At 44.3% G+C, this 72,089-nt stretch overlaps 1 protein-coding gene and 1 long non-coding RNA gene across 3 annotated transcripts; one reads left to right on the forward strand and one right to left on the reverse strand.

Annotated features, from left to right (window-relative positions):
• Nucleotides 1-9,097: 9,097 nt before the first annotated feature.
• Nucleotides 9,098-18,920, forward strand: LOC117845053 (protein argonaute 16). The gene is made up of 22 exons (XM_034725929.2): nucleotides 9,098-11,657; nucleotides 11,787-11,989; nucleotides 12,546-12,764; nucleotides 12,858-12,994; nucleotides 13,072-13,169; nucleotides 13,272-13,369; nucleotides 13,445-13,601; nucleotides 13,705-13,821; nucleotides 13,900-14,007; nucleotides 14,091-14,153; nucleotides 14,234-14,347; nucleotides 15,705-15,870; nucleotides 15,946-16,061; nucleotides 16,171-16,308; nucleotides 16,557-16,687; nucleotides 16,819-16,884; nucleotides 17,723-17,786; nucleotides 17,858-17,969; nucleotides 18,055-18,128; nucleotides 18,254-18,348; nucleotides 18,427-18,458; nucleotides 18,603-18,920. Exons 1-22 carry the CDS (start codon nucleotides 11,478-11,480, stop codon nucleotides 18,773-18,775), a joined length of 2,661 nt encoding a protein of 886 aa, XP_034581820.1. The 5' UTR covers nucleotides 9,098-11,477; the 3' UTR covers nucleotides 18,776-18,920.
• Nucleotides 18,921-19,202: 282 nt separating this feature from the next.
• Nucleotides 19,203-21,627, reverse strand: LOC117845054 (uncharacterized). Of its 2 annotated transcripts, none has more exons than XR_004637995.2 (4): nucleotides 20,874-21,627; nucleotides 19,987-20,066; nucleotides 19,634-19,723; nucleotides 19,203-19,392 (listed from the first exon to the last, which is right to left on the reverse strand). It is a non-coding gene; the product is annotated as an uncharacterized lncRNA (long non-coding RNA). The 2 variants fall into 2 exon arrangements; XR_004637993.2 differs by having other exon boundaries at nucleotides 20,841-21,627.
• Nucleotides 21,628-72,089: the final 50,462 nt, after the last annotated feature.

The raw sequence follows: 72,089 nt of genomic DNA on the forward strand, positions 1-72,089 counted from the left end.
ATGATGCCCTGGATGTCTCTCTGATCAGCGTTCGGGTTCTGTAAGTGTCCGTTTATCTCTACATGTAAATTTTGGCGTGCGTCACCGTACTAACTTCGTCTTCCATTTCATGTAGGATGCTAATTCAGACATGCCGCCGAGAGGCGTACCTACATATAGGCTTCATGGATCCATCTGTAGTTAACCAACAACATATACAATTAGCGTCGGAAAAAACCTTGGTGGAAGTATACAATTTCCTAGACAAACAAACATTCAAGGATTTCATACTACTTCCATACAACTTCAAGTAAGTGTGTGTATACCGTCTACTTTCGATGTCTTTTTCCTTATCTCTACATGTTAGTTAGCTCTAATATGCATGAACATTTTACGCACGCAGCTTCCACTGGATCCTTATTATAATTGAGCCTGAAAGAAGCCACGTCACTATCTTTGATTCGTTGAGTAAAGATCTAGTGGAGTACCAAGAAATGCAAGACATGCTAGGCTTGTAATAATTCTGGACCTTTACCTCTATCCAAAAGTTTGTTTCCTAAATTTTATCCTTGTTACACTATATCATTCATTATTCTAATCCGCAGCGCATGGAAATAATTCATAAGGACACACAAAGGTCCATTCAAAGAAAAACTTACATGGAACACAGACTTCCCGGTACGTAAGAAGTCTGCACATTTATTACATTGTATAACAAGAATATTTCATAACTTATTTTTTTCCGCACTGAAGTGCTTAAGACAGGAACTCGGGAATAATCTATGTGGCTACTACATCTGTGAGCACATGCACAGTTTTATGGGACCCAAGGGACTAAAGATGACGCCGCACAACTTTAAAGTACGTAAAATAAAACTATTACTAGTTAATTATTTTCTAGCTCCTTATATGTATTTGTTCGTGTAACATTCATAAATTTCCAAATTATAGATGTTAAATATTCAACAAGGACTCTTGAAGGAAGAAAGAGTAGCGGCAATATGTGAAGGTCTCATTGGATTCCTAATGGACGAGGTGGTAGATCTAAAAGGAGAATTTTATTACGATGGACGACAATTAGACACTCCGATCAGCAACACCTCGATGGGAAGATTGTAGATAGATACTTTGATTTATTTGTATATATAATACATGCTAATTATGATCGATTTGTACTAGTTGAATTGTGTATATGAATTGTGTATAAGAATTGTGTATATATATAGTAATTGTATAATTACAAATCCCATTCGTTTAAATACTAGTTGATTTCATTCTAAAAAAATCTCAACTACTAAAGGTTAACAAAAGGGCCGCGGTACTACGTACGTGATGCATGCATGAAAAATTCAGGTGCCAGGCAGGTGCCATGCAGGGCGCCATTTAGTCTCGGTTGGAATCCAGCCGGGACTAAAGGGTAACCCTTTACTCCCAGTTGGGAAACCCAACCGGGACTAAAGGGGCGCCCTTTACTCCCGGTTGCTTTTACAAACCGGGACTAAAGGGCCTGTTCCGCGCCTGGCGTGGCAGGCCCTTTAGTCCCGGTTGGTGACACCAACGGGACTAAAGGGGGACCTTTACTCCCAGTTAAAAGACCCGGGACTAAAGACCCCCCCTTTTGTCCCGGTTGGTTTATCCCAGATGGATTTTTGGGAGATATGCACCCTACCAACCGGGACTAAAGGCCAATTCTCTACCAGTGGTCGGGGGTGGTGTCGGGGATGGTGGCGATGTGAAAAAAACCTTCTTGTAGGAGTGGGTTCCCTTGGGCGGCTGCCTTGGCAAATGCATCGGCGTGCTCATACTCGGCCCTAAGGATGTGCATGATGGTGAAACCTTAGAACTTGTGTTCCAGGTTCCGGACCACCCAGAGGTACTCCGCCAGCTCGGGCTCCCAGGCCTAGTATTCCTGTTCCACTTAGAGTGTGATGACTTGGGAGTCACACTTGGCGAGAAGGTGCCACACTCCCAGGGCCGCCAACTTCTGCAACACGAGGACAAGCGCCTCATACTCCACCGTGTTGTTGGTGCATGGGAAATCAAGGCGGAGAGTGTATCAGACCTCTTGTCCCAATGGAGAGGACAGGATGGATGTGGCCTCGGCTCCGGAAGTACCCCAGGCTGTGTCGACGAAAGCCGTCCAGACGGGTTCCATCGTCGGGGGGCCGCCGGCTGGCGTGGCGGGTGTCCAATCGATGATGAAATCCGCCAGAGCTTGCGACTTGATGGTGCTCCGGGCGACGAAAGAGAGTGCGAAGGGTGCCAACTCTGCCCAATGGCCTCCCGATTCTAGAAGACCTCGTTCAATGGGTAGGGCGGTGAAGTAGTGCTTGAGCTTGTGAGAGGCCATGACCATGACATACGCCACCTTCTCCAGCTCGAAGTAGCGCAGCTTGGCCCTGCCAGGGCTTGAGACACATAGTAGACCGGGGCTTGTTCTTCCTTGCCGTCTCGAGAGCGCTCCTCCACCAGGACCGCGCTTAACGCCCCTTCCTCTACTTCTATGTACAACAAGAGGGGAGCCCCTGGGGTGGGGTTGGTTTGTACCTCCGGGTTCTCCAAGTACTTCTTGAGATCTTGGAAGGCCACTGCTATTCCTCCATCCATCAGAACGGGTCGGAGCCCCTCAGCACCTTGAAGAAGGGCAGGCTCCTCTCCACAAACCTGGAGATGATGCGGCTTAGGGCCGCTAGCCTCCCGGTGAGCCACTGCGCCTCTCGTATGTTGTTCGGGAGCTCCATCTCTTGGATGGCGTGGATATTTTCGGGGTTGGCCTCAATCCCTTCTAAGAGACGAGGTAACTCAGCAGCTTGCCGGAGCGTACTCTGAAGGTGCACTTCTCGGGGTTTAGGCGGAGTCCTGTCTGCCGGGGGTTTCTGAAGGTTTCCTGCAGATCGGAGAGGTGGTCTTTCTCATCTTTACTTTTAACGACAATATCATCCACATACGCTTCCAGGTTCCACCCCACTTAGGCGTCGAACACTAGTTTTACCAGTCGTGCGAAGGTGGCTCCCACATTTCGAAGACCAAAGGCATCGGCACGAAACAATACATTTTGAAAGGAGTGATGAAGCTGGTCCGGGGCTCATCATCTTTCGCCATCCACACCTGGTGGTATCCCGAGTAGGCGTTGAGGAAGCTGAGCCGCTCACTTTCGAAAGTAGAATCCCCGATCTGGTTGATACGGTAGAGGGGGAAATCATCCTTGGGGCATGCCTTGTTGAGATTGGTGAAGTCGACGCACATGCGCCACTTACCATTGTTCTTCTTAACCACGACCGGGTTGGCAAGCCACTCCGTGTGGATGACTTCCCGGATCATGTTAGCACCCAGCAACTTGCGCACTTCCGTGCTAGCCGCCTCTTTCTGCTTCGTCGACATCTTTCGCACCTTTTGCTTGCAGGGCTTCTTCTTGGGGTCGATGTTGAGGTAGTGTTGGATCAGATCCCGGTCGATTCCCTGGAGATCGGAGGGGGTCCACACGAAGATGTCCTCATTTTCCTGGAGGAAATCCAAGAGTGCCACCTCCATAGGTTCCGGGAGGTCAGTCGCCAGCTGCACCGTATTCTTGGGCTGATCTGGTCGGAGCACCACGGTCTTGATTTCCCCTTCAGGACGGGCTTCCGGGATGAACAGTGTGGATGATGGCCCCTTGCCCCCCTCAGGCAGTGCCAGACCCAGTTCGTTGACCACCCACTACCCCGGTATGCGCCCGACGAGCTCTTGGTCTACCAGCACCTTGATGGTGCCCTTTGGGGCTGCCATCTTCATGCACAGGAAGCCATGGTGGGGGACGGCATAGAATGCGTTGAGGAGGCACCTCCCGAAAATGGCATTGCACTGGTAGGGCACGTCAACGATGTCGAAGACTATGTCTTCTGTGCGAGCATACTCGCTGAGGCCAAAAGACACCGGCAGCTTGATCTGCCCCATCGCTTCGACCGCCTACCCTCCGAAGCCGCACAGGGGGATTCCGGTGCGAGTGAGTTGGGTCCAGGAGAGCCCCATGCAATCGAAGGCCAAGGCAAAGAGGAGGTCCGCGGAGCTCCTGCCATCGATGATGATGCGCTGGACCTCAACCCCAGTGACGTTGGCTGAGATGATGAATGCATCGGCATAGGGGTAGAAGGGCGTATTGCAATCCTCTGCTCCAAAAGTGATTGGGACGGTGGCGTAGTGGGGGAATGGGACTGGTGGTTGCGAGGTCACGTGTTGGACCTCTTGAGATGTGGATCTCCCAAAGATGGGGAGGACCACGTGGTGAGACCCCACCATGTGCTATACGTCCCAGATTGGCGCCTCCTGCTTCAGGGCCGATAAAGGGACATATGGCTGTCCCGATGGTGGTGGCGGCATCCCGTACTTGGCCAGATGCGGCCAGGGGTAGGCGGAGTGTGGCATCGGTGCTGGAGGCACCGACCTAGCCCATGGGCGGAGGTGGGGTTGTGTGCAAGACTGGCCTCACTAGGGTAGAGGCCTTCCGAGCGGAGGAGGCTGCTTCGGCCTTGCAGGCATCGATGGAAGGACACTCTCAATTGGTGTATCCTCCCCAGTGTTCATGGATGATGCAATACAACTTCGACAAATCCCTGAAGCGGGCGTGGCTCGACTCTGCTCGGGGCTTGGAGCTCTAGGGTTTGGAGGATTTTCGGGTATCGCAGGTCCTTTCCCTCTTCTGATCCCCTCAAGATTCCTCCCTACCTCGGGAGGTCTCTACTGTTTGGACCTCCTGGTAGGGGCGGTGGGCATGGTCCCACCATTTGCGCTGGTCGTCCTTCTCCCGAGGACACTCCGGAAGGGAGTCGTGATGTCTTCTCTCCTACCTCTTGGGCTGGGACCCGAGGGAAGCTTCCATTGCGCCTCGCAGAGCTCATCGTCCTCTGCGCGTGCGTACTCCTCCTTCACATCAGTTCTGACACGGTTTGAGGAGGGTGCCGGGAGAGGCGGAGCCAAAGGGTGCCGTGGCGCAGCCCTTCCTGATCAGCGTTGATGATGGTCCTCTTGCTTAGGCCACTGGCCTAGCACTTCACGTTGATGAAGCGTTTGATGAAGCTCTGAAGCGTCTTCATTCTTCCTTGTTTGACAGCGAAGAGATGCCCCAAGGCGACGGGTCATCGTAGTTTCCCTAGAAGTTCTCCAGCATCGCCTCCCACAATTGCTCCCAGGAGAAGATCTTCCCAGCTTCAAGGGTTGTGTACCAGGTGCGGGCGATGCATGTCATGACCATCACAAGGCTCTTTGCCATGATGGCCTCATCTGTTGGGATACAAGGTAGGCTACGCTAGCGCAAAACAAAATTTTTCTACCGTGTAAACCAGGAAAACTGCCGTATATGGATTATGGGATTACCACTCGACGCACTAGTGCGGAAGATGTAGAATCGTGTCAGGGCAGCGAAGTCGATCAGCGTAGTCGAACACGTAGTCGATCACGTCGACGTCGAGCAGCTCCTCAGCAGCTCATCCACGTGTAGCAAGGTCGTCCTCGTGCTGCGGCACGTCGTTGACTCGTTGTGGCTCGTCGTGGCTCGTCGGTGGCTCGTCCAAGTGCTACAGGTGCAACACCTCCAAAGTATCCACACGTGCAGGGAGGAAGCGTCACAAGCCAGACTGCTAGGTCCGCGAGTTGCAACAGGGCGAGGGCGTGGGAGGCGCGGCAGATGTGTTTTCAGCCAAAAGGGATGAAACCATAGGGCGCCCCCTTTCTATTTATAGAGGTTCCTGACGGGCCTCTGTGTCCGAGGCCCATTAGTACTTCTAAACCTGATCCAACTCAGATCATATCCGAATTGGGCTTCTAGCCCCTTAAGTTGGTGACCCTATGGGTTCGGATACGTATAGACATGGCCCGAGTACTCCTACTCGGCCCAATAGTCGGTAGCGGCCTCTAGCAAGACGTGCCAACTCCTATACGCACACAAAGATCATATCAGACGAACCATCACAACATTACGTACATGCTATTCCCTTTGCCTCATGATATTTGGTCTAGCTTCAAGCCGACCGCTCTTTCTCGATCCTGTGATTCGGAATCCCTTTGTAGGTTAACTCTTAATCGTACGTAACATGGCCATGCATTTCCGGATCTGATCACTCGAGGGGCCAGAGATATCACTCTCAATCAGAGAGGGGCAAATCCCATCTTGATTGACCATGCCTCACAGCATGCTTCCTGACAAATCCGAAAGCTACCTTTTTAACTACCCTGTACGGTGTAGCGTTTGATAGCCCCTAAGTAAATCGATCCACATCTTGAGTACATGCGACAATCTCAGGTCTAAGGACAAAGCGTACATGTTGTGTAAAGAGAGAACTACTTCTCACGTTGGGTCAATCCTAGCATATGTCTCTACATTTGCCTACATTATTAGTTCGACTTCTCCATGTCCATGACTTGTGAAACATAGTCATCAACTAATACATGTACTAGTCTAATATTCATGTGTGTCCACACATGAACACCGACTAGGAACAACTTTTACAATAACCATACAAGTAAAGAGTTTCACATACAATTCACATAATTGCAAATCAATTCAAGTAGTCTTTAATGGATATTCAATGAACACAATATACAAATCATGGATACAATCAGATATCATCATCTCTATGATTGCCTCTAGGGCATACCTCCAACATCATCGCCTTCGACAGACTGGATGGTGCCTTTGAAACTCATGACGAAGGCCTTGGGATCAGTCTTTCCGTCGTAGGGGGCAATCTGCAGCATTTTGAATCCCCGCGGCCAACTGATGGACTGGAGGCCGGGGGACATGGGGACTTGGGTTGTAGAGGGTGTTCCTTTGAGCGTGGCTATCGGACATGACCTGGTTGGGAGGACGCTCTGGCTCGCCCATACTCCCTTTCCCCAATGCGTCCCGATGAGCCTTGGCTATCTGGGGGGCTTCTAGCTTCTTCCGGAGCTCCCTACCCCGCCGCATGGCATCGGCTCATGGGCGCACGTACTCCTCCCTGGCCCGAGCCTCTTTGTCGATGGCCTCCCAGCTGGCTGCCTCCCTTTGCTCGCTCTCCCTCTAGGCTTGCTCCAGCTGAACCTGCAGGTCATCCGCCTCCACTTCAGCTTCTCGAGTAAGGTGCTCCTCTAAGGAGCCAGCGGTATCGAGGCCAGAGGCATCTCCCGTCTCCTCCTCCTTGGCCACCAGGTCCTCCTTAGCTTCCGGGTTGTCATCGCTGATGCCCGCTAACTCCTCTTTGCCTCCCAAGTTGACCCTTTTCGGATCGGCTCCAGCAGCTGCTACGCCCTCTGGAACTACAGTCTCGGAGGGGTCAGTGGTCGTCGTGGGGAGGGGATCCACTGGAAGGTCGGTGGCTCCCTTCCCCTTCTGTCGCAGCAGTGCCATATGGCTTCTTAGCCACTCTCTTCCCCACGGATGGCGCCAACTGTTCATGGTTACAAAATGCCTAAATAGTAGAGGGTGGCTTTAGAACAAGGCATTTGTCCAAAAAGCTTTTAGGGGACAGAGTGGCTAGAATGTTGTCCCTTGCTTAAGCCTAAGGCTCCTCTTATTTATAGCCTTAGAAGACGGGGCCTGTTTAGGTTAAAGACCTTCATGCCCCCGGTACGGCATCCACAGAGCTGGTCCTACCAGGATACGGCGCTAGGGGTAGTGAGGTCTAAGGCCCCTTCGTGTACGGAGGATCCCTGTATCTAGGGCTAACGTGGCGGCCTCTTTCCGTGTGGGTGGTGGGCGCGGCAGTCCCTGCACGTAGGGTTGATGCTCAGGTCACCCTTTTGCTTTAGATGACGCCTAAAGCAAAAGTTCTCCCCCTTGAGGCCTAGCCCGGGTACCGGATTGGGGCTTCTCGTTCGTCGGCCCCTCCTGGAGGGACGATGCCTCCGCGGGAGCTGGAGTGCCCAGGGGGAGGGGGTTCCAAACGGCTTGGATAGGTTTTTTCTCCCTCCTTGCTCTCCCGCGGGCCATCCCGCTCTCGTCGCGTCCCACCGGGGACTCCAGGGGTCATCGGCCAGCTCATGCTCGTTACCTTCGGGAGACCGCTGGAGGTTCCGAAACACCTTTCTTCCATCCTCCATGGTCTCCCTTCCTAGCCTCCATGGTCGGGAAAGGCATGGAAGAGACGGAATGACTTTCCACAGGGAGAGGAACCTCTGAGCGTACGGGAGTGTTCCAACAGGATACGATCCCCCGACCCGTGATCTAGACCAATTCCCAACACTTTAATTTGATTCCAAAGTTCTATCTATAACTTTTGTTTTTGAATTATGTTCGTAACTTTTGTTCATAATTTATGTTTCCTTCGTTGGTTCCAAAGTTCTATCTATAACTTTTGCTTTTTGAATTATGTTCTTGACTTTTTGCTTCTATTTTTTTCTTATTTTTTGTTTCTCATAATTTTTTTCAAAGATTTGTCTACAAATTTCTTATACAAATATGCGTACATAATTTTTTTAAAAAAGTTGTGTGCATAACTTATACACGAAGGGTAGGGTGTGAGGACGGACGGACGTGGGGTGAAAACAACGAGTGATCCTGACCGCGCGCTAACTATCTTTGCCCGCCTTTTTATTAGCCCGCCTTTTTCTCGAGTTACAGATCCGTTCATCGCAGAATAGAGGGTGTTTGGTTTCACGGATTAAAGTTTAGCTGTATCACATTGAATGTTTAGATACTAATTAGAAGGACTAAATATGAGCTGATTACGAATCTATTAAGCCTACTTAGTCCATGATTTGACAACGTGATGCTACGTAAATATGTGCTAATCATGAATTAATTAGGTTTAATAGATTCATCTCACGAATTAGCCTCCACATGTGCAATTAGTTTTATAATTATTCTATATTTAACACTCCAATTTTATAATTATTCTATATTTAACACTCCTAAATATTATTAATTAGTAGTAAATATTCGATGCGACGAAGCCGAAGCACCCGGCGTCCCGGCCCCTTCATAGCCAACCCCACCCATTCTCCACCCGTCTCTCTCGCCGCTGCTTCGCCTGCCTTTGTTTTTACTTTTCCCTCCACCTCTTCCCTCCTGGCGCAGAAGCGAGGGAGGAAGAGAGGGAGAGGCGGCGGAGGGGAGGAGGTTGAGGCGACTTCCTCTTTGGGTGAGTTCCAGAAGGTGAGTTCGAATCCGCTCGTTGCTCTCGTGTGGCTCCATGGCGGAATCTGAAACTATTTGGTTGTGGGGTTTTGTGGCGTGCGGGGGTTTTTCGGGGGGTTTTGGATTCTAGCCAATGTGGGTTGCTAGGGGTTTCGGATTGATCGTAGATTCCGGAGTTTTGATGGGAGATTGTTATCTGGTCTCGGAAGCGCGCCGTGCGCTGCTCGTGGCAGATTCCATCTATCCAATTGTGATGTAATCATCTGTTTGAGGGTGGGTTTCCCGTGCGTGCGCCGCTTCAATTTATATGTGTTTCCTCGGCGCTTGTTTATGCCTGTGATTCGATGCAGTGGCGTGGTATGTGTCGTTCCAATTTCTGGTTGCGAGTTTGAGTTTATGGCTTTGTGCTTGCAATCTGTGATTTCTGACGGAATTCTCCGAATGGCCCCTTCCAATCTGCAGTCGCGAAATTTGAACGAACTCAATCGCTTACTATTCGAGTTGTTATAATCATTGAGGGTTATGTTGGGATTGCTTGAGTTCATTTGTTTGGTGCTTGTTGGTGATGGAACGGCATGCTTTTTTTTAGTACGGACTCGCACCAATCTCGTGCTCAACCAGTGCGGTTGTGTTTTGGATTTCTAAAACTCATCTTGCGGTTTTGCACCTCAGAGTCTCAGCGTTGGAATTGGTGATACTTTGGTAGTGTTTGTTCATGATCTACAATTTTTTTACCTCGGTTCCTGTTTATACGTTGATTGATTTGAAGTCACTGTATTTGTTAGGCTCATGCCTCATCTGTTTCCCCTCTAGCACTGCTTTGAGGTTGAGGCGTCTGTTTTTCACTTCTTTCTTTTTTCCATCTCCCTTTCCTCTTCATCATGTTTTGTTTCTGAAATTACAAATGGTTTTGCGATTTATGATGATCCGAGGAGGTAATACCACATCTGTTTGGCCACTCAGAACAGTGTTTTACCAAACACAACTTGTTTCTATTGAGTTAGACTCAGTTTTTTGATTTAGTGGTGTTTCCCAAAATTTACTTATGCACTTTGTGAGATATCTTGGGATTGTGGTATTATTGTCTTGGGCCTTGCCTTTCTGGTTTTGTGGTGGACAGAAATTTTGTTTACTTGTATATTTGCTTTTGATAGTCTAGAACCAAATGCACCTTTCTTCCCCTTTTTCTGAGTTTGAAAACAGTGTGCTAGACTCTGCTGTAGACGTATTTTATTTGGATGAAAACAGTGTGCCATCTAGTTCTCTGTGTAAGCACGTTCCTCTGAGTTTTTACAGGGTTTTAGCCAATTTTCTACATAAAATGGTCCCAAAATGGCCAATTGTATATTGCCACCTGGCCTTTGGGCTTCTTTGCTAATGATTCCGCCGGGAATCAATAGGCATTCGGGTTACCTTTCCGGTTTTCCTTTTTAAAAATATACGCCCTTCTTGTTTCTTCATTTATTGTTTCGGTTCCTTTTGCATTCAAACAAAATGCCATATTCTCTCCAAAAAAAAAAACAAAATGCCATAAGGTTATAGTTTGATGCATCAAACAACTTAATTCTTGCAAGAAAACTTTGGTAATATCTGCTCCTTTCACTTGAGCTTCTTTGTAAAAAGACAAAAACATACACTAAATGCTTGATTGATGTTATAAGCATATCTTTATTTACATTCCTCTATCTGTTTTATTCTGCGTATTGGTTTGTATGTGTGATGTCTCCAGTAACAACTCGCATTTTTTGGTTGTCTTTTGCACCAATTGAGGATTGGTCAAAAGTCAAAGTGATACAAGCTATGGCTAATTTAGTTGTCACTGTAGATTGTCTTGGTGGAATTAGTCGAAATAGATGCATATCGATGCAGAATATTCAAATGTTAATTTGTATTGTTGATTGTATTGTCTTAATTCATATGGATAATTGTGCTGCATTTAAGTGTTCTCTAGTAGATATCATGTGTTTCTTTTGTTTTTAGAGCCAGGCTCCATGTTTTAACGAGCTTCTCCCCTTACAAAGTTTATTGTTTTTATTGAACATTACAATGTTTATTTTTTCAAAAACTGTAAAAGAGTTAAGTGACATTAACATTGGCTTTGATATGTGGTCCTTCTTTTCAGCAAAGCTTTATTCCAATGGTTATCTATTGTTTCTTTCTCATATGCAACACGAGCATCTTACCTTATTCACATGCATTATTTGCATGCCTTCATGTTTCATATACTATTTCCATCATCCTTCCATAAAATTAAATTCTGATGTCACCATTTTGCCTGATTTGTTTGCCTACATGTTGAATATCATTCTTCACAATACTCGCAAGGAAAACTAATCTATGTGTCTATGTGCTATTTCTCCTTTTTTTTCATTTTTTTTATCTCTTACACTCGAACAACGATTTTATTTGGATGCCTGATAGTATGGCTACTAAAATGGCTGGATCTGTCCAAGTGGTTAAGGATGACACTGTTAAACGCACACCGATGGCACGGCCTAGCATTGGTCGTGAAGGAAAGCCGATTAGGTTGCTGTCAAACCACTTTGCTGTGAAGCTTAATGGAGTAGATGCTGTTTTCTACCAATACAGTGTAATGGACAATCCTGAAACTCTGTTCTTGCTTATTTGTTTTACTTTTGGTTACATTGTAGGTACAATTCTTCAGCCTGTGTTACTTGCTCATATGTTTTATTCTGAAATCGCTTTGGTTACATTGTAGGTTTCCATCAAATCTGAGGATGATAAGGTGGTTGATGGTAAGGGTATTGGCCGAAAGGTCATTGATAAACTGTTGCAAACATACAGTTCTGAACTTGATGGGAAGGATTTTGCATATGATGGAGAGAAATGTTTATTTACTGTGGGACCACTTCCACAGAATAACTTTGAATTCACTGTTATCTTGGAAGAAACATCTTCAAGGTACATGCACTTTAAGTTCTAGCAACTTTGTGAACTGATATGCTATGAAGTGAAAATGTATGAGTGTTGATTGATTATCCTGCTTAGTTTATTTACACGGTTCCCATATATGCATATCTTTCATTGCTACTAGCTACCCATCATGCTAAATTTTACTTCAATTTTGTATATTTTCAATTGGAATTTCAGTTCAGGTTATGTAAAGGTGAACCATCTATAGACATCTTTTATCTATGTGACCATGTGGGACTAGGTTTTTATTCACGCTGTCTTGTACACTGAAATAATGGTATTGCAAAAAGGAGAGATTTCAGTACTAGGTTTCTTGTTAACTCTGTTTTGTAAATTCAATTGTTTGTAGTACAAAAAGATAAAGGGACTATTGAACCGCTTGTGTTGAAGAAAGTTTAGTGTGGTCTGTCATTATGCTGGAAAAGAAATTGAACCTCAACAGAGATAATACCTTTTGATATGCTAAAGTAGCCTATAGGTACTGCAATTAAGAATCCCCAATAGACAACTTATATGAATATGTACTCAATTCATCTGTCTTCAGGGCTGTTGGTGGAAGTCCAGGACATGGAAGCCCTAGTCAAGCTGACAAAAAGCGAGTAAAGCGATCACATCTTGCAAAAAAATTCATTGTGGCCATAAGTTATGCAGCAAAGATTCCTCTAAAGTCAGTTGCTTTGGCACTTCGAGGAAGTGAGTCAGAACATGCTCAGGATGCTCTGAGAGTCCTTGACATTGTTTTAAGGCAACAGCAGGCTAAGCGGTATGCTATTTCTTTTGTCGTCACAATAACATATTTTGCTATTTTTATTTGTCTGTTTGGTTGCCACATGTGTCTGTTGTTTCTTGTATACAGAGGTTGTCTACTTGTTAGGCAGTCATTTTTCAGTGATGACAGTCGAAACCTTGTTGATTTAACTGGTGGAGTTAGTGGCTGTCGTGGACTCCACTCTAGTTTCCGGACTACAATTGGTGGTCTTTCATTGAACATGGGTATGCATTTGAATACATGTACTCGAATTTTTATTCAAATTGTCAATGCTGATACCATTGGTTTTTTTGTTACACAGATGTTTCAACCACCATGATTGTGACTCCTGGACCAGTTATTGATTTTCTCCTCACAAATCAAAATGTCAGAGATATCAGGGATATTGACTGGCCCAGGGTACCTGGAATAAAATAACTCATCCTGGAATCCTAACTTATTTCCTTTCTAAAGAACAGAGCTTGAAATAGTCTTATTAACTTATACCTATTAATGACACAGGCCAGGAAAATGCTTAAAAACCTGAGAGTTAAAGCTAAGCACAACAACATGGAGTTCAAGATCATTGGCCTTAGCGATCAACCATGCTCCAGACAGACGTATGGCTCTATTCTTATGATGTGCTTTCCATACTGTTCCATTTATTTGCTGATTCTGAAATATATTATGCACAGATTCCCAATGAAAGTTAGAAATGGAAGCATTGAAGTTCAAACTATGGATATTACTGTTCAGGATTATTTTAAGTCCAAGCAGGTTGAATTAATGATGCCTTATCTGCCATGCCTTGATGTTGGAAAACCAAAACGTCCTAATTATCTCCCAATTGAGGTTGCAGCCCTGTTTTTGTTTAAGTCTCTAATGTCGTCTGGTTATCATAGTTTCTGATTGCACTTGATATTCAAGTTGGTGATATTATATTTGCTTTTTGCAGTTATGCCACATGGTATCACTCCAACGTTATACAAAAGCACTATCTTCTCAACAAAGAGCAAATTTGGTTGAAAAGTCACGACAGAAGCCTCAAGATAGAATGCGAGTTGTTACAGATGTGGGTTACTAAATTCGTTCGAGGTTATTGCTTCTCCCAGCCTTTTCCCCTTGAACTTAACTCAGCTATAATTTACAGGCTGTAAAAAGTAATAGGTATGATGATGATCCAATCTTATCTTCTTGTGGTATTGAAATCGAGAAACATCTTACTCGTGTTGATGGTCGTGTTCTCTCTGCACCAACGGTTAGCCTATTTTTTCCGTTTTTTTCATTGTACTATGTTCATATACATGTAATGTTTTATAATTTTTTGAACATGCTATTCAGCTGGTTGTGGGGAACAGTGAAGACTGCATCCCGAACAGGGGCAGGTGGAACTACAATAACAAGGTTGTTACCGAGCTACTTGCAAGAGAACACATTTATCTGGAACATTTGTGTGAACTTTAATTTTTTGTAAACTATCACAGAGGCTATTGGATCCTGTCAAGATTGAGCGTTGGGCTATCGTTAATTTTTCTGCTCGTTGTGACATGAGCAGAATCTCAAGAGAGTTGATAAACTGTGGACGAAGCAAAGGCATTGTAAGTCTTATGTGGTAGTTTATTTTCTTCCACTATGGCTTGTTTGATTTTGAGGGATGAGATGGTCATGGATCATCTGAACCTAACCACCTTCCTTTGTTTTGAGGAATGGAATAGGTTGTTTCGTGACCACCTCATCTCTCACAAACATGGTTCGTAAGGCATCGCCTAGGCAACGATTAGGTGTTGGGGTGTGCTGGGGCTCCAAGGCATCCCCGTCGCCTAGCCAGGATGCCTATGGCGTTCGCTTCAGGCGCAATGCATCTTCTGGGCGTCCAAAAGGCGTCGTCTGGGTGTCCAGGAGGACGATGCGGCTGCCATACTCAAGCATCCCGCATGAAATCAAGGGGAGCAGACGGGAAAGGTAGGGGCGGGCAGGCGGGAAATTGAGCCGGAAGCGCAAAATCATGGGGCGCGGACAGGAAATCGAGCGACGAGCGTGAAAACGAGCGCGCCAACCAGGTATAGCTGCCCAATCGAGGCACAACTGACTAATCGAGAGAGGGAAAGAGAAAGGGGAGGAGAGGGAGGCGGGATGGAACCTTGCGGCGACGTGCATCTCTGCCGATCCACGATTGCGACCTACGGATCTCTGTTCGTCGATCCCGTGCGGCCGCACCTCCGGCCCCTCCGCTGGCCTGCAGTCCCATGCGCACAGCCCTACTCCGGTCTCCACCAGCATCCATGTCATCCCCGTTCCCTCTCTGCTCTACCCAGATAACTATTAGCTTATTCATCTCTCAGTCTTGTGCTTGAATCAGCCAATTATTTTCTGCTCTGTGCCGTCTTCCCTCTCCTCTCCTGCTTTCTCTGCTCTAATCTTCTGCTTGTACTTGGCTGTGCTTTGCTCTGCGATACTGAGAGCTGAGAGCTGAGAGTTGAGAGATTCTAGACTTAAGCATATTTCTGGTTTCCCTGGTGAACTACTTATGTATGTGCTACTAGTTGCACTACCATAGTATGTTTAGGATATGTCTATGGTGTCGCCTCGCCACGCACCTTATGTGCCTAGGCGTTGTGAGGGGGGTGAGTTGCCACAGGTTGCCTTAACGCCTTAAGAACCATGCTCACAAATCAACGATTAGTGTAAAATGAGGAATGGCGGGATCCAACCAAAATCGATGGGATGATCCCATGACGTACCACGCCATACTAGATAGGGTTTTTTGGGTGAAACACATATATTATACATCAGTTAAAACAGAGTACAGGATTTGAGAATTTCTTCTCATATTACAAGGTTGTAGCTTCCTAGTTACTGATCCCTCAAACCAAACACCTCATAAATGTTTGAAAATACTTAACATTCTTGTGATGCTGTGCTTTGACCATAAAAGTTATCCCATGTTTTGCATAGTTTATTGAACGTCCTCACACATTGGTGGATGAGGACAGTCAATCCAGGAGATGTTCACCTGTTGAAAGGGTTGAGAGGATGTTCGAAAAAGTCAAAACAAGCCTTCCTGGCCCTCCGGAGTTTCTGTTGTGTGTTTTACCAGAGAGGAAGAATTGTGATATTTATGGTAAATATGATACACAGTTACTGTTTCTATGCTACCATGTAAACTTTTTGTTGCTAAACTTAATATGCTTTGAAGGGCCATGGAAGAAGAAAAATCTTCATGAAATGGGTATTGTCACTCAATGCATTGCTCCCAGTAATAAGATGAATGATCAGTATTTCACCAATGTTCTTCTAAAAATTAATGCTAAGGTAAAATTTCATCGCTCTATCTGATTTTGCAGCTGTGCCTTGTTTGAAGAAACCACCTCTTATTGATGTGGATACGTTCTTGACAAATATGACTTTTCTTGTTGACTAGCTCGGTGGAATGAATTCTAAATTGGCATTGGAACATCGCCAGATGATACCAGTTGTGACTCAGATACCGACATTAATTCTTGGAATGGATGTTTCACATGGTTCTCCAGGTCGAGCAGATATACCATCAATTGCCGCGGTGTGTCTTTGTTCTCTCTTGCTTTACTTGCATCGAGTGAAGATTGATTTTCACATTAACTTTTCATATACCTTATATGCAGTTCCATAGTTCAAATGAATAGCAAGCTCAATAAGTTGCACCGTTGTTAGGGGAACATTAATGAATTTATTGCATATTCCATTCTGGAAATCTACGAGCAGTGTCACATGCTGGTTTTATATTTATTTCACTGTGATGTGATATTTATAATGAAGTTTACTCTGCAGGTTGTTGGGTCTAGATGCTGGCCACTGATATCACGGTACAGAGCATCTGTCCGGACCCAATCTCCAAAGGTAGAGATGATCGATTCTCTATTTAAGCCGCTGTATGATGGGAAGGATGATGGCATAATGAGGTGATTTAAATTAACATCTTCTCAGTTTTCTATGTGTTCTTCTAGTTGTACCTCACAGTATCTGCATGTTATATGAAGTTATTGCACTAACAAAGTTCTTTTTTTTTACTTTCGCTCGCATTGCATTGCAGGGAACTTCTACTGGACTTCTACCAGACCAGTCAACAAAGAAAGCCTAAGCAGATAATTATCTTCAGGTTTGTATTGATTTAATTGTTCTTTTCAGTTATGCCTATGATTTTTTTATACATTTAATAAGCTAAGCTGCAATGTATGTGTACTGCCTAATGTTTTATCCAACTCAAGTGACTTGCTTTCTTGAATTATCATTATTTTTACTGGCAAATGGTCTTTCCATGCTAATTTGATTTTTTTTTTACTTTACTATGAATGTTGATATTGTAAGAGAAAGTTTGGGGCTACAGAACTTTTCCAGTCTTAAAATAGGAAAGGTCAAATATCCGTAGTGCTGATTATGTTTCTGTATTGTCATTGGTATCTTTTCTAATAAGAAAATCTGTAGTTTCTTATCATCTTTTCGTAAAATTGACTGCATTTTTTATTTAAATGTGGGCTCCTCTGTCTTTGTTAAAGGATGAATAGTCCAGGATTGACTTCACTTTGCGTGAAATGCATCATAAGTACCCATATTGCTTTTGCCAGTAAGAATGGTTTCTGAACATTCAGTTGATGTTCTTTGATTTTTGGGAGGATTGAAGTTGTTATGCTTGATTAACTCAATGTTACATTTTAATTTTAAGTAATTTCATACAATGATGGTTAATTAAATAATGTATGTTCCTTTGTCTTTATTTTTTGCGGAAGAGTGCCTTTGTGGTTCCTTCCTTTCCTGTCTTGAACAAATTGGATAGCCCTGGGAAACTGTACTAGAGAGCTTCATTTTCTGTACTTCATTTTTCCTGGATGATGAACTGGGCACTCACTGTGGTGTCGTGAATTTTCCAGTGTTTCTGCCATGAGTTTTCTGTTTCCACAGTATTGATGAGTTCTTATTCTTATGGTCTACTTATGCAGGGATGGTGTGAGCGAGTCTCAATTTAGCCAAGTACTGAATGTTGAGCTTAATCAAATCATAAAGGTGACATTTAGTTTACCTGGGAATTCATTGGCTTTCTGGTATCCTTTTCTAACAAGAGCTCGACAACACAGGCTTATCAGAGTATGGGACAGGGGGACCTTCCGAAGTTCACAGTGATCATTGCTCAAAAGAATCACCACACAAAACTCTTCCAAGTTGATTCGCCAGACAACGTTCCACCTGGTAAACACCCCTGTCCCACTTAATACTGCTAAAGGTACTTGCCACTTAAACAGCTTCAGCAACTGGCACTTTTGCTTTGCATCAGGGACTGTCGTAGACTCTGGTATTGTTCATCCAAGGCAGTATGATTTTTACATGTGTGCTCAAGCTGGACCAATTGTAAGTTCTAGCACAGTTTGGGATTTTGGTTGGCCATGCTTGTCAGTCATTAGTTCATTACCATGAATAACTTGACTGCATGCCAGGCATGTTTCCTATTTATAGCATCCTAAATGCTCTTACAGGGTACCTCAAGACCCACCCACTACCATGTGTTGCTCGATGAGATTGGCTTCTCAGCAGATAATCTCCAGAAGCTAGTTCTTTCACTTTCATATGTGTAAGCACATCTGTTTACGTATTTCTTACTCTTTTGTGCTAGAGCTGGGAGGATGCCAACATATTTATGCTTGTGCAGGTATCAGAGGAGCACCACTGCAATTTCTGTTGGTATGGATAACTACTTTATTGCAGTTTGCATCCTCTTTTTGAAGATATTACACTCTTTGTTGTGTGCTTGCCTTTGTACTGTTTTCTTCTCTGTTTTTTAAGATATTACTTGCTGTTTGATTATTGCTGGTTTTCCTTCTTCAGTGGCACCTATCTGTTACGCCCACCTAGCAGCAGCTCAGGTGGGCCAGTTCATGAAATTCGAAGAGTTCGCTGATACCTCATCAGGCAGTGGTGTCAATTCGTCATCAGCAGCAGCAATCCCAGAATTGCCGCGGCTTCATGCTGATGTCTGCAGTTCCATGTTCTTCTGTTGAGGTGATCTTGGTTGACCATTGTGTGGTAGGGCTAACTCTGTGAAGGAAGATATAATGGGTACACGGCAGGGTAACCGTTTTGTGAAGAAACCTAAGGCCTCCTTTGGAAGCACAGGGGCGAGCAGCCCCGAGCAGCACTTCCCCAGGATTGATTTTCCTCCCATCCGCTTCCCTCCCCAGGCAGGGGGAGAAAAACCTCCCTCCAGCTTCGGCTGTTTGGGACTCCCGATCCCATACCCGCATGCTCTGCTCCCTGTTCTGCTGCTGCTATTCTGCTGCTGTTGCTGTGGCCGGCTGTTTTGCTGCTGTTGCTGTTCTGCTTCTGTTGCTGTGGCCGGCTGCGGCTGTTGCTGTTCTGCTGCTGCTGTAGATATCATACAGACATACACACAGAAACATCACAGGAGGGCTCATACGCAGGGAAGCATCACATACACACGGAACATCATAGGAGCGAATATCATAGAAAACATCACACGGAACATCAAGTTAACATGTCAGCTCCCAAATCCAGACTCCTGCTCACAAGTACTCTGCACAGCTCCCAAATTAGGACTCCTGCTCACCTGGAGCTACAAGTTCGCATACCACCTCCCAAATTAGGAGTCCTGCTCAATCTACAAAGGAAGCATCATTATGCTTAGGATACAATTTTTTATTTGGTAACAGAAAGAACAAATATGCAACTCAACCATAATATTGGAAGTATTGGAAGCAAATATTGAAAAACAATGTTCAAAACTTGTTGTCAAAATGACAAAAAGCAGATAGCAGACTCAACCATGCTAGAAAGGGCAAACACTCCTATAATATGCACATTCAAGGACAAAAAAATTGGTGCAAAGTTTGCAGTTGTACCTCAAATCCTGATCTGGTTAGAGACACTATAGCTGCAACTTGATTTTCAGTATGACTTGTTCTTGATCTGGCCGTAGCACCTAGCAGGCCCTGTTTAGAAAAATAACAACAGAGAACCCTAGTTATTCAGGGAATACTCTAGTTAAATTATAATATATCAAAGCAGCAGCTAGTAGTAGATATCATTCTTAATATTTTTATTTGGCCATATTATTCAGGAAGATACTGTTTAAGAAAAAATGGACCTAGCCTTGTAGGTTCACTGAATTAAAAAGGCACATTAAACGACAAGTGATAAAAATGACAGATGCTTGGAGAGCCATTCAGAAATTTCACATATGCTCTGGATGTACCTGTGTTCCAAGGAATAGCTTTATGTTAATACTTAGCATGCGTATATCTGTTAATTCCAAAATCTGGTAGCTCACAGATTCTGTAAAAACACAATTGCTAATAATTAAAATGGTGTCAAACTGATGCAGTTTTATCTATCCAACCAAACTAACCTGGAAGAGTAAACAAAGACTACCAGGCAAGCAATGAACAAATGATAATGAGTTCTAGAGCATGACAGTGACATTACATAGGATGTGAACTGCGAAAGCTACATAGTACTACCAAGTAGTACGAACAGAGCATGAATTATAATTAACTAAAATACTTGATTACACAGAGCATGAATTACAGGGAGCATGAATTATAAGTAACCAATTAAGTGTGTCCACTCAGATAAATAATACATTCACAGGTAATGGCTTTCAAGACAGCAGTGTGGAAGTGCCAAATAAAATAAACTTTCTTTAGGTTGATGGAAGCAAACAGTGAAATATTCAGAGATGACTGAAATATTGCAGAAGATTCAGAGATGATACTAACAGTCAGGCTTAGCAGCACAATTAATTCAAAACGAATCAATTAATTCCACAGCACCAAGTACAGATTGGTGAGCATAAGACTGTTTCAAGTAATGATTTTTTCAAGACAGTTTCAGGAAAAACCAGAGCAGTTGCTTCTGTGGTTCGAGTTCAATCTAATAATTTTCTCTAGCAAAGAAATTCAAGTTGGTTCTGTCACTCATGTGCCACTTCTGTGGATCACTAATTTGGACAACCTAACCCACTGATTGCACTCGGAGTGCCACGCACTTTGCCGATTAATCGACCTCAGCATCGGCAATGGCAGACTAAAGAATTAGTTTAACCCAAACCTGAACATCCAAACAAGCATCACATCCAAAGACCTTATCTCCGCGGACTGGAACGGGAGGACGCACAATGGACGGCACGAAACTGGCGGCGGGCGGAGTAGCCACGTGTGGAGGGGAGGCACTGGTGCCGCCCACAGATGTCGGATGTGAAGTTGGAGTACACAGCACCTCTCCTCCCACGGATGTAGCATAGTCGCTGCAGTAGGACTCAAGGCCGGCACCGGAGTAGTGAGGACAGCCAAATCGAATCCTAGAAAGAAGACGAAAGGGGATGAGGAGATGGGGAAGGGGATGATGTGAGAAGAGGAAAGGGGATGAGGAGGTCGCGCGGGAGCGACGGCCGATGGCGGTAGTGGTGGCGCCGCCTTTCTCACGGGCGCACGGCAACCCCCTCTTGCGAGGTCAACAAGGAGTCAAGGACCGATTCCAACCTAGAGGTGACGGCGAGGACGGGGAGGCGACGAGGAGCGAGGCGCAGGAGGAGGAGCCGCGGGGAAGAGGCGGCCGGACCCTCGAGGTGGGGAGGGTTTGGCACGTGGAAAACTCACGGATCGGGTTAGGCGCCCCCGTCTCGTGTTCTCCCAAATGATGGGGTAATTTCGCCTGTGGCCAGCCCTCCACGCGGGATTCCAGCCTCGGGAATATGACGGGATTCCCTCGGGGTTCCAGGTTCCCAAAGGAGTCCTAATAGGTTGTGAAGAAACGTAATAGGTTGGTAGTTCTGTGTCCTAAATGGATGTCAGTTGGTCAGCTGGAATCTCTAGAGAGGCGTTTTCGGGTCTATTTTTCGGATGGTACAGTGTGGACCCTTTGGTAAAGCTTCCAGATTTTAGGATGTTATATAAGATGCTAGGAGCTTTTTGTTGACATTTAAGTTTAACGGAGGTTTGTGGATTTTAGCAACGGGACATGCCTGTAAACCTGTACGTTTGAATCTGCAGATTTTCATTTGAAATGTGAGTGCTACGGACGGACGACACAAACGGGACCACATTTCCCCAGAGTATCGGGCCACCTGTCGGCGCTTAAGATTAGGCCCACCAGTCAATAAGATTAAGTTAGATCAAATTAAAAATTAAAATTAAAGTTCATGGCTAGTGAAGTTTGTGTTAATTTGTGCGTTGCGGTATTCAAACGGGGTTGAAAGTTTTGTATGTCGCATTCTCGCGAGACATCAACGGGGTTGAAAGTTTTGATGTCGCATTCTCGCGAGACATCAAGTTCCAGTTTATGATGAACATACTACTAGGGGTGTGTTTGGATGGAGGGATAAGTGGGATGGGACAGAATCATCCTATTTCTTAAGGGATGAGATATCCTATTTGGTGTTTGGTTGGAGGGATGGGGACTTCCCAGTTTCGTTGTTTGGTTGGAGGGACAAGGACACATGAAATAAACGGTGTTTGTACTCCATTAGCCGTGGGGCCTACTGTCAGCCTTAGAAGGGCCTCATCCTCTTCCTCCCGGCCATGCTCTGCCGCCCTAACCTTGTGCCGCTGCCGCCCCAGCCCCGCGCCATGCTCCACTAAACCGCGTGAGAATGGCTGCGCGAGACAGCGTTAGCGCCGTCCGCGAGGGACGGATCAGTTCGGCCATTTCTTAGGGACGGATCCATCCCACTTTTTGAGAAATATTCTACTTTAATGCCGTCCTCGTCCCACTGTCCCTCCAATCAAACACATGCAAAAGTGGGACCGGCCCATCCCATCCCTTCATCCAAACGCATCCTTGATCACGAGTACTTAAACTTTTCCAGCTATGTCACTTAGGTCACCATACTCTCAAAATGCATATTTAACTCATAAACTTGGGTTCATGTGTCATTTAGATCCCTATACTATCAGATTGCAGATCTAACCTCCTAAACCTGGCTTCGGGTGTCAGCAGATCTAACCCCCTAAACTTGACTTCGGGTGTCGTAGGCTCATATACTCTCTAAACACATTGTCATCTCAATTAAATTGATAAAGTGAATTATAGTCAATGTGTGTGAAATAACTTATTTTTACATAGATATAATTTAAATATTGTCAAAAAAAGTGAATTTCACCTCAACGTGTGTGAAAAATATTGATATTACGAATCATGAAAGATCGATGATTTTTTAGTTTGGAGGTAATATCTTAACTTACTATATGCACATTACTATGTGCGCATGATAGGTGCGCATTATAGGCATGCTCTATTATTCTTGAAAGATTTTTCAAACTCGTAGTTGCACTTACTGAACTAAAATCAGGTTTATAACATTAACATAAAATGAATTTATAACATAAAATTACTAGACAAATATTGGGAGAAGCTCAAAGGATAATAATGTGGCATGAAAATAATAGCTGGCTTGAAAGTATAAAATCTGATCTTATCATGTTCTATTAGTGAGATGATATTGCATTTTAAGAGTTTAGAACCTATACGGCACTCGTAGCCAAGTTTAGGGAGTAAGATATGCATTTTGAGAGTATGGGGACTTAAATGATACCCGAGTCCAAGTTTAGGGATCTAGATATGCATTTTGAGAGTACAGGGACCTAAGTGATACAGCTGGAGAAGTCTAAGGAACGACCATGCACTTTACTCATTGATTATTTATGCCATGACACTGTGATCTTTCTTGGGCAAAAGACGAGCTGGGTCCAACAGGGAAAAAAGGAATTTTGTTTTGGTATACTTGGTTGAGTCTCACGTTAAATTGCTCCGTGCGTCAGTTTATTATTTGTATCTATACTACAAAGAGTGATAGAACTGATATCAATTTTCATCCAGAGTTATACCCACGGAAATGGGAGAGGATCATCCCCGTTAAAAATTGGCTTCCACGCCTATTTTTTATCACCGCGATTATTTTTCATCCCGTGTACCCGCCGGTCTCACTCGTCATTCCCCCGCCCCTGTCCGCCAATCCCATTCCCACCACGGTTTCTGTCCACCAATCACTCATCCGTCAATCCTGCAATCCCTGTTTCCTTCAATCATGCAGCCTTGGGCCTTCCCTGCCTATATCCACATCACCTCGACACGGATGCTCTACCCCTTCACCTCATACGGTCGTACCCTCCCGATCTAGAGCTGCGGCGGGCGGGGCATGTCGGAGCACCGTCGCCCGGCGGTCAGGCCAAGCAACAGTGAGGGCGTCGTCGTCCTAGGGAAGCAGCTATTGGAGTCCATGGATGAGAGCCTCGTACTTGGCCCCATTGTTGGTGGCCTTGTAGTGGATCTGGAGGACGTACTTGAGCTGCTTGCTTCTTGGGGATATGAAGAGGACTCCGGCGCCGGCCCCTTCAAGGTTGAGGGCACATCAAAGTACATTATCCAGAGCTCCGACCTCTCCAGGGAGGCTGGCTCTTGGATTTCGGTCCATTCATCGATGAAGTCGGCCAAGAAAATTCACCATGGGAAAATTCAATGTCGAACTCCCTAAGCTCCATGGACCATTTGATAACTTGGTCATGGACGTCGCGGTTGTGTAGGATTTCGTCGAGCGGATAGGAAGAGACCACCTGGATCTTGTGCATTTGGAAGTAATGGTGAAGCTTACGGGAGGTAATCAGAACTGCGTAGAGCAATTTCTAGACCTATACACAATGAATCTTGGACTCGCTTAGGACCTTGCTGTACACCAGGCATTATACCATGTGGGTGTGGCTGGGTTCCTCGCACTTGACAACTAGCATTGTACTTACAACGTGTGTTGTTGCAGAGATGTATAGCTGGAGTGTTTCTTGGTTGGCCAAAGTCGTTAAGATGGGAGGGGTGGAGAGGAATGTTTTTAGCTCGTCGAGGGCCTTGCGGGCCTCGTCATTCCACTCAACCTTGCGCCATAGCCTCCATGTCAGATATGTCTTGGTGTCTAGCCCTATATTTAGGACTGTCCAAACCTTCTGGTGGGCTAATAGATGTATGTACGATAAGCTCTCAAGTACTTTTTAGTCAAATGCAGCAGTTCCGCCTACTTTTGTAGGCTTCACTGACTAGTTTTGGCAGTATGCGAGCACTGCCATGTGGCTAGAATGTGCTCAAGCCCCATTTAACTTGGTCCTGAATTCTTCAATCTTAAATTTTTATATGGAAGTGCGATAAAAGTTGCACTCCAGATGGAGTAGCCCCCCGAGCTTTAGGTTGAATTGAAGAATCAGGCTGAGGGTTAATATGTAATTTGCATCATTTTTCCCTTAAAACTCAGAGAAAAAACTTTTTTGCCAATGGGCACGTGGCACACAGCCCCCGAGTCATTAACCGACTAGTTTAGTGGGTAAGGGTCAACCTTTGGTCAATGTGACTATATTTGAATAGTAACCTTATCTCTTCTGAAAATAGAGGTAACTGCTAATCAGGTGCGAAATCTTCAGGTCCATTAAACCTGAATATTTCTTTATTCCCGCTGCTGTTACTGCGTCGTGGTTATAAATAACGAAGGAAAACATCCCTTCCGTTCTCCCTTTGCCATATGCTCTTTCAACTTCCACACTGTAGCCCTAGCATCGCCGTTGCCCGATCTTCGAGCGCTAGCGCCGCTGTCCCCCACCACTCAGCCCCCGAGCGTATGCGAAAGAAGACACTCGTGACAACAAGAATGGGGAAGAAGGCAGTTGCATCCAAGGTGGTTGAAGGCAAGAAGAAGAAGGCAGAAAAGAAGGAGCTGCAACTGCCGTCCCCCAAATATGGGAAGATGGATCAAATAGCGCCGCCGACCCCTGCATGTGCCTAGAAGTGATCATCGCTGAAGGAGGAAGACATCAAGGTGCTGGGAGCCTCCAACCTTCTCCAAGAGAAAGATGTCATAATCTGGAGACCTGCCTTCGGCAACACGTGGCCTTTGGAGACATACATAGAGGAAATGGTAATCTTTGCACATTTCAGTGAGTGTGGTCTTGCATTGCCTGCCTCCGACTTCTTCCAGGGTCTCTTAGATTATTACAAATTGGAGCTTGTACATTTGAATCCCAATGGCATTCTGCACGCTGCAATTTTTGTGCATCTGTACGAGGCTTTCTTGGGGATGGAGCCCCACTTCCAGCTTTTTCGGAAGTTCTTTCGAGTGAAGCTGCAGCCGAAGAGCTCTACTGAAGTAGTTGAAGGGGCTGGAATTCAGATGAGAGAGAAACTCAAGGGCCTCTATCTGGACTATGAACTAATTGATTCACATTCCGGGTGGAAGGAGAAGTGGTTCTACATCGGCAACCACGACCCCAAGCTCCCCAAGCTGACAGGGCATCATCCCACCTGGAACAACAAATGGTTAGATGAGCCAAGTTATGGAGACTGTTTGCAACTACCTGAACTCCTGGACAGGATATTCAAGCTGAAGCAGGAAGAATTAATAGGAGTCGGAGTAGCGTTTAGCTTTATGATGCGGCGAACTCAACCCTTGCAACTGCGATGCCGCTAGGGTTATGAGTACTCAGGAGTTAATGATCCATCCAGAATGTCTCCCGAGGAATTGAGCACAGACGAGGTCATGGCGTGGTTGAAGCGTATGTTCAAGAATGTGGTGAAATCCCCACAATTGTACGAGAGTTCTGCGCCGCCAACCTGACAAAAGCTGTAAGTACCCATGGCTGCAACCCCCAAGTACTCATTTTGGTAATGTTTTGAGGTACTAACTTGTCTATCTATGCAGGAAGATGTGCATTTGTACTACTCTATTCCTCCTGGATCAGAAGACATTGTAGTTGCTCCTCGTGTTCACACAGTAGCGAGTGTAGAGAGTGAAGTCGAGGAGGATGAGGAAGAAGAAGTAGTCGAAACCTCCAGCAACTCTAATTTTGAAGCTGCAGAGGACTTCAAACTCAAGGCTCGGCCATCTGATAAGGCTAGGTCATCCTCTGGATCATCAAAGCGTGTCGCTGAAGATGATCTTGAAGCTGCTCTTGTTCCGTCGCCTAGGAAGAAACGGACCGTTGCTGCGAAGCATGCCATGAGGAAGCCTCTGACCACAGAAGACATACCCCCAGCGGTAATAACTTGTGAGGAAGGGCAAGACCTTGAGGATTGAGTACTCTCAGTAAATCCAATACCACCATGTCTACTTGTTGACGCCAAATTTTGACACGTGTAAAATCGGTGTTAGGAGAAGAAAAGATCGGAAGATGCGGCGAGATACAAGGGCGAAGATTGGAAATCGGCCGATTGCTGCTACAGTCAAGGATCGGCCAATTGATGCTACAGTCGAGGATCGGCCGATTGATCCTTGGAGTTCCGCCTCGCCCGACCCCTAAGGCTTGGGATCGGACGCGCCCGACCCCTCAAGGGAGGATCTCCGCCTCGCCCGACCCCTGGGGTTTGGGATCGGACGCGCCCGACCCTCCAAAGGAGGATCACCGCCTCGCCCGACCCCTGAGGTTTGGGATCGGACGTGCCCGACCCTCTAAAGGAGGATCTTCGCCTCGTCCGACCTTAGTCCCCAGGGTCGGGATAAGTCTGAGCCCTCGACGTGTGGGTCCTGATCGGTTACCCCCTTGCCAGAGAGGTAATCGGCCGATTAGGAGGTTAAGAATAGTTGGGCCGATGTGGGCTTAAAAAAGATTATGAAGATGAAGAAGGAGTCAGCCCATGAAGCGCGTGAAAATAGTACGAATCGTACTTGTAAATATTCGTTTTCCGTTTAAACTTAGGGATAGAGTTCTAGTCGGATAGGAAGTTGTTTGTACGGGGCTATAAATAGCCACCCTTATGGATCTGTAATCATACAATCAACTCAATACAACAAATTACTTTTTCCTTGTACTTACTTTCGAGCAGGCGACTTCGCCAATACTTTTCTTCTTTTCACGAGTTCGTACGGGTTGGCAGGGCTGCATCAACTTGACCTCCGGCCAATCTTGTAAGTTCCGTTTATCGAGTAATTTCTAAGCTTTAACTTCGGGCGCATCGCTGTTGTTTCATTTAGATTTATTCACCAGTTATCGATACTTACCAGAATTCTAGGTTTTACCTATTGTTCTAGTTTTATCACCAGTTATCCAGCTAGGAATCGATACTCTCGGCTTTTCTTGTACTTTGCTGTTTAATCTACCTATTTCATGCATAGCCGATTAGATCTATTCCTAGTGTTGCTACTGTAGCGTTGTTTAGATTACTCTAGTAGTTTTCTTCATAAACGTTGCCTGGTAATCGGTTGCATCATAGCCGATTTCCTTATTATTGCAAATCGGCCGATTCGCTGATAAGCTTTCTCAAGATCGGAACCTTAGCCGATCGCAACCCCTGGGAACTGACACGTTTGTTTCCTTGCCAATCAACAGGTCAGATTGGCTGGCACGCCGCGCGAACCGCACCAGGGCGATCACCCGAACAGGAGTTAAGCAGATTCTCCCGGGTCGTGTGTCCGACGCTGGGAATTCGATTAGTGATTTCTAGCGCCAACACACTTTTGGCACGCCCGGTGGGACAAATACAACCGCCACCATGTCAAAAGCTGCTGAAGTCTCCGAAGATAACATCATCGAAGTGACAGAGGCAGATCTCAGGGACGACCAGAAGGAAGAACTAGAGAGGCAGACGGCATACTACCGGAAGGCATGCCTGCAGTCCTTCAGTCGCACCAGGAGCGGCGAGACTATCAAAAAGACTCCGTTTCCAACTCCCCGCCAGATCACAATCACCGAGGACTCGGACAAGATGTCCGAGATGGTTCAGCAGTCCGTTTATCAAGCTTTCATTGATCAATCCCCGGTGCTTGCGAATACGGTGTACAATGCCGTCATCAGCTCCTTGGCTAGCGGAGTATCTCAAGGGTACAAGGGACCGGCATATGCTCCGCCGATTACACCAAACAAGAGTTATCCGAATTCGGCTTCTCAGCCGATCCAATTTCCAGTTGGGGGTTCAAGCGCTTCCTCATCATCGATCCCTATGGGGTTTACTGGCACGCAACACCTCCAGCCACATCCCGTTCAGTTGTCCTCTGCACAGTTTCCTCCGGTTAATCCAGCACCTTGGGGGGCACCATCAGCGACGGCCGTTCAGGATCAATCGGCCAATCAGGGAAGCCCCCAATTCCAGGCGTATTTCCAGGTAGCCACTCGACCAACTATGCCGCCGTACCAGCCTGTCGCACCAGAGATGGGCAAAGCAGCAGAGCTCGTACTATATGATGAAACGAGTGGCTCATTCAAGCACCCGATCCTGAATACGCAGCTGGCTATAACACATCAAATGCCACATACTTTCACTCAGCATCAAGTCATCCCGCCGCCGATATACCAGCACGTACCAGTCCCTCAGCCGATGGTTTACCAGCAACAGCCGGACTAGTCGGCACGTATAGCAGAGGTGATTCAGGAACAATTCGGCTTGAAGCCGAAGGCACAGACCTACACCTACAGGACACCGTACCCGTCTACGTACGACTTACTGCCGTTTCCCCATCGGTATAAAGTTCCTGACTTCACCAAATTTTCGGGGCTGGATGACACCTCAACCGTAGAACACGTGAACGGATTCATCATCCAATGCGGAGAGGTAGCGGCGCAAGATGCTCTACGGGTGCGACTTTTCTCGTCGTCCTTGTCCGGGTCTGCCTTCCAGTGGTTTACAACCTTATCGCGCAACTCGATAATTACATGGGCCGATCTGGAGAGGCAGTTTCATAAATACTTCTACACCGGGGTACATGAGATGAAGCTGTCCGATTTGACCAGCCTCAGGCAGAGAAGCGACGAGCCGATATCCTCATATGTGCAGAGGTTTTGGGAAATCAGGAATAAATGCTATTCTCTAGCTCTGACTGATGCACAGCTGGCTGATATTGCCTTTCAAGGTCTCCTGCCTCACATCAAAGAAAAGTACGCCTCACAGGAGTTTGAGAGCTTGAGCCAAATCGTCCACCGATTGTCTGGTCAAGAGGTACGTTCTTTCGATCCACGGAGAAACTTCCAGAAGAAGGTGGCATACTTAGAAGAGGTTGAGGCCGAAGAAGATGCAGAAATCGGTCTTGCAGAATGGGTTAAAGGGAAGAAGCCGATATCATGTCCGTTCGGCAAGAAGGAGCCAGAAATGTTCGGCTTTGACACATCAAAGGCCGATAAAATCTTCGACCTCCTCCTCCAGGATGGACAGATCAAGCTCTCACCATACCATACTATTCCTTCTGCCGAATAGCTGAAGAAGATGAAATATTGCAAGTGGCACAACGCTACCTCCCATGACACTAATGAGTGCAAAATCTTCCGGCAGCAGATACAGACGGCCATTGAGCAGGGCAGACTTAAATTTTAAGTGCCAACAAAACCAGCCAAGCCGATGAAGATCGATCAGCACCCCTTCCCCACCAACATGGTTGACACAGGAAAGAACTCGCTCCAAACCAAGGTGCTGACATCCGAATCGGCTAAAAAGAGTGGCGCCGTAGACCCCAGAAATCAAGCGGCGCCTGAAGACGTCAAGGGAAGCGGCGGATGGAGGATGATGATGGCGGATCAGGAGAACCACGCATTACTTTCCAATTCCTGCTCAACAAATATCAGCGGCAACATGAACGCTCAAGATCCCAGGAAGAAGCAATGCGGCGACATGAAGATCACTGGAGATGCCCGTTCTTCATCCACTGTTGGGAAAGCAACCTCAGGTTGCCTTCGGCCGATAATTGCCCGGAGTGCAACGGCCCGTATCGTAACAATCGGCCGTTCAGTAGGTCTCGCTCCAGAGATGGGAGACCAGAGCCGATCAGCAGGAACTGGCGCGACCAAGACGACCGGCGCCCTCCAGTACGTGATCGGTTGGGGGGCAGAAGTGACCGATATCACCGGTCGGAAGGCAGGCGCAATGACGGGCCGGGGGGCAGATTTGATCGACATGACCAGCCAGAAAACAGGGTCAGCGTCCACAGTCGTCTTGAAGAGATGGCCGATGCTCGGATGTAAGACGAGAACCCTTTAGGACGCGGACCAGAATGGGAACGTGCTAGACCACGAACCAAACCAGTGAACCCCAGGTGGTGCCCCGATGGATTGACCAAGTCTCAAAAACGAAGAATCCAACGTCTCCGCCAGTGGGAACAGCATGAGGAAGAACAACAGTACACGACGGACAAGAGGGAAGGCAGGTCTCAGGTATGGCGCCCCAAAAGAAACGACAGAGGAGGTGACGAATCGGCAGGCGACGAATCGGCAGGCGACGAATCGGCAGCCGACATCGGCATGGTTTTCATACTGCCGATGGAGTTCATGACTCCTGCCGACCGACAGGACATATCGGCGATGGAAGAACAAATGGTGCAATTGGCTTTGGAGCCAATGACAGCCACATTCGAGAAGCCCGAAGACGACAAACGGCAACACCTGAAAGCGTTGTTTCTTAAAGGGCATGTCAACGGCCGACCCCTCACCAGATTACTGGTAGACGGAGGGGCTGCAGTCAACATCATGCTGTACGCCGTGCTCTGGAAGCTTGGGAAGAGCGATGGGACATGTTGGGGGAGATAGATTTTGCATTGAAAGGGGGCGGAGAAGAAGGGGCCATAAGCGATATCTGGAAGCGGGAGTCCATGCCGCCGGCAGTTATATAGGCCAGATATCACTGATGTGTGGGCCTGGTGGAGAATGGGTCCACTCGGCAGTGATAGGAGTGGCAGGAGACAATGAGCAGATTTTGTTTCTAAAAGCGTAGAGTACTTTTCATAGTGGGTCCAGCTCTTCGCGTGTGCATTCGGGAACCCAGTGCGCATTCAGGAACCAAGTTGGAGGAGGGAAAGGAAAGAATTGGCAGTAAATGGCTGCATGCTGGCGCCAACCCAATTTTTGGCAAAAATAAAAACAAAATGGAAAAAGGGGTGGAGGATTTCAAATTGTGAAAACGTTAAACGTGTTTAGATTTTGCATTTGTTGTCCAAATCCATTGATTCTTTTTTCCAACTAGTGGAAGTGCACGTGTGCACGCACGTGATAAAAAAAGATTACATACAAGTGTCAATAAATAATAACATTCTATGTATTCAAGAGTAAAAGGAAGATATGCAAAACTGAAACTTTGGAAAAAAGACAACTGAACTCTCCTAGTGATGCCTCCCTCAGTCCTCACACAAGGAACCCTCGCTGATTCCTTCGACATTAGCTCTGTTCTTCCTCATATTGCTGCACATCCCGAAGAGCTTCCCCACGTTCCTCTGCAAGAACTCAAAGTCATCCACTTGACAGCGATAATTGACTTCAACCTTCCGATCCGGAGCTTGCAATTGATGCTTGATGCCATCAATGGCGTTGAAGAGGTAGTGGATGCTGTTCCTGCAAGCGGCACAACACGTATGATCATGCTCCTCCAGTTCTGGCCCGTCGTCTTCTAGAACTTTCTCTTTGCCCTTGCCTTGACGGCGTTCATTTTCCTCCTTTCTTTTCTTTCGAAAAGAGGCCCAATCCCAATACCTGTTGGAATCTTCTACTTCGTCGTAGTCCTCCCAGTCACTATCAACTCCATAGTCTGCCGACAGCTGGTACTCGGGCGTCTCCTCCTCATCACTTGAGTAGACGAACTTGTGAGAATTGCGACGGCCCATTGCTGGAGATTTGGGAAGAGGATCGCACCTCTTCACCTCCATCCGAATGGGGGTGGCAGCGGCCACCAAAGGAGGCTGGGCCAATCGCCTGGCAAATGCAGCCCGATTGGCCTGGCCTCCGCCTTGGCCGCTAGCTGCTCCATCTTCTTCTCCATGTTCCTCGACGCCTCCATTGCTTCTTTTTCTCCAATCTCCATGCAAAATTCTAGCTTCTATTTTCCTCAGTTATATACACTCAAATGTCTTGGCCAAGGAGCCACATGTTTCCATAATCTCATTCGCACCTTCCCCATAAAATAAGATTCCATGTATCATTGTTACCGATCGGTTAATGAGAGAGGACTAATTAGTAAATAGTCTATGTTTAATACTCGTGATTAGTATCTAAACATTCTATGTGACAGGGGCTAAAGTTTATCCTGGGGATCCAAACACCCCTCTAGTCTACGTTTAATAATCCTAATTATTGGTATCTAAACATTCGATGTCCGATTGGTCGTCATTGAATTGATGTGGTGCATTTGCTTGTTCATGTTGGGAAGTTATTGCTTTTTTGTGCCTGGTATTTTTTATCATAGGTGGGACCCGCATGTTAGCCGCTCTGGTGAAAGTGGTAACTGAAAAATCAGGGCCTCGGTTACTGTTCCCGCGCACGGTCGCCTACCATACCTTATATGCCCTGTGGTTGGCGATGTTTTCCATAGCGTGTGAAAGAGGCGTCTCTTCACTTTCTTTTCAGCAGTTTCCAAGGCAATAACTCCTTGTGCTCGCTCCTCTCAATCACCTCTCCATTTCGCCAAATCAGGCTGTTTTGTAGCGAGAATTGTAGGATACGCTACGAAATTGTTGTCTTTGTGAGCGAAATCTCAATCTATATTTATTTGTATGCAGTTGTGATTTAGCGTAGCTGTTGTGTTTCCTTTGCTTTCACTTGGTGATGTCAAGGAATGGTTTGCTGAACTTGTAGTGATCGCTGGAACTACATAAATGTTGTTAATGATGATTGATGTCCAATATAATGTATTACCAGCTTGTGCGAAAGGGTCTAATTATTAAAAGTCCGAACACGGCCATTAAAAGTGCGAGTGGAGAGTTGTGCGAGTGGAGTTTAGAGAGGAAGGGAACTGGAATGGAAGGGTCTCGACGAGACATGATTGAGATGAATAGGTGGGACCCCCATGTTAACCGCTGGGGTCAAAGCAGAAACCAAAAATGGGTGGCTTCCCTTCCTGTTCGCTCTGAACCGAGTGCGCTATGCGCATTCGGGAAACTGTGCCCCTCCCATGGCGATTCCCAAGGCAGATGCATTCGGTAGTTATGTAGGCCAGATATCACTGACGTGTGGGCCTAGTAGGGAATGGGCCCAGTCGGCAGTGACACGAGTCAACCTGCAGACGAGACGCATCCAGGAGTGGTAGGGGACAATGAGTAGATTTTGTTTCTAAAAGCGTACTCCCTCTGTCCCTTGGCTAATCCGAATGGGAGTTTCATAGAGGTTTCATGCACGTTAATTAGGGTGCCATGTCAGCATTTTTGATGATGTGGCAGTGAGTTAATGAGGAGAGAGGTAAGAGGGATTTCATCTAGATGAAACCATGTATGCACAGTTACCAACACAGTTTGTGTCCTGCATGTAGTGCATATGAAACTACTACACCATGAAATTTTGCACTGTAGAGGTAGTTTCAGAGACATTTTCATTTTCATGTTGCTTATGTAGCTTTCTTGGAAACATCAAAATGAAACTGTCCATTGTGGTTAGCCTTTAATGTTTATTGTATTGCTATCACAGTTAGCATGATGAACATCGCTAGTTTCGAGGTACCCACCGGGACATTCCACCTTGTTAGGCAAGTTGTGCTGCAGCTTCTGATGCTACGGCAGTAGGTTAATTGCCCTGGCATTAGCAGGTGTAGCACCCGATCAAGTCATCATGCAACCGTCGAACTGCGCGATGCGTGGCACGATGTCCTTTGAGTGATTATGTGTGGCGGAACCGCCCAACTTAAGCTGGTTTAAGTGTGCCTAATCGCTGTCGGAACAACAATTATCCGAAACGCACCTAAAACAGCATAAGTCCGATAGTCCGTCGAGTGTCCCTAGGACTCCTCGAAGGATCCACGACGTGTCTCATAGCCATACATCAGGATAATATCCGCGATGGGATAATATCAACAAACATTACATTTTTACATACATATAAAAGGTACGAGTTATTACAGAACATAGGTTGAAATAAGCTTAACAGTGTAGTGTTAGACAGAGTTCTAAGATTTAAACATAAACAGTTCAGGAGAAGATGCGCAGGTAAAACTTTTTCTCTAGGGCATTGTGAGACTCAGGTCAATACCCTAGGGCTTCGGGGTCTCCTCCTCTGTAGACTCCTGTGGAGCTTCTGAAAGATAGCCACAAGGGGAAAACCCTGAGTACGGGGTACTCAGCAAGTCTTACCCGACTAACCAATATAATACTTTTCTTTGGAATGCATGCTAGCTTTTGGGTGTGTTTGGCTAACATAACTTTTGCCGAAAAAGCTTACTACGAGTAATGCCTTAGTTTTATCTTTTATTTGGGTTAAGTTATTACCTAACCATTCTAAATGATAACAGAAGTAAAAACAACCATAGCTTAAGTCATACATCAACTGTTAACAGAAGGATATAAATGTATTGCATGAATTGATACTACGATGCTCAACAGTGATCAAGTGCATTCATAACCGAGAATTGCGGCGATCCGGATCTAATTACATCCTGCAGGAGAGTACCCTGATCACCAGCGTTATACGACTGTCCAGGTCGTATTTAACAACCTCTCGATTAGCAAAATCAATGATTAGGAATACGACTACCCGGACCCAGGGATGCACCCCCACATGGGACCCCACGTCTGGCCCGATCACCATGTGAGTTTCAGGCTACACCCCTGCCAATCTCCAGCACGTCAAGCGCGGGTACGAAGTATTCCCGATCATAGAGTTTACTAACCTACTGGGCTTTACTGGTCCCATACCCAGTAAGTGATCAGATGCTTATCACTTGATCAAAGCTTAAGACAACGAATCGGGCCTTAACCAAATTAATCTAGCAGACAGAACTACACCTCTAGTTTCTGTCCGCTTTCAACCTTCCAAATTATCTTCCATAAGCAACATGTATGACTCAAAGTTTTCCTTAAGGTTGGTAAACCAAGCATTTAAGCAACTAAGCATTTCTAGACTTGGGTTATCTTCTAAGGTTTGAACAAGTGGCAAAGATGTCCTTAAAACAAGGCATGATCATACACAAGAATAGGTTTCAATCAACTCCTAGACTTAGTGCATACATAAAACAATTAACCGATAATTAGACACATGGAATAACGACTCCAAAATAGATAGGTATAAATGCACCGGGGCTTGCCTTGTTCGTTAAAAAAGTTAGTATTCTCTGACGGGTTGGCTTCACAGGGGACTAACTCAAAAACTTCTTCGAAATCCGAAGGTCCTTCTAAAAATTCCAAATATTCCCCTTCTGGTGCTTCGGGATCTATAGCACAATACATGCAGGGGTTAGAAATGCAAAATTTTGAATAAAAGACTATACAACTTTCCTTCATGATAAAGTTGCAAGCCACAAGGACTATACAACCTATCATGATAAAGTTGCAAGCCAACACACATAAACCCAAAAAAGATTAACCCATAATTTTATTTTTCTTACTTAACCCTCCTTATAGCTTTTTCTTTTATCTTTAGAAAAGTTATAATTATTTTCTAACTTGAAAATCTAATTTAATATGAGTTAAGGATAATTTGTGATTAATAAAATGTTATTCATATTTTATACATTTTATAAATATTAAGTATTTATTTAATTACCTTAAAAGGAAGGCATTAAATAAATACCCGAATTTTTATTATTTTTCTAGGGTGTAAAAATTTTAATGCGTAAAGGAAAACAAAACAAGCCTAACAAAGTTGGTTTCACTAATTTTGGACACTCCTAGAAATTTCTGTGATTAAAATGGTGTAAAACGGATTTAAACTAATTACTTTTCTAAAGGAAATCTAATTTTCCCGAAAATCACCCGGATAAACTTTTCTTACTCAGCCTAACTCTACCCTCTCTCACGCGCACTGGGCCCCACGGCACGGACCCACCTATCCTCCTATTCCTTCTACCCGCCGGCCCCTTCTCCCTCTGACGGGCCCCGTGGGCCGTTTTTCTTTTTCTTTCTCCTTTTTCGGCCCGACACCGGCCCAATGGCCCGCTTTCCTTTTTCTCCTTTTCCCCGTGAGGCCGGCCTGCTAGCTGCTCTGGGCCTCCGGCCTTTTTCTTTCCCGGCCGACCGCGCGCGCGTTACTGGGCCTCCAGGCTGCGGCCCAACAGACGGCCGCGCCTTCCCGGCCTCCTTCTCCCCCTCTTCCTTCTCACTACTGCGTGGGCCCAAGCGCCCAGAGGCTTCTTCCTCCTCCCGCCAAAACACGCGCGCGTAACAGGGGCGGCGCGACTCGCCGGCCGGCGCCCTACCGGCGGCGATGCTAGGTCAGGACTGCACCCCTACACCTTCACGCACCCGTGCGCGGCAGCAGCTTCTCGGGAGATGGCCGGAGCCATTCCCTCCACGGCGACGGGCGACGATTCCCTCGGCCGGTCGTGGCTACTCACGACGACGGCACAAACCACTCAAACAACTACCCTTACACCATCCTAGGACCCTAAGGACTTGCCTATGATTACTTAAGAAGGAAGGGGAGCAGCGCAAGGTAGGGCTCACCGTGAGCGGGCAGCGCGACGACGGCGGACAGAAGCGGCGGCGGCTCAAGGCGTGACGGCGAAGAAGCTGGGCAACAAATTGCTAAGGTTGCTGGTGGGGTGTAGGCAGAGGTGTGGACGGAAGGAATCGACGGGAGCTGCGGTGTGGCGGTGGAATTTTGCTCGGCGGCGGTGCTTGATAGAGGAGGCATGGGCGGCGGTAAAAAGAACGGTGGTGAAAACGGCGGCGCGAGAGCGGTAGTTATTCAAGCATTCACCGCGCGCATGGGCGACACCGTGGCCTACCCATAGGCTTATGTGGTGAGGAGGTGGCCTAGCTAGACGTGCTGGCGAGCGATCGACGACGGCGGCGGCGACACGTCCTACTGCTCTGTCACCGCGCCTCTTTTCTTCTTCTAACGCCTGTGACTTCAGAGCGAATTTACGGCCGATCTTCAATCCAACGGTCCCCAAGCGCCTTAATAGAAGTTGGAGATAAACTCAAACCCTTCACCTTTTCTTTTGGCTCTGACCCGAGATAATCATCAAATACAATTGAATTTTGATTTGTTTCTCGGGTTCCTCTGAAATTTACTGAAACTGATATTCAGTTTGTCAGTTAACTGACAGTGGCGTCGATCTCACTTGGTGAACCAATTTAGTGACCCAATTCTTGTTCTTCTAGTCCAACTTCTTCCTAAAGGTGTTCTACAATATCCCAAAGTTCCATTTTGCCCAAGAACACCTACCCTTCTTGATCTACATTGCTCTGAATTCAAGTCCAAAGTTGACACTATGCTGCTGTTTTCAGGCTTAACCAATTTCAGTGATGTCATTTGCAGTGACCAAGTGCTGACTTTGAGCTACAATTCGAAATTGTTCCCTTCCATGTTCCTGGTCAACAACACCCAAATCTTGTAGTCCAAAGTTGTCCTGGTGCACTTATTTGAAAAATTCTTCAGAAATCAATTTCCAAAATGGACTCTGAGGCTGTTTTTCTGAAATTCTATTTTCAGACGAGGAACAGTAACTCCAGTTTTCCTTTTTCTTTCTTTAATTTCTCTGAGCTATTTAGCACCATTTTTGTTCCAAATTCTTGATCCCTAAGTTCTAATCACTCTCACACTTGCATTCCACATTTTTGCCGAATTTTTATGAATTTCAAATTCAAAATTCAAATTTCGGTTAAATTTGACCCGAATTTAATTTTTGGCCAATTTCTTTTTCTTTTCTTCTCAATTTGCTTTTAATTCTCCAAAGTCATTTAGATGACTAAATTGGCAGCTGTTGCAGCCTCTCCCCCTTAACAGAATCTCGTCCCGAGATTCCCGGGGTTAAATCCTCGGTTTTGAGAATGGAAAGGAAACTGCGTCAGGTCAATTATTGTTTCTTTTTCTGTACAACGATAGTGGGGTGGTGGGTTTTGTTTCTCAGTTCCTGACGGTTTCAAATAATTCCGGATACTTAGACTCTAGGTCTTCAGCTTGTTCCCAAGTAGCTTCATCCGAAGTATGATTTTTCCATTATACCTTATAAAACGTGATACTCCGAGTTCGGGTATCTCGTGTCTTTTGATCCAGGATTTTAATAGGTCTTCCTTCATAGGTTAGATCGGGCTTGAGCTCAATTTCTGGATCTTCTAAAATTTCTTCTGGAACTCTTAAGCACTTCTTAAGCTGGGATACATGAAATACGTCATGTATAGAAGTAAGTTGGTCTGGCAACGACAGCTTATATGCCACTGGACCCTTTCGTTCCAGAATTTCATAGGGACCAATATATCTTGGGGCTAACTTACCCTTTACTCCAAAGCGCTGTACGCCTTTCATTGGAGATACCTTCAAGTATACAAAATCTCCGGTATGAAATTCCAAGGACCGTCTCCTTTTGTCCGAATAACTCTTTTGTCGGGACTGGGCAACTTCTAAATGTTTGCGAATCTTCTGGACCTTCTCCTCGGTTTCCATAACCAAGTCTGATCCCAAATGTGTCCTTTCTCCTACTCCTGACCAATTTAAAGGAGTTCGGCATCTTCGACCATACAAGGCTTCGAAAGGTGCCATCTTAATGCTAGTTTGATAGCTATTATTATAGGAGAACTCGGCTAGGGGCAAACATTCATCCCATAGCTTAGAGAAGGTAAGGACACATGCTCTCAACATGTCTTCCAAAATTTGATTGACCCTTTCTGTCTGTCCTCCAGTTTGAGGATGATAGGCAGAACTTCTAATTAGGGTAGTACCCATGTCCTTTTGCAATCGTTCCCAGAATCTAGAAACAAACTGGGAGCCTCGATCGGAGATAATGGTCTTTGGTACTCCGTGCAAGGATACGATCCGGGCTATATAGAGCTTGGCATATGTCGACACCGGATAAGTAGTTTTGACTGGAATAAAGTGAGCTGACTTAGTAAGGCGGTCGACAATAACCCAGATGAAATCATACCCCTTTGAAGTGGTAGGCAGTCCCACTATAAAATCCATAGAAATATCTTCCCATTTCCAAACAGGGATTTCTGAAGGTTGTAATAAACCTGTCGATTTTTGTAGTATGGGCTTAACTCTTTGGCAAGTATCACATTTAGCTACATATCTTGCAATTTCAGGTTTCATCTTGGCCCACCAAAATCTTTGCTTTAAATCTTGGTACATTTTATTGCTTCCGGGATGAATGAAAAACTTGGACAGATGTGCTTCTTCTAAGATTAATCTTCTTAGGTCCCCATCTTTAGGAACTACTATCCTGTTCTTGAAGTACAATCCTCCATCCTCTTCTTGATTAAATTCGGGGATCTTCCCTTCGGCTTTTTGCCGATAAAGTATCTTAACCCATGGATCTTCTTTTTGAGTTGTTATAATCTTTTCCTTTAAGGTATCTTGGATCATAATATTCTGAAGGGTGTCTTGTTTCACTATTTCCAAACTCAAGTCTTCCATTTCCTCGCACAAGGTCTTGAGGTTAGACTGGACGGTAGTGCAGTGGCATTGGGCCTTTCTGCTCAAGGCGTCGGCCACCACATTAGCCTTACCATGATGATAATGGATTTCTAACTTATAATCTTTAATCAGCTCTAGCCACCGTCTTTGCCTCATGTTCAAGTCCATTGGAGTAAAGATATATTTCAAGCTTTTGTGGTCAGTAAAGATACGACATTCACTACCTAAAAGATAGTGTCGCCATATCTTTAATGCATGCACTACGGCAGCAAGCTCTAAATCATGGGTATGGTAATGCTCTTCATGACGCTTCAATTGACGAGAAACATAAGCAATAACTCTGCCTTCTTGCATTAGAACACACCCTATGCCTGTCCCTGAGGCATCACAGTATACATCAAAGGGTTTCTCTATGTCAGGTTGAGCTAGCACTGGGGCTGTAGTCAGCAATTTCTTTAAGACTTGGAATGATTCCTCACACTCAGGCTTCCATTCAAATTTTATTTCCTTCTTTAATAATTCTGTGATTGGTTTAGAAATCTTTGAGAAATTGGGGATGAATCTACGGTAATAGCCGGCCATTCCCAAGAAACTTCTTACTTCATGAACAGAGGTTGATGATTTCCAATCCAGTATATCCTTGACCTTTCCGGGATCTACTTCAATTCCTTTTTCGGACAGTATGTGTTGGGATACGAGGTAGGCTACACTAGCGCAATTCAAAAATTCTACCGCGTATAACCAGGAAGAACTGCCGTATAAGGATCACGGGATTACCACTCGACGCACTACTGGTGCGGAAGATGTAGATATGCGTCGATGCAGTGAAGACGATCACGTAGTCGTACGTAGTCGATCAACGTAGTCGTACGTAGTCGATCACGTCTAGCAGCTCCTCAGCAGCTCGTCCACGTACAGCAAGATCGCCTCCGGTGCCGCGGCTCGTCGTCGGCTTGTCGTGGCTCGTCGGTGGCTCGTCGGCGGCTCGTCCAAGTGCTGCAGGCGCAACACCTCCAAGGTATCCACACGTGCAGGGAGGAAGCGTCGCAAGCCGGACTGCTAGATCCGCGAGTTGCAACAGGCGAGGGCGTGGGAGGCGCGGCAGGTGTGTTTCGCCAAAAAGGTGTAAACCCTAGGGCGCCCCCACCCCTCTATTTATAGAGGTTCCTGACGGGCCTCTGGATCCGAGGCCCATTAGTACTTCTAAACCTAATCCAACTTGGATCAGATCCGAATTGGGCTTCCAGCCCCTCAAGTGTGTGACCCTATGGGTTCGGATACGTATAGACATGGCCCGAGTACTCCTACTCGGCCCAATAGTCGGTAGCGGCCTCTAGCAAGAGTGCCAACTCCTATACGCACACGAAGATCATATCAGACGAACCATCACAACATAATGTACTTGCTATTCCCTTTGCCTCACGATATTTGGTCTAGCTTCAAGCCGACCGCTCTTTCTCGATCCTGTGATTCAGAATCCCTTTGTAGGTTAACTCTTAACCGTACGTAGCATGGCCATGCATTTTCGGATCCGATCACTCGAGGGGCCCAGAGATATCACTCTCAATCAGAGAGGGGCAAATCCCATCTTGATTGACCATGTCTCATAGCATGCTTCTTGACAAACCCGAAAGCTACCTTTATAACTACCCTGTTACGGCGTAGCGTTTGATAGCCCCTAAGTAGGTTGATCCACATCTAGAATACATGCGACAATCTCAGGTCTAAGGACAAAGCGTATATGTTGTTTAAAGAGATAACTACTTCTCGTGTTGGGTCAGTCCTAGCACATGTCTCCACATGTGTCCACATTATTAGTTCAACATCTCCATGTCTATGACTTGTGAAACATAGTCATCAACTAATACATGTGCTAGTCTAATATTCATGTGTGTCCTCACATGAACTCCGACTAGGGACAACTTTAGAATAACCATACAAGTAAAGAGTTTCACATACAATTCACAGAATTGCAAATCAATTCAAGTAGCCTTTAATGGATATTCAATGAACACAACATACAAATCATGGATACAAATGGAATAGCATCATCTCTATGATTGCCTCTAGGGCATACCTCCAACAATATGTGCCCAAGGAATGGAACTTTCTTTAACCAAAATTCACACTTACTGAACTTGGCATACAACTGGTGTTCCCGGAGTCTATTTAGAATAATGCGCAAGTGTTGCGCATGTTCCTCTTCATTTTTAGAAAAGACAAGGATATCGTCTATAAAGACGACCACAAATTTATCTAGCTCTGGCATGAATACTGAGTTCATGAGATACATAAAATGCGCTGGGGCATTTGTCAATCCGAAAGACATGACCAAGTACTCATATAATCCATATCGGGTTGAAAAGGCTGTTTTTGGTATGTCTTTGGGTTTTATCTTAATCTAGTGGTACCCTGACCGAAGGTCGATTTTTGAAAAGACCTTAGCTCCAGACAACTGGTCGAACAACAAGTCAATCCGTGGCAGCGGATACTTGTTTTTAATAGTTACCGCATTCAAAGGGCGGTAATCTACACATAATCTTAATGTGCCATCCTTCTTTTTAACAAATAAAGCAGGGCAGCCCCATGGTGAAGTGCTTGGTCGGACAAAACCTTTATCCAACAGTTCTTGGAGTTGTATTTTTAACTCTGCTAGCTCCTTAGGTGGCATTTGATATGGTCTTCTAGAGATAGGAGCGGTGCCTGGTTCTAACTCAATAGTGAATTCTACCGCTCTATCAGGCGGTAGCCCAGGCAAATCTTCTGGAAATACATCTATAAACTCATTAACCACAGGAATAGATTCTAGAGTCACTGCTCTAGTCTTTTTGACCATCTGGTCCAAACAAGGATGAGCAGGTAATTGGAGCTCAAAAGAGTGGCCTTGGTCATCTTTCATGCTAACGACCCGATTAACCATATCAATTTGAACTTTATGTTCCTTCATCCAATTTACTCCCAAAATAAGATCTATCCCTTGATCTTCCAGAATTAAAGGATAAGCTCCCACCTTATTTCCTTCTAGGTCTAAAATCACGTTGCGAGCTACTTGATTTGTATTCTGTGTGGCCCCAGTAGCTTGAATAGCATACTTGACATTTAATGTATGGACCTCGAATTGGTGTTGTGTGACAAATCTTCTACTTATAAAAGTATGCGATGCGCCTGAATCAAATAAAACCATAGCAGGATAATTGTTAACAAGATACATACCTGCCAGGATAGGCTCTCCTTCTGGAATTTCTTCTACATTCATATAATGAGCTTGTCCCATCTTGGTGTTGACGAACTTACGACGGACAAACTTTTGTCCAGTGCCTTGGCCCGAGGTCTGAGCCCTTAAGTTTGCGTTTCCCCCAACCTTGGGAAAACGACAGTCCCGGGCGAAGTGTCCTGGCTTTCCACAGTTGAAACAAACCTGTGGAGTTCCTGAAGGAGTAGGGTTACGAAACCTGAGAGGTGGTGCAATTCCAGGACGAGGGGCAGCACTGGGAGCTCTAGCATTCCAAGACTGGAAAGGCCGTTGCTGAAATGAAGTTCGATACATGGGTCGAGGAGGACCTCGATATACCATCTTCATTCTCTGTGGAGCATTCCCAAAGTTCCCAAAAGGAATATTCTTCCTTTTCAATGCTTCTTCTTTGTTCAAGGTTTCATCCAAAATTCTCATCTTTTCTTCCGTGGTAATGGCCGTACTTACCGCAGAGCTATAGTCAGCGAAAGTGCAGGTGGACAACTTTTCCTGCATTCTTGCGTTGAGTCCTCGTAGGTAGCAATCTCTCTTTCTGGACTCGGTGTTGACATGTTCTGGTGCATATTGGGCTAGGTGGTCGAATTCACTGGTATATTCCAGAATACTGCGATTTCCTTGTTGCAGCCCTAAGAACTGTTCCAGTTTCATTCTCATGATACCTTCCGGCACAAACTGCGTCCGGAAGGCTTCCTTGAAATTCTCCCACGTGACTTCTCTACCCACTGGCTGCCTGGCCAGATGGCTGGTCCACCAAGTTGCTGCGGGGCCTTGAAGCTGGAGCCCTGCAAATTCGGCCTTTTGAGTGGTAGTACATTGGGGGATTACTCGAAACTTTTGTTCCATAGCCTGAAGCCATTCATTAGCTTCAAGTGGATGCTCGACCTTCAAGAATATTGGGGGACGGGTTTCCAGAAATTGGGTGTAGGACACACCCTGCTCCGGATCCCGCCTACCTCCACCATTACCAGTGTTTTGTACGATCATCTGGAGTAATCGGGCCTGTTCTGCCCCGGAGTTCATAAGACTGGCTATGGCGTCTGCCAGCGTGGGTGCTCTTGGTAAATTCTCTTCCTGACCTCCGGAACCTGAAGCTCGTGGTCCTCTGAGATCCGTCGTGCTGCCAAGAGTAAACAGGATATTAATATCTAGGGTGCAATTTATCAACGATTTCCTGCACACTATTATGTCACACATCATAGTACGATCACACACAAACCATACTTATACACATACTTATTTATAATACATGCCCTGGAGTTACTTTTTACAAAAAAACCTCCGTACTACTTGTCCAACACACATATCTTACAAAAATATATTACAACATTTTTCAGACAAAGTTCACTTCAACCATCATAGGGGAAAATGCCTAGTTCCTCGGCATTTAGTCCCAGTCGAGCCATTGCCGCCTGCAGGAGATCTTGGTCTACGGTCATCAATGTTTGCCCTGGGGGAGCGATGGGTGGGGCTTGATTGACTGAATTTTCACTTCCGGACTCCAACCCGGGGTCGCTCCAAGTGCGGGAAGTATCAGATGCGGAGGTGCTAACTCCAGAGTTTCCTTCCATTTCTTCAGGATCCTCTTCTTCTTCTCCGTCTTCGGGTTCCTCTTCTCCTCATTGCTGCATGGGTCCATAGCCCTGAGGATCTAGCCCATCAGCATTAGCATTGGCCCAAGCGAACTGTTGATTTCCCGCAGGGACTTCACCCTGGTCGTCCTCCATGTCCACGTCAAATCCCTCCAGATTCTCATGAGCATACAGATCTATCTCAGGATCTGCGGGTGGAACCGGATCTTCTTCCACTTGTACCACAGGTACTAATTGATCCGCTTCCTCCGGGTTCGGTGGCTGAGGCTCTTCTGGTGGTGGAGGCGGTGGAACATTGACAATATTGTGTGCAGGTGCCTGGGCCTGCATCTCCTCAAATGCTAGACGAAGTGACAGGATCTCGTCTAGCTGTTGGAATCTTTCTGCTTCCAGCCTATTAACATTTGATTCAGCTTCCTCCCTTGCTCTATTTGCCATGCTCCTGCTGGCTTCAATGAACCCTTGCATCACTCTAAGTTTTTCTTCATAATCCTCAATTCTTCTGGATTGCTCTCTCATTGTTTTCTCCATATCATGCTCTCTTGCCAACGCCACCTTTTTGTACATCTCCTTGTCATGTCAGGCACCCATCAATTCCATCTTAGCGTCTTCATTCTTTTGCCTCTGGTTATAATATTCTCTGATACAGGCTTGATGCAAGTTGTACATAGCTGTCATATAATCAGAAGCAGCAGCAACCAAAACATCGTGCTCTACTCGGGAAGTGTTCTTCAAAGCTTTAATCCTTCTCCTCCATATCCCGTCATCTTGATGTTTAATAGGATAGAATCGAGCGGAGCTCGACCCTACCTCCACCTTGTGGTTTTCACATAGTTCAGTAAGAGCAGTCATGGCCGCCCTTTCTATGGTGTCGTTGAACTCAAAACCCGACTCCATCACCTCCTCCAGACGCCAATTGGGACGGGTGTCATCATCCGGAATATGCACATACACAGTGCAATATTGTTTGTGGCCAGTATCTTCTTTTCTCCAATAATATTCCGAGGGATTGTTAAAGCCCAATTCTTGTAGTGTTTTCCAAAGCAACTGCACGAATCCCGGCTTATCCAAGTAATAGCCGCGGGTCCATCCATCCTTATCAATGTAGCCTTCTTCAAACATCCTATAAAAGAAACGAGGTCAGGTCTAACGGCACTCACCAAACCCAAAAGTTTTGAAACATGCCATGCAAACATGATGCAACGATTCCTACGTACTTTCAGACTCATATACACACTCGTAGGAAAATTGGTGGCATCGTAATCTCTCCCTAAATAAAAGTCTACCGAGTACTAGCGACACGCAGCAAACAGTTAGTATCTGCAAAACAAACAACCCGTTAACACTACTGCCACCTGTGACTCTTGTTTTTATTATTTTAAAGTAGAGTCTCAGTTTTTAAAAGGTAACATCTGTTGATTATCCCAACCTACGGCTCTGATACCAGCTGTGGCGGAACCGCCCAACTTAAGCTGGTTTAAGTGCGCCTAATCGCTGTCGGAACAGCAATTATCCGAAACGCACCTAAAACAGCATAAGTCCGGTAGTCCGTCGAGTGTCCCTAGGACTCCTCGAAGGATCCACGACGTGTCTCATAGCCATACATCAGGATAATATCCGCGATGGGATAATATCAACAAACATTACATTTTTACATACATATAAAAGGTACGAATTATTACAGAACATAGGTTGAAATAAGCTTAACAGTGCAGTGTTAGACAGAGTTCTAAGATTTAAACATAAACAGTTCAGGAGAAGACGCGCAGGTAAAACTTTTTCTCTAGGGCATTGTGAGACTCAGGTCAATACCCTAGGGCTTCGGGGTCTCCTCCTCTGTAGACTCCTGTGGAGCTTCTGAAAGATAGCCACAAGGGGAAAACCCTGAGTACGGGGTACTCAGCAAGTCTTACCCGACTAACCAATATAATACTTTTCTTTGGAATGCATGCTAGCTTTTCGGTGTGTTTGGCTAACATAACTTTTGCCGAAAAAGCTTACTACGAGTAATGCCTTAGTTTTATCTTTTATTTGGGTTAAGTTATTACCTAACCATTCTAAATGATAACAGAAGTAAAAACAACCATAGCTGTTAAGTCATACATCAAATGTTAACAGAAGGATATAAATGTATTGCATGAATTGATACTACGATGCTCAACAGTGATCAAGTGCATTCATAACCGAGAATTGCGGCGATCCGGATCTAATTACATCCTGCAGGAGAGTACCCTGATCACCAGCGTTATACGACTGTCCAGGTCGTATTTAACAACCTCTCGATTAGCAAAATCAATGATTAGGAATACGACTACCCGGACCCAGGGATGCACCCCCACATGGGACCCCACGTCTGGCCCGATCACCATGTGAGTTTCAGGCTACACCCCTGCCAATCTCCAGCACGTCAAGCGCGGGTACGAAGTATTCCCGATCATAGAGTTTACTAACCTACTGGGCTTTACTGGTCCCATACCCAGTAAGTGATCAGATGCTTATCACTTGATCAAAGCTTAAGACAACGAATCGGGCCTTAACCAACTTAATCTAGCAGACAGAACTACACCTCTAGTTTCTGTCCGCTTTCAACCTTCCAAATTATCTTCCATAAGCAACATGTATGACTCAAAGTTTTCCTTAAGGTTGGTAAACCAAGCATTTAAGCAACTAAGCATTTCTAGACTTGGGTTATCTTCTAAGGTTTGAACAAGTGGCAAAGATGTCCTTAAAACAAGGCATGATCATACACAAGAATAGGTTTCAATCAACTCCTAGACTTAGTGCATACATAAAACAATTAACCGATAATTAGACATATGGAATAACGACTCCAAAATAGATAGGTATAAATGCACCGGGGCTTGCCTTGTTCGTTAAAAAAGTTAGTATTCTCTGACGGGTTGGCTTCACAGGGGACTAACTCAAAAACTTCTTCGAAATCCGAAGGTCCTTCTAAAAATTCCAAATATTCCCCTTCTGGTGCTTCGGGATCTATAGCACAATACATGCAGGGTTAGAAATGCAAAATTTTGAATAAAAGACTATACAACTTTCCTTCATGATAAAGTTGCAAGCCACAAGGACTATACAACCTATCATGATAAAGTTGCAAGCCAACACACATAAACCCAAAAAAGATTAACCCATAATTTTATTTTTCTTACTTAACCCTCCTTATAGCTTTTTCTTTTATCTTTAGAAAAGTTATAATTATTTTCTAACTTGAAAATCTAATTTCCTATGAGTTAAGGATAATTTGTGATTAATAAAATGTTATTCATATTTTATACATTTTATAAATATTAAGTATTTATTTAATTACCTTAAAAGGAAGGCATTAAATAAATACCTGAATTTTTATTATTTTTCTAGGGTGTAAAAATTTTAATGCGTAAAGGAAAATAAAACAAGCCTAACAAAATTGCTAATTTTGGACACTCCTAGAAATTTCTGTGATTAAAATGGTGTAAAACGGATTTAAACTAATTACTTTTCTAAAGGAAATCTAATTTTCCCGAAAATCACCCGGATAAACTTTTCTTACTCAGCCTAACTCTACCCTCTCTCACGCGCACTGGGCCCCACGGCGCGGACCCACCTATCCTCCTATTCCTTCTACCCGCCAGCCCCTTCTCCCTCTGACGGGCCCCGTGGGCCGTTTTTCTTTTTCTTTCTCCTTTTTCGGCCCGACACCGGCCCAATGGCCCGCTTTCCTTTTTCTCCTTTTCTCCGTGAGTCCGGCCTGCTAGCTGCTCTGGGCCTCCGGCCTTTTTCTTTCCCGGCCGACCGCGCGCGCGTTACTGGGCCTCCAGGCTGCGGCCCAACAGACGGCCGCGCCTTCCCGGCCTCCTTCTCCCCCTCTTCCTTCTCACTGCTGCGCGGGCCCGAGCGCCCAGAGGCTTCTTCCTCCTCCCGCCAAAACACGCGCGCGTAACAGGGGCGGCGCGACTCGCCGGCCGGCGCCCCACCGGCGGCGATGCTAGGTCAGGACTGCACCCCTACACCTTCATGCACCCGTGCGCAGCAGCAGCTCCTCGGGAGATGGCCGGAGCCATTCCCTCCACGGCGACGGGCGGCGACTCCCTCGGCCGGTCGTGGCTACTCACGACGATGGCACAAACCACTCAAACAACTACCCTTACACCATCCTAGGACCCTAAGGACTTGCCTATGATTACTTAAGAAGGAAGGGGAGCAGCGCAAAGTAGGGCTCACCGTGAGCGGGCGGCGCGACGATGGCGGACAGAAGCGGCGGCGGCTCAAGGCGTGACGGCGAAGAAGCTGGGCAACAAATTGCTAAGGTTGCTGGTGGGGTGTAGGCGGAGGTGTGGATGGAAGGAATCGACAGGAGCTGCGGTGTGGCGGTGGAATTTTGCTCGGCGGTGGTGCTTGACAGAGGAGGCGCGGGCGGCGGTAAAAAGAACGGCGGTGAAAACGGCGGCGCGGGAGCGGTAGTTATTCAAGCGTTCACCGCGCACATGGGCGACACCGTGGCCTACCCGTAGGCTTATGTTGTGAGGAGGTGGCCAAGCTAGACGTGCTGGCGAGCGATCGACGACGGCGGCGGCGACACGTCCTGCTGCTCTGTCACCGCGCCTCTTTTCTTCTTCTAACGCCCGTGACTTCAGAGCGAATTTACGGCCGATCTTCAATCCAACGGTCCCCAAGCGCCTTAACAGAAGTTGGAGACAAACTCAAACCCTTCACCTTTTCTTTTGGCTCTGACCCGAGATAATCATCAAATACAATTGAATTTTGATTTGTTTCTCGGGTTCCTCTGAAATTTACTGAAACTGATATTCAGTTCGTCAGTTAACTGACAGTGGCATCGATCTCACTTGGTGAACCAATTTAGTGACCCAATTCTTGTTCTTCCAGTCCAACTTCTTCCTAAAGGTGTTCTACAATATCCCAAAGTTCCATTTTGCCCAAGAACACCTACCCTTCTTGATATACATTGCTCTGAATTCAAGTCCAAAGTTGACACTATGCTGCTGTTTTCAGGCTTAACAAATTTCAGTGATGTCATTTGCAGTGACCAAGTGCTGACTTTGAGCTACAATTCGAAATTGTTCCCTTCCATGTTCCTGGTCAACAACACCCAAATCTTGTAGTCCAAAATTCATACTTCAATATGGTATAGTTGTCCTGGTGCACTTATTTGAAAAATTCTTCAGAAATCAATTTCTAAAATGGACTTTGAGGCTGTTTTTCTGAAATTCTATTTTCAGACGAGGAACAGTAACTCTAGTTTTCCTTTTTCTTTCTTTAATTTCTCTGAGCTATTTAGCACCATTTTTGTTCCAAATTCTTGATCCCTAAGTTCTAATCACTCTCACACTTGCATTCCACATTTTTGCCGAATTTTTATGAATTTCAAATTCAAATTTCAAATTTCGGTTAAATTTAACCCGAATTTGTTTTTTGGCCAATTTCTTTTTCTTTTCTTCTCAGTTTGCTTTTAATTCTCCAAAGTCATTTAGATGACTAAATTGGTAGCTGTTACATTATGTGTCCTTGCTTTGCGCCTAGGCCCTGCAACTCCCCGGCCACGCTGGTCGATCGCGTGGTTCCCACGAAGAGCCACCCTTTTACCCAGGAGTACAGCGGCTGCTCACGCCGGTTCCCAACGCAGCCGCCTCCTCTTCTAAGGGGTGCCTTTTTAATGCAGCGTCAGTTCCACCCACGCACACGCCCTTATGCCCTTATGCCCGGCCCCACCTTCGACCGCCATTGCACCATCGCGCGTCCCTTCGCCTCCTTCCACCGCGCCCCCTTCGATTTCCTTCCATCTTAGCCTCCTCTGTCACTCCAGCGCGCGTGTTCATGGTGGCGAATAGGCAACAACTATCACTGGAAACGCTCCCTACGGAGCTGCTCACTGTGATCGCCATCCACCTCGGTGCGACCTCGGACCAGCCCATGGAGGACCTCGGCAGGCTACGGGCGACTTGCACGGTCATGCGCCGCGTGTGCGGCCAGCGCGCCATCAGACGGCGTGTGGCACTGCTCCAGTGCTAGGAGGAGATGCAGTGGAACTAGCCGGGCAGGTACTACTCCCTACTCCATCTACTACTTGATGTAGGGAACACAGAGGCCTCCTTGCTCACAGGGTTACCAGACTTCTTCGGGGGATACCAGCCATCCCTCGATTAGCTCTCCCGCGCCACCGCGGGTGGGCTCAATGTGGCGGCATATCTGTACGCTCTGATGCTGTACAGGAACACTGGCGGCATCACCGCTGATGACATGGTCAAGATGTACATCCGTCGCTTGGAGGGCGAAGAAGGAACGACGGCGAGCAGGAGCATCAGCCGAAAGATGCTCTACAACTTGGTCTGTCGGGAGTACCGTGAGGATGTCATGTACCTCGTGGTGCGAATCCTGTGGAACAATGTTGCGCTGCCGTCGGCACCGGGTTGCGACAAATTCCCCTATGATGGAGGCAGCTGCGGCTTCCCTAATGGCTAGGGAGAAGATACGTTGTTTTGCAGCGAGGACTGCAGGCTACGCCATGAGCTTGTGGCATTCAAATAGAGAATAGTTGACTAATTCAGTCTTTGTATATCTATATGCAGTTAGGAATTATTGTTATCTTTTGCATTTCTTTTGCTTGTGCATGATGTCATCCAGGACTAGTTAATGTAATGGTAGTACTAGTGTTTAATCTAGCATCGTGTTTGATCTATGTCCTAGCATCGTGTGTTTGATCTATGTCGCTTAGAGGACCACCGACAGCAGGAGGACACTTGCTTACATATTCCATGTTGCATTGTATGACCTCGTTTTGCTTACATCGTTCCTTGGTCGTTGTCACGAAGACTATAGTATATGATATGCTAGGTACGAAAGCATGCAAAAGCTATCTTCATAATTTATACTGATGTGTCATGTCCACCATCTACCATATCGAGGCGTATCATGTTTTGCTGTGTCACCGTGTAATGTCAGGTCCAGTTTGGTGCTCCGGCTCCTGCACAATTTTGGCTCCACTGGCCTGCATGGTTTGTGTTGGAGAAAGTGAGGAGAGAGAAAATAGGCTTTGATGAACAGTGTTGGTACAGTGTGTGAATAGTGAAATAGCAGGAGGAGCCAGAGCTCCAAGGAGCCGCACCAAAGTGTTGCTAGTCAACAGAGTTTTTGAGTACTAGGCCTGCATCTTTGTGTAATCTCAGTCCTAGTCGTGCGGCAGGCCTGCGTTATGCATGTTGTAGCTTGTGTGCTGAATCCCCTCAAGGACAAAATGGTGCACCAGGCAGAGCATCATCTTCGAGATAAATGTGGCCGTGAGTTAATGAGGAGAGAGGTAAGGGTAGTCCCGATGGAAGAAACTGACGCAGTTTCCATAGCACAAGAAAAATCATATATAGCAGCTGCTGCACTACTGAGCCTACTGCATGCGTGCTACAGCAGCTACTGCAGTGCTGTGTGCGGGCTGCAGTTGCTGCCGAGCAGTAGCAGCCAGCCGAAAAGGCTGGTGCCTTTGAGTAATAATTATTTTTTCTTTCCCTCTACCAACTCTATCTTCTTCCTCCAATGGGAGTGTGGCACGAGCCCCCTAGAAACTGGTGGTCTCTCCCCAATGGCAATTTCATGGTTTCTTGGTGCATTGGGTGAAGAGAGAACCTGATTTCTTCATGAGGAAACCATTTCTAGGATTTTGGCTCTCTTTCTTCATTAATTACGTTGCCATGTCAGCATTTTGCCTACGTGGCTTGTCATTTAATGAGGATAAAAACCATCATCAATACACCATTGGGACTACCCTTAAGAGGGGTTTCATCTGGATGTAATCATGTATGCACAGTTACCAACACAGTTTGTGTCTTGCATGTAGTGGATATGAAACTACACCATGAAAATTTGCATTGTAGAGGTAGTTTCAAATGCAATTTCATTCTCATGTTGCTTTATACAATTCCAATATATATTTTCTTAAGTCCTAACGCAATGTGCATGCATGACTGGAGATGCTGTGACAAATACAAAGGTAAGTGTATATCACTAGCTTGGTTTATCACAAATAAAAATACAAAGATGACTGTATCTTGGTGTCACGAACCCAAAACCTTGGTAAAGACGATGTCCCACGAACATCAAGAAGGTTTGTGCGATAAATCCTGTCATTGAGGAGGTGCGATAAAATTACCAATTTGCACTGAAACATTATTGTCTTAGCTCCCACATGAAATCACCTTAAGGCAAAGAAGATGTGACATTGAACATGATACACCTATATCATATATATGCCATATATATATATTATGTATGTATATATATATATATATATATATATTGAAACTTAAATACTCCCTCGGTCCCAAAAAGAATGCAACTCTCACTTTTTGAGGAGTCAATCAATTTTAAATTTGACAAAATTTATACAAAATAGTATTAACATTAATGATATAAAAATAAATATCAATGGATTAATCATGTAATAGTATAGTTTTGAACTAAATTGATTTCTAGATATGAATGTTAGTACATTTTTGTATTAATTTGGTTAAACTTGAAACCGTTTGACTCCTCGGGAAGTGAGATCGAGTTGTATTCTTTTTGGGACTGAGAGAGTATGCCATACATATGATACACCTATATGATACATATTTGAAATCAAAGAATGCAAAGTAAACTCATCATCTTTCGTACACACCAATTTTCCAAAACTACAGACTCAGATCATGATCGGGATGTGAATAATTCAACTCTTGATGTGACGTCAGCATCTTGGTATGTAGTAGTCAACAGACATATAGTAAATACTTCATACTAGTACTCCGTATTTAGCCCTGTTAATATAATTGGGTTAGATTTATTGGTTCTATTGGTTTAGTTTCTATAATAAGCTCTTTGGGTTGGTTTGTAATGGATTGGCCTAATAGATGCTTTGGTTTGGGTTTTACAAACAAATAGTTTAGATGGTGTTTGGGGTATGTGGTATTGTGTATTTTGGGGTCCAAAAGGCTCTCAACCTAGGGTTGAGACCTGTTAAGAATCCATAAAAGCCTAGAGCCTCGCCTGTCAAGAGTCGGAGCCTAAAACTAAAACCTCGTGTTACACTTTAAAATTTTAGAGAAATTGACCGAAACATGTGGGCTCCGTGTCAAGAGTTGCATACAAACTCAAACAAAAAACTACCTAATGGGTTTTTATTGGTTACCTAATGGGTTTTTATTGGGTTGTAACCATATTTGACAAGCAGTTTGTATAACTTATGCAATGCAAAGTTTGGGGTGGTGTGGTGTGTGATGATGGAGATTTGGTTATATTTATTTTCTTGTGAGAATGGATGGGTGGGGTTACAACTTGGGTTACAACCCAATTACCAGGGCTATATGTATGTCAAAATCACGTATAGTTCCTATTCTCGGCCACTGTTGCTGACGCTTGCCATACCTACTGCTCGATTTATCTCCCCGACGGAAAATGGCTTTTAATTTTATAGCCCCCCCCCGACGCCTCCTTCCTCCGCACCCCCTTTCCTTCCATCGTAGCATCCATCGCTCAAGCGCGCATTCATGGCGGCGAACTGGCAACAACCGTCGCTGGCAACACTCCCGGTGGAAGTGCTCACTGACCTCGCCATCCACATCGCTGCGACCTCGGACCAGCCCATGGACGACCTTTGGAACTATATATGTGGTTAATGAAGATCGATCTTGTTACCATCTTGTGCATGTAGGTGTTCTCATTCTAAATCTTAGTATAAACTATGAATTTAGCATATCTTTTGCTTGTTGCTGTCCACATGGTCACACGGTCGCCTGTATCCGAGAAACGGCGGTGCCTCCTTATCTCCCCGTCCCCTCGCCTACAGTACGATGGGACGTGATTGACAATTGAAATGAATAGTAGTGGTTGTGTGCTCATGGGAGATGTGGCATACTTGGAAACAGTACAATGAAACCTTGCACTATTTGAAGTATTCTGCGGCCACTCATGAGACAGCAAACCAAAATTGCTCAACATCGATGATTCTTGCTTACTCAATTGCATTATAGTTAAATAAATTGCTTTAAGAGATATAGACATAAGCGATTACATCATTTTCTTTTTTACAAACACATACACAACTTATGCCTATGAATGCATGTACACATACACATGCATACACCATGCTAACTATACCCATTTGTATGCCTATGAGATTGGGATGGGTGCAGTTAATACTTTTGCTTCATACTTTTTGCAAGGCCGTGCATTATTATTGGACGGGACGTGATTGAAAATTGATGGCACGGAACATCTCTTGTTCTACCCGTGCATGCAACCGAAGAGGTACTAGTGGCTGGTTTCTGGGCAGCCATGGTTGCTGAATTTATGGGAGGAGCACGTTCCTTGTCGCTGGACGGAGGTGGTGGTGCCGGCCGACTCGGAGAGGGAGAGGGTGGAGGTGCACGTCCGGTCAAAGAGGTAGTCGTGCGCGGCTGCCATGATGTAGATTTTCCTGCAGAAATATTAGTCTTGGCACTAGCACGTCATCCCTGCACTTCCCTTTCAGCTTTACAAGCAAGATAAAACAAATGGGTTACGTTAGTATAATCTTTATAAGCAAGGATGTCCTGAATTTCACGGTTTAAACCACCCAAAAATCTAGCCATAGCAAGTTCCTCATCCTCCTCTAAGTTACAACATAGCATACCCATTTGTAACTCCTAATAATATTCTTCTACACTTTTAGCACCCTGTCTTAATTGTTGCAACATATTTAAAGGATCACGTGCATAGTAAGAAGGAACAAATCTAGCTCACATGACCCATTTCAAATCATCCTATGTTTGTGGCATGTTATTAGGATTTTTCTTGCCATGTTCTATCCACCAAACAGAAGCAAAATCAGTGAACTCACTAGTAGCATCCCTAACACGTGTATTTTCAGAAAATTCATGACATGCAAACTTTTAATCAACAGCAATGTCCCAAGTAATGTATGCATCAGGATCATATTTACCATCAAAAGGAGGTATCTTAAATTTTATCTTACTGAAAGCATCATCATTATTATGTACCTCACATCGTTGGTAACCTCCAATACCTCTTCGATTATTACGTAGCCGTCAGCGATCATGGGCGTCTGGGTCATCTTGTTCAGTATCAGCATTCCAATTGTCCTCGACACGCTCATCCTTGTTGTTATCTCCATCATGCCCATTAGTGGTTTTGGCATGCATCTCATCAAAACGTCTCAAAATAGTAGCAAGGCTTTTGTCAATACGAGTGACCAATGTCTCCAACTTTATAAGCTTGGTGTTGGTGGCAAGCTGCATGGCCTCCAACTGCTCAATCTTCTCATTCATCACCTGCAAGTCATCATCAAGCCCTTCCACGTGCCCCTTCACTAGCTTTTCAAAATGTTGTATGATGCCCTTGGTACGGGGAGAATGTGGCATATTCTGACTATCCTCTGATCTTGTCATGGTTAGATGAACAAAGGCAACAAAAAAAATAGGTGAAGAAATAAAAACCCTACAGCTACCAGGATGTAGCTACTGCAAGGCGTTCACTCTCAACCCGTTACACCAGCTCTTACCAATTCTTACCTTCCTCAACTTGAGGGGATGGCAACCAACAAGTTAGCAACCATGGAGTGAAGTGTATCGGTGCCTCAATAACAAGATCTATCAAGTTGTAGTCGAAATATGTGGAGCTGTAGCTGGGCTGAAGCAAGGAAGTACTAGCACCACGTTAGTCACAAAAGCAAGCTGAATAAACGTTCAACGGTGGTACTGTGCTAATCCTAGTCTAGACCATGCTAGAGATGCAAGCCTGGACACAAACGAAGTCACAACAGACCACCGGAAAACAATAGAGAAGCACAATGAACAACCCCTTTTCTTCCTGTTTTTGTGTTGTTGTCTTTTTTTTCTTTTTTTTCCAGGGGGGTCGTTAAAACTAATTATATGAACAAGAAGACTTCACAAGAGTCACACACCACACATACTCTTCTCTCTCTCTCTCTCTCTCTCTCTCTCTCTCGGGTAAGCCAAGCCTATGGAATATGCACAACGTGGAGAAGTCGAGTATATGTATGAACTACTGCTACCTTTCTAGAACACTTCAATACATATAGCACAAGCGCTACAGCAAATGGATTTGGTACCACACCATCGGATTTGGTCTCAAAACCGATTCCAACTCGAACTTCAACACCACGTGGGATTCGGTTTCAAACAACTCAGATTCCTACTCAGACTTGAACCTAAAAATGTATTCGGATTCAGCCAACAAAAGGTTTATATGGTAGCACATGACTGTGACTAGAATGTGACAAGAACTGGAAACTCTAAAGGACTAAAACTAAGACCAGCAACTCAACACAACCGATGCAACTGAAAACTCAACAAGCCCTAACTAACCAGTGCTAACAAAGTCTCACAGGGTTTATAGGATTGTGGGTAAACTGATCTACAAAATTTTTTTTGGCTTTTTTTGGACTATGGGAAAGTAAAACAGTGAAGAATTGTAAGTCTCTCACCGATAAACCTTGCTTTGATACCAACTGATAGGAACCCACTGGGGTTGATTCCCGATCTTTCAATGAGAGGGCGTGGGATAACTCGATTGGTGGATGGAGACGATGTTCATAGCCCGACTATAACTTTCCAAGCTGCGCCTTAGCAACCGATACACCACATCAAATGGCTGCCGCAATCTTGTGGAGCGTGTCACCTGGCCAGTAGGGGAATCATCCTGCAAGCAATTGAAGAACTAGCAAAAACAAGTATCACAAGTATTAAATTTACAAGATGAAGGTGAAGGTTTCAAACTCAATCTCAATAATGATGGGTTCCGAAGACAAGAAGATGGATGGTTGATCCAGCACACGCGCTTACAAGCAAGTATCGAGAGCTAAACTTGATCTAAACAAAACCCAACTATTCTCAGTGGTGGCTAAGGCGTATATGAAGGTGGGAGGACAACCACCAGGGTGTTGGGGTCATGCTCCAACCCTAGGACGTGTCCTTAATGGACCCGACTTGATATATGGCCCATTGGGCCAAAATAAGACAACGTAGCACCTTTGGATCGAAAACCTCTTGGTAGTAATTTAGTCATTGCGGCCGCTTCAGAATAGATATAGACTTGAGTCTGAATCCATATTAAAATAGACTTCATAAGGATTCCATGAAGTACATGAACGCCCAATCTGAGCCATACGCTATCGTGGTGACCATCACAAGTTGGTGCTGTCCTGTAGACCGAATCCAGCCTGCGCGAATCCTTTTCCCTTTCGGTCTTATCCTTCGTTCCTAACCAAAACAAGAGTGCACGCATCTCCATGGTCTAAATATTATGGGCAGGAGCTCAAGAGTGAACTTACTTGATCATTAAGTTGAAAAGCACGGGCGTGAGTAATAGGACCAGAAACTGGTACTTATGTCGGCGTAGAAATTGGTACTTGTATCGGCGTGGATGTATCATTGATGGTGATGTCCTCATCACCTATGCCGGGTACCTTGTTTGAGACTTTAGGAGCAGCTGGCATCTTGTACTCTGTGGGTGCTGCGGCGCATACTTTGTGGAGTTCAGTGCTCACTCTCAACCCTTAAAGACTGAGCTAGTTTACCATCAATCACAATATCTATATACGTACATACCACTCGTTTACGTTATGGGTGGGGTTCGGTCCGAGACTAGTGGTGGATTGCGCTCAGCCTGTAGGCAGATCCGGGTGATCAGTGCAAGGAGTTTGAGGCATTAACTTGCTCCGACAAGACTGTGGTTTCACAGCTTCGAGGTCTACAACTGACGGCCGTGTGCCCTACAATTGAAGACGCTTCCAGACTCAATGACACAAGAGAGTGCTAGCCACCTACTAGGGCTCCGGTCGTTAGATGGGGTTTGGATGACTAGCTACCATTAAGGCTCCATCCAGGCGGGTACAGATGTACAACCTCTACAAAGTGTATAATCTGTAACTATAGTCTGTTTCCACTGGTATGGATAGTACTGCTGACTACCGCAACTTCTGACTAGACTTATACTTCTACCTCCCCCTTTTGTTGAGATAGGCCAACGTTTGTCGAGGACATATGAGGGGAGAGAGCTCTCACATCGCCTAGTGTGTTTGGGTGCTGGATTCTTGGGTGAAGGATCTAGTGGTTTGTGACGACTTTCTTGATATGAGGTGTTGACCTCGGAGATGGTGTTGCTTTGATGCATCCTTGATTGCTGTTGCTGCTACATAAACCTCTACAATCATATATAGGTTTATCAATGCATATAGTATTATTCCCTCATTTCCTTGGCTTGCTGCTATTGGGAGTTGACATGGACTACCTGCCTCTCGGGTAGACTTTGGCTTTTCAGGTTCAGCCGACTACGACTTGAAGATGGATGAGAAGACTAGGGTGTTGTCCTTGATGCGCTACACTTCGTGGATCATTTTATATGTTTGATTCAGTCCTATTGGACTTGTACCGACTTAGGCATTGTTGTTGTACAATATATGCATGTTTTATTTTGATTCTTCTTCTACTTCAACTTTTGTATGGAATTGTACTACCTGATATAGGGATTGCATGTGATAGTCGCTTACTTGGACTATCACGGAGGTGCGCAGGCTTGAACTCTCAGAAATGGGAATTCAGGTCATTCTAGGGGCGGTGGACATCAAGGATGGGCCTGGGACGGCATTAGTGGCGAGGACAGAGATTGTCATTTTTGGAGTCGGGGTGGGAGGAGTGTGGCGCGGCTAAGTGTTGGAGAAGAGGATGGTGTTTTTGTAGGTGTAGATAGTTTAGTATTGGGTGGTAGCCATCGCCCAGTACTAAATTGTTTCATTCAGTACAAGGCGAGGCCTTCACCCGGTACTAACGTTGCCAAATTGGTAGGATGCAAAAGTGGAGGCATTTGGTACCGAGTGAAGCTATCACCCGGTACTAATCTGCCTCCAACAGTTTCACTTCCCGTCCCCACTATATTTTCTTTTATTATTTCTAAAACTGTTGTTATATTTGTTTTATGCGTTATAAATGGATTTAAATTAGGAAACAATTACAAAAGGTTCTTACCTTAGTGTTGACTATATCTACACCATAAAAATACTAAATACATCAATTTATTTTATATAGTTAAATTAGCAATTTTTAATAACTAATAGGATATAAATGTCTCCATACTTTTGTTAATCCACAAAAAATTGAAAAAAATACTATTTTGAACATGCAAAAATATTAAGAAATATTAGCTATAAAAAATTTGACATTCGTATACAATATGCTTGTTTAATGTTTCAACACTTTTGATGATCCAGAATCATGCAACTATTTAATATTTTGACCATGTAAAAATATTTTATGCATTTGTGTTTGTTTTATTTGGTCCAAATTGTATGAATAGTATCCTTAATCGAGAGAAGTACCACATAATAGATTGAATACCAAAAAATAAATTACAATGGTTCATCACAAGATCACAAAATACCCCAAGCTACTCATCATTATTTAATGGAACATTGATAATCTTCTTCTTGACCAACGTCCCTTGGTCTTGATCGCGGCGTAAGTACGGAGTATCTTCTTTGGATAATCGAATGTTGAGGTCAACCTTAACTGAGAATGGAGGAAGGTCATCAAATTGATCAAAATCTTCTGACTTGTTCGAAATGTCCTCAACCTCAACGATTTTTCTTTTCCCTGAAAGAACTATGTGGTGTTTTGGCTCATCTTCTGACTTATTAGCGCCCTTCTTGGGTTTGCCTGACATGTCCTTCACATAGAAAACCTGAGTCACATCCTAGGCTAAAATGAATTGTTTTTCTCTATATCCAATCTTGTTAAGGTCCACTATTGTCATCCCATACCGGTCTATCGTTACACCTCCTCCAGCCAGGTACAACCATTTGCAGTGAAACAAAGGGACCTTCAAAGGTCCATAGTCAAGTTGCCATATCTCCTTTATGACACCATAATATCTGTCCATTTTGCCATTATTGTCTATTGCATCCATACGGACACCAGTATTTTTATTTGTACTCTTTTGGTCTTGGGCTCTCGTATAAAATGTGTACCCATTTATCTTGTACCCTTAATCTTGCAAGATTGAGATAGATGGTCCCCTAAAGAATCATTGAAGTTGTTAATGAATCATCTTGTTACCCATCAGGTATTGTCAGAGTCAAGTGGCAAAAGAATCTATGTGATGATGTGTAGGGCCTCAGACTTCCTCGGGTTTTCGAACCGTACAATATTCTTGTGCTCCTCCATATATGGAGCCATCAATGATGAATGTTGCAAAACCGTAAAGTTTGCTTTGCGGAATTTAGTGACATGGATGTTCAAATTAGCTTTCTTCCCTAGTGTACCCTTTCCATTCTTCTGCCTCTCATGGCATGACAAGGGGACCCCAATCGGACTAAGCTGATCAATAAAGTCAACACAAAATTCAATGACCTGAGCGATGCATCCTTTTGGGCGAGAATGATTGCAATGTACTTTTTTAGGACTGACATGAAGCTCTCGAAAGAGAACTTATTGTGTAGGAATACAGGATCTAGAATGGTTATCTCATTGACAAGGTGAACCGGGAGATGCGTCATAATATTAAAGAAGGAAGGTGGAAAGATGATCTCAAAGCTGACAAGACATTGGACCACATCATTCTATAGCTTTATTAGATTGTTTGGATGGATTGCCTTATGCAAAATTTCATTGAGGAACGCACATCACTTTACGATTGCCAATCTCACATTATCTTGTAGAATATCCCTCATTGCAACCAGAAGTAATTGTAGTCATGGGACTTTAGATTTTTTTGAATTTCTTCTCTTTCAGATTTATTATTCCATGTATATTTGAGGAGTACCCGAACGGGGTCTTCATACTATTCATGCAACCAAAAATTCTTTCCTTCTCTTTGCTGAGAGTGTAGCTGGCAGGATATAAGTAGTGTTGTCTGTTCTCTCTATTTTCTGAATATAGGTCCTCTCGTTGTTCCATACATTTTAGGTCCTACCTTGCTTCCAGCGTATCTTTGGCACCCCATACGTACCAAGGAAGCCAAGTAGGTTCACGCAAAGATTCTTCGTTAGGTGCATCACATCAATTGCGTTACAAACCTCTAGGACTTCCCAATAAGGTAGCTCCCAAAATATAGACTTCCTCTTCCACATGGCTGCATGTCTGTTATCGTCATTCGGAATAGATTGGCTACTAGGACCCTTGCCAAAGACTACCACCACATCATTTATCATAGAAAATACACGCTTTCCGTTATGGTGCAAAAGCTTAGCATGAGTGTCACGCTCCCCACTAAAATGTATTTCATCCTTTCTTAATGGGTGATTCGTAGGAAGAAATTAACGATGGCCCATATACATGACCTTCTGATAGTTTTTTCAAATACATGATGTCAGTTTTATCTAGACAGTGGGTGCAGGCCCAATATCCCTTGTTCATCTATCCCAAAAGGTTACTAAATGTAGGCTAATCATTGATGGTTATGAAAAGCAATGCTCGCAAGACGAAAGTCTCCTGTTTATCCTCATCCCACACATGTACACCCTCATCCTTCCAGAGTAGTAAAAGTTAATCAACCAACAATCTTATGTACACATCAATGTCATTGTTAAGTTGTTTTAGGCCTTGGATAAGGACCGGCATCATGATGAACTTCTGCTTCATGCATAGCCAAGAAGGAAGGTTGAAGATATAAAGGGTCGCAGGCAATGTACTATGAGGGTCATCTCACTTGATCTTATACCGCAATATGCCGCAAACAGGACAAGCATCCAATTTCTCATATTCGTCACCATGATAGAGGATACAGTCATTAGAACATGCATGTATCTTTTGTACATCCAATACTAGAGGGCAAACAACTTTTTTTGTTTCATATGTTGTTGAGGGAAGTTTGTTACCCTCGGGAAGCATTTTCTTTACGATTTTCAAAAGCTCCTCAAATCCCATATCGGTCACATCATTTGCTGCCTTCCACTGCAGCAATTCCAGTGTGCTACCCAACTTTTTATGCCCCTGTTTGCAATCTGAGTACAACAACTTTTTGTGATCCTCCAACCTCTTCTCGAACTTCTTTGACTCCGTACTTTAAGAGTCTTTCTGTGCATCTAGCAAAACCTAGCCTAGTTTGTCAGTTCATCTCCTGCAACATTTTCTTCAGTCTCATCCATTGTAGTATCTGCAAAGGCACCGCCTTGAGCCCAATTTGGAATGATGTTATCATCTTCCTCTTTCACCGTGCTTGGTCCAAAAAATATAGTTATCCATGAAACCCCAACGATACATGTGGCTGTGTAGAGTGTTTCTTTTAGAGTAGTCCTTGTTATTTTTTTGCAAATTCTGCATGGGCAACACATGAAACACTTTGGCGACTTGTTGGCCTCTACCGCATCGAGAAAAGTCTTTAGGCCATTAATAAACGCCATGGAGCACCGGTCACGTACATCCATTGCTGGTCCATCTTCGAATAGTTTATTATTTACCCCCATTTGGAAAGCAACAATTGTAAAATAGTCTTTCTATAAAATATTGCTATTGACCCCTTTTGATGAGCAAATTAAATCCTAACAAAATTTAAGGGGAATTTCGGTAGCGCCTCCCTTAGTCCTGAGTTGCCGTGAGCTTGATCTCAACTCTGTTATGATTGTGCCACGCATACAATTAGTTTATTATTTTTACTTCAAATAAAACTCAATTTCTCATCTAAGATGCTACTACAAAGTAATTAGAAAAACATATTTCTGAACATCCAATACAAATTTCTAAATATCCAACACAATTTTATTTTTAAATGTGACGATATGATATTATGAAGGACAAAATTATATTTCTTTAAACTCTAATTTTTCTCTATCCCCATATTCTCCGCTCTCCATTCATGTATAAGTAAAACTCTCCATCCTCCATTCATGTATAAATAAAAAATCACTCCATTTCTCGTCATTCTAAAAAATCATGAGAGGAGGGAGGATAGAGGTGCTAACCTTTAGAACACTTGGATGAGTGAAATCTTGACAAATCATGGGAAAAAAAATGGGCAGCACCTCCCCTAGGTCGCCATGGGAGTGAGGAAGCCTGAGCCCTCGGTCAGATGGTCTGGCTCAGGCTCGGGGAGGAAGACGGAGTGTGATTTATAGGGTGGATGTTACTACCAATTCGTGGCTTTATCTGGTACTAAATGTCATTAGTACGGGCTTCTAACCAGTACTAACTTGCATTAACACCATTTAGTACGGGCTCAACCCATCAGCCGGTACTAAATGGCTTTGAGGGGAATCTAGTCATTGGCCACCTAGTCCCTGTGTCGCCATTTAGTACTAGGTGAGACCCCCAACGGTACCAAATGCGCTCCGGTAGTACAGTGTGTTATGCCCAGTACTAATTCCATACATTAGTACCGGCCCAAATTCTAGCCAGTACTAACGTCATCGATGAGTGCTCACTTGTCTAAAGGATTTTAAGTTAGCCTAATTCATCCCTCCCTACGAGCATCGTTTCCTTTCACTGGTCACTGAGTTGCCTAACAGTGATGTCCTTGGTGACCACTGTATGTCCTTCTCCACAATCTTAACACCACGAATTGTTGCTGAGGAGCTGGAGACGGTCGATTCAGGAATGACGACATGCTTCCTTATGATGTTCCTTGAAAATTGAAATCCAAGTTGACTCGATTCGCTCTTGTTTACCTAGATCTTTAGTCTATTTGAACTTTGATCTTGTTTGCAAATAGAATTTTAAGTCTGACTGTGGAAGCATTTCCTCTCTAGAGACCTGCGCATTTATGTTTTCTTCAATTCCAGACGGCACCAAACAGGCATATCGAAACTGGAACCCAATTTCTTTGGATTTCAATGCATCTAGAAATGGAAAAGGAATCCAAATCTTTAAATTCTTAGATCAACGGGGTCTAGGAATAATAGACCTCTGGATTAAAAATAAATTCCTTCTGAGTAAATGGTTATACAAACTACTCAATGAAAAAGGTACCTGGCAGACCTAACTCAGAAATAAATATCTGAGCTCGAAGTGTTTTTCTAAGGTTCAGATTAAACCTGGAGACTCACACTTTTGGAAGGTTTTATTAAAGGTCAGGGAAGATTTTCTAAAATGTGGGACCTTCAAGATAAAAGATGGTTCACAAACCAGATTCTAGGAGGACACTTGGGTGGGCTCCAAAGCACCTCGAGAGCAATTTCCTAGCCTGTATAATATAGCCAATTATCCTCATGCAATAGTGGCAAATGTTATGAATCAGAGGCCACTGAATATTTCTTTTTGAAAAGCATTATTTGGGGATAAATTGATTGCCTGGTACAACCTAGTAGGTAAAATAGCCAACCACCAGCTTTCACAAAGCAGAGATATTTTCACTTGGAACCTACAGCGACATGGATGTTTTTCAGTTCGGTCTATGTATGAGTATTTGATAAACCAAGGTGTGTCGTTCAATAATAAATTTATATGGAAGCTAAATATTACTCTAAAGATAAATATTTTACTTTGGTACCTTCAACGAGGTGTCATTTCAATAAAGGATAATTTAGCTAAGAGTAACTGGGTTGGGAGTCAAAAGTTTTATTTCTTTGATTGTAATGAAACAATAAAACATCTCTTTTTAATTGTCAACATGCTAAAGACATATGGACAGTCGTTCAGATAGCTATTGAGATAACCCCACCTAGATCAATAAGTCATATGCTTGGAAATTGGATAAAACTTTAATCTTTGTGGGGATGGCAGCTCTTATGTGGGCTATTTGGTGTACGTGTAACGATTTGGTATTTGAGAAAAAATGTTTCAATTCATTTATGCAGGTCATTTTCAGGAAAGCATATTGGTTGCGATTTTGGTTCTTATTGCAGCATGAGGACACAAGAGAGACCATCAGTTCGGCAAGCAAAGCACTAGAGATAGTTTGAGATAGTCGCTTTGGATATATTCACCACGAATGGATGGAGAAGCAATAATATAATATGGTTTTGATTTTTTCATGCTCTATGTGTACTCGTTTCTCTATTTTTTGTATTCAGCTTCTAAGTTGAGGATGACGTAAGAATTTGGCTGTGTGCGGTCGCAGAGGCCGGAACTATTTCCTTTATCTAAAAAAAATCTTTAAATTCTTTGGATCCAAGGGGCCTTCACACGGGAGGCAGCAATCCCTAGACCTAAACATATTTGCCATGTATGCTTCCAACATGTCAATTTAGTAAACAAAACCGTTTGGTAAATCAGCCAATCAGCAAATCCTCATTCAAGTATGTGTTAAAAGGTGTACTTTGATCCCGTATAGCAAAGTCAGGAGGTTAAGTGAACCCTTTTATTGTTTAGGGGTTATTTGGACATAGCCTATACATAGGCATAGGATAACATTGGTTTGCTGAGCTTCTTATGTTGCTAAGAATGCTAGCTAGCTTGATAGCTGTTCCATCTGCCTCTACCGTCTTAGTTCCTTCGTGGAGATGGAGGAATACATGGAGTTGCCTGATCTATTTTTTAAGTAACACGCAACAGCAAACCAATGTTACTACGAGCATCCTTTGAATATGAGCACCCACACTCCTTTCACTAAACGCAGGGAGAAGTTGATGTAAGGCCCTAATTTCAACTTCAACAGCTTGTTTGGTTTGAAGAATCAATTGGTGCCGAACATTGCGGCTCCGGATGACCTCACCTTCTACTTTTCCACGGAATCAGTGGGTCCTCACAAAGAGGAAGACACAGTGATGAGGGACAATCCAAATAGACCTTGATGAGGACATCACCTGCTCGGATACAACCATATTGGCAACTTTTGATTCATAGGTGAAACGATTCTTTATCATAATTGTATTTGATCCATTTGATGAACTGATGCTACACTATGATATGTATACATTGTTATTTTCAGAAATACATACGTCGATCAACAAGAGTGTTAAATATACATGAAAGGCATAGAGAACCAAAGAAGTTGATTGGGGGCTAAGTCTAAGTATTCCCAACATCCTCCACAAGACCACCACGTCACTTTTAGCCTAAGGAAAGAAACAGACCAAATCCAACATGCTTTGGGGCTGGATTCAGACTGCAGCACTGCTCTAACTTGCAATGGCCGCCACAACCTCCTCCGGACTCCGTTTTGTGCATTCAAGTACTCCTTGGAATTCTTATGAAGTCTATTTTCATATGGATCTGGACTCATGGTCATATCTTTTCTGAGGCGACCAATCATCAAATTGATCAAGAGATGTTTTTTTCCTACGGTGCTGCGTCACCCTATTTAGGCCCGATGGGCCTTGTATCAAGTTGGTTCCTATAAAGACATGTCCTAGGGTTGGAGCACAACACCAGGACCCCCTGGTCATCCTCCTAGGTATTAATAAAGATTAGAGCTGCCACAAACAGATCGGGTTTTGTTTTATTGAAAGTTTAGTCATTGCTACTTCCTTGTAGACACGTGTGTCGATTAGACCATCCGTTCTACTCGATTTAAAACCCCAACTTTGTGACTTTAGATTGGATTTTATCTCCATATTTTTAATTGAGTTGCTTGTTTTTACTTGTTTCTCGATTGTTTGCAGAATTACCCTAGTGGTTTGGTTGATTGTGCTCTACAAGATTGCGATGACCATTACAGGTGGTGTATCGGTTGCTAAGATGCAGTATCCTTGGATGGTTGTAGTTGGGCCGTGAACATTGTCTCTATCCCCCTATCGAGTTATCCCCCTTCTCTTATCGAAAGATCAGGATTAAACCCTAGCAGGTTCATATCAATTGGTATTAGAGCAAGGCTGATTGGTGAGAGACTTCCAGTTCTTTGCTATTTTTAATCTCCTATAGTCTAAAAAAAAGCCAAAAAAATTAGTGGATTAGTTTCCCTAAATCCTAAGGACCCAGCCTTTTACTATTACTGCTTAGTTATGGCTCACTGAATTAACGGTTGCATCGCCGTGTCAAGTTTCTTTGTTTCTCTCCATGAATCAGAGTCAGTTTCTAAATTCCTTTGTTTTGTTTACCACCATTAACCTAACCACGTCCTTTGAGGTTTCATGCACGTCCATCTTTCCATCTACAAAGAGGAAATCCATCAAGTTCAAAAAAGAATTCGATTCGGAGTCCTATTTCATCCTAAAAGGAAAAGCACCATATTTTCTTATCAGGAGTCCGAATAAGGAGTTTAAATACAGCCTGGAAACCTTAACTTGTGCTCTTTCCAACAGATCTGACCTTGGTCCCAAATTTATTCTGAGCGCTTCGCAATTGCCCTGGAGATTTGCGTATCTGCTGGTTTTGCAAAACAGTCACTTGTTTGACTTTGCTACTGAATCACCCTTCCCAAGGAAACATTTAATTGTTGTAAGTAGCTTGTTATCTCTTGTTGCAAAATTTTAGCTTTGTGCTACTTGAAAGAAAGAAAGAAAAGAAAGACAAAGAAGAGAAGGGTTTTTCTTTTGTTGTTATTCCTCTCCTTGTGATCCTTTTTTGCTACAGCTCAGTGACTTCCATGTAAATTACTTTCAGCCCACCTACAGCTCCACATATTCGACTACAGCTTGATAGCGATTGTTGCTTCGACACCGATATACTTTCTTCCACGGTTGCAGACTTGTTGGTTGCCGTCACCTCCTGTTTGGCTTGGTAAGAACTTGTAGTTGATAGGAGGGTACATATTATTTTTGTGTTTCTTATTTTCTACTAATCATGGCAGATGATACGGAGATTTTTGAGCTGTTGAAACTAGACCCTCATGTTCAGGATGTCATTCAACACTTGCTGTTATATGATGGTAAGTTTGATCCTAAAGCTTACATTGATTGGGAGTTAAATGTAGATAATGAATTTGATGAGCATGACCTGTCTAAGAAATAAAAGATTTATATTGCCTCTAATATTTTGATAATTTTTTTTTCTAGAATGGAAACATATTTGTAGGCACAACAATGTTCTAGAATCTTGGGAAGACTTCAAATTCCTTTTTAGAGATGCATTCATGCCTGCATATTATGTTGATTATTTTCTAGAAAAATTAGACAACTTGAAGTAGGGTAGTAGGACTGTGAAAAAATACTTCCATGATTTTAAAATTTGTATCATGTGTGGTGGATTAGATGAATGCATGGAAGATGTTATGAGTAGGTTCATGAGAGGGCTCAATTCTAAAATTCGAACCTTGTTAATTAGCAAATCATATCGCTTCATTGGTCAATTGTTTTGTCTTGCTCCCAATGCTAAAAAGGAGATTCTTTTATCTGTGAATACTTGCAAGAATGATGTGACCCATAATGTCCAAAATTTGTCCACTCTGTATTCTAATGAAGAGCAACAAATAGTGGAACCCACTGCTGATTTTCCTTTATCACAAAATGAATTACTTGTTGTTGCTTATGATAAAGAGCATTTGTGTGCTGTTGATTCTTTTACTCCTATACCACAAGTAGTGAATAAGTGTGATACTTTTGGTTTAGAACCATACAAGTGTGTTAAAGACAAGCTTTTTCATCCTATTACTTGTGCACAAGATGAACTGAATTTGATGTCCTCTTTAAATACTTTGGGTTATATTGAATTTAATATTCTGTGTAATCTAAATTGTCTAAAAGAGAAACTTACATTTAATTCTGGTTTACCAAGTTTTAATCATTGTTCATTTCATGCAATTGGCAAATATGATAGAAAAGGAGAATATTTGGTACAAAATTTATATTTTCTCTAATCTGAAATATCATTTTGGTCTACAATACCATGATCAAATAGGGGGCTGCACTAACACTAATAATGTCTTGCAAAGTTTTCTAATTTTTCCCTTATGCAACAGGGTAAGTCCGAAGAAGGGGAGGATTGCTGGTTGTGGCCATGCAGCATAGCCATCGCTTCGTGTTCCAACATCAAAGTAAGCATGTTTGATTGCTATTGCAGCAAGTCGATGATGACTTGTAGCCAAGAATAGAAGAATGATGAGGACATCACCTACTCGGATACAACGACATTGGCAACTTTTGATTCACAGGTGAAATAATTCTTTATCATGATTGCGTTTGATACATTTGTTGAATTGATGCTGCACCATGATGTGTTTTCATTGTCATTTTTAGAAATATATACGTGGATCAAAAAGAGTGTAAACATATATGGAAGGTATGAAGGATCAAAGAAATTGATTGGGGGCCAAGTCCAAGTATTCCCAATGTCCTCCACCAGGCCACCACATCACTTTTGGCCCAAGGAAAGAAAAAGATCAAATGCAACACGTTTCGGGGCTGGATGTGGACTGCAGCACTGCACCAACTTGTGACAGCCGCCACAACCTCATCCGGACTCCGTTTTGGGCGTTCAAGTACTCCTTGAAATTCTTATGAAGTCTATGTTCATATGGATCTAGATTCATATCCATATCTTTCCTGAGGTGGCCGCAATAATCAAATTACTACTAAGAGGTTTTTCTATCAAAGGTGCTATGATGGACCTTGTATCAAGTTGGGTACAATTAGGACGTATCAAGGCCCATCGCAGCACCTTTGATAGAAAAACCTCTTGGTAGTAATTTATTTATTGCATCCGCCTCACGAAAGATATAGATATGAGTCTGGATCCATATGAAAATAGACTTCATAAGGATACCAAGGAGTACTTGAATGCCCAAAACGGAGTCCGGATGAGATCGTGGCGGCTATTGCAAGTTGATGCAATGCTGCAGTCCGAATCTAGTCCAAAAACGTGTTGGATTTGATCTCTTTCTTTCCTTGGGCCAAAAGTGATGCTGTGGCCTGGTGGAGGACGTTAGGAATACTTGGACTTAGCCTCCAATCAACTTCTTTAGTCCTCCATGCCTTCCATGTATGTTAACACTATTTTTGATCCACGTATGTATTTTTGAAAATGTTAATGAACACACATCATAGTGCAACATCAATTCATTAAATGGATCAAATACAATCATGTAAAGAATTATTTCACATGTGAATCAAAAGTTATCAATATTGTTGTATCCGAGAAGGTGATGTCCTCATCAGACCTAGCTAGGTTTGGATGTAGGATCAGATGAATCCACATCAATTGGTGATGCAAAGCAAATATACGGCAACTGTAAGCACTTTAAATTTGAAGTTCACTTTCAACTTCCCTTGAACGATATTTTTTAACATGGCAACAAAATAAGACTTATGCCATTACAGGTAGATGGTAGCCTTCGCTATAGCCAGTCGGATGGGAGAGGAAAAGCAGGGGGCGGCAACATATATCCTCCAAGGCCACCATGGCCTCCATAGTCCCCATTGATGCCATGGCTACCTACTTGATCTTTGTGTCCACCAAGGCGGTGAGGACATATCCCTTAAGCAGGCGCTTGGAGAGAAGACACATGACGAATAAAAGTGCACGGAAAGGAGCAGCACTACATGATGCGCATGGGTTCGCAAGAGTGATTAGGGTCCCTCTTTGTACTATGCCCTCAATCTCAAATGTCATGCCCTGGGCCCCACCATTAAACGATTTCATAGTCATTTCTGCTAGCCATGAGCCAACTATGTTCTAAATTTGACGTGGTAGTTAAGCACGAACTAACTGTGTTGTTTCTTTTTGAGCTGAATGTATTGGTTCCATATAGCTTCCAACATGCAGGGTATGTGTCTTGGAAAGACAAAAGCATATATGTAATTAACATGCAACTAAATTTAAAATTTTACTAAAGCCATAATTTATAAGCCAAATATCCTCAAATAAGATTCTGCATGAATATAATGTTTTTTGAAGAATTTTGTGGTACAAACTACAAAAATGCTCTGGTTTGCATTATATGTTGCTTGCTGCTTCTAGAAAACTTCCTTACCATTTTCAAGTACAAGTGAATTAGTTGACTACTAATATTGATGTTACGAAGAAACTTGAGTGTGAACATGTGCAAACAGGTGATAGAAACCCGCTAGGGTTGGTTCCTGATCTTTCGATCAGAGGGCATGGGGTAACTCAATTGGTGGATGGAGACGACGTTCACGGCCCGACTACAGCCTTCTAAGCTCCGCCTTAGCACCGATACACGACGTCCAATGGCTGCTGCGATCTTATGGAGCGTGTCATCCAGCCACTAGGGCACTCATCCTGCAAGCAATCGAAGAACTAGCAAGAACAAGTATCACAAGTTTTGAATTTACAAGATGAAAGTGAAGGTTTCAAACTCAATCTCAAATAAGGTGGGGTTCCAAAGACAGGAAGACAGGAACTCAAGAGTGAACTTACTTGATGATTAAGTTGACAAGCACGGGTGCGAGTAATAGGACCAGAAGTTGATACTTGTGTTGGCGTGGATG

This window comes from Setaria viridis, chromosome 2 (assembly GCF_005286985.2).
Source record: "Setaria viridis chromosome 2, Setaria_viridis_v4.0, whole genome shotgun sequence".
In the NCBI taxonomy this organism is placed as follows: domain Eukaryota; kingdom Viridiplantae; phylum Streptophyta; class Magnoliopsida; order Poales; family Poaceae; genus Setaria; species Setaria viridis.

What these genes read in the sequence shown, in the direction of transcription:
- LOC117845053 (XM_034725929.2), top strand. Translation starts at nt 11,478, where the DNA reads ATGCCTGATAGTATGGCTACTAAAATGGCTGGATCTGTCCAAGTGGTT. An exon ending in GGGATATTGACTGGCCCAGG is followed by an intron (nt 13,170 to 13,271) that starts GTACCTGGAATA and finishes TTAATGACACAG; the next exon opens with GCCAGGAAAATGCTTAAAAA. An exon ending in GTTCTTTCACTTTCATATGT is followed by an intron (nt 18,349 to 18,426) that starts GTAAGCACATCT and finishes ATGCTTGTGCAG; the next exon opens with GTATCAGAGGAGCACCACTG.